The sequence below is a fragment of the Archocentrus centrarchus genome, chromosome 8 (genome assembly GCF_007364275.1).
Source record: "Archocentrus centrarchus isolate MPI-CPG fArcCen1 chromosome 8, fArcCen1, whole genome shotgun sequence".
NCBI lineage: Eukaryota > Metazoa > Chordata > Actinopteri > Cichliformes > Cichlidae > Archocentrus > Archocentrus centrarchus.
Window position 1 is genome coordinate 16895338 of NC_044353.1, and position 72089 is coordinate 16967426.

At 41.4% G+C, this 72089-nt stretch overlaps 3 protein-coding genes across 3 annotated transcripts; 2 read left to right on the forward strand and 1 right to left on the reverse strand.

The window, feature by feature from the left end:
• Nucleotides 1-2468: 2468 nt before the first annotated feature.
• On the reverse strand, nt 2469-11768 carry luc7l3 (LUC7-like 3 pre-mRNA splicing factor). The gene is made up of 11 exons (XM_030735722.1): nt 11509-11768; nt 10352-10418; nt 10136-10175; nt 9904-10048; nt 9675-9749; nt 7755-7859; nt 7302-7463; nt 6720-7135; nt 6389-6579; nt 4789-5003; nt 2469-3157 (listed from the first exon to the last, which is right to left on the reverse strand). The coding sequence occupies exons 1-10, from the start codon at nt 11605-11607 to the stop codon at nt 4822-4824; spliced, it is 1482 nt and encodes a 493-aa protein (XP_030591582.1). The 5' UTR covers nt 11608-11768; the 3' UTR covers nt 2469-3157; nt 4789-4821.
• A 2281-nt stretch (nt 11769-14049) lies between these two features.
• ankrd40 (ankyrin repeat domain 40) lies at nt 14050-21052 on the forward strand. Its single transcript, XM_030736724.1, has 5 exons — nt 14050-14584; nt 15196-15344; nt 15722-16360; nt 16939-17120; nt 18654-21052. The coding sequence occupies exons 1-5, from the start codon at nt 14451-14453 to the stop codon at nt 18795-18797; spliced, it is 1248 nt and encodes a 415-aa protein (XP_030592584.1). The 5' UTR covers nt 14050-14450; the 3' UTR covers nt 18798-21052.
• A 7411-nt stretch (nt 21053-28463) lies between these two features.
• wfikkn2a (info WAP, follistatin/kazal, immunoglobulin, kunitz and netrin domain containing 2a) lies at nt 28464-31891 on the forward strand. The gene is made up of 3 exons (XM_030736170.1): nt 28464-28890; nt 29504-29820; nt 29980-31891. The coding sequence occupies exons 1-3, from the start codon at nt 28678-28680 to the stop codon at nt 31178-31180; spliced, it is 1731 nt and encodes a 576-aa protein (XP_030592030.1). The 5' UTR covers nt 28464-28677; the 3' UTR covers nt 31181-31891.
• Nucleotides 31892-72089: the final 40198 nt, after the last annotated feature.

Genomic DNA, 72089 nt, shown 5'->3' on the forward strand with positions numbered 1-72089 from the left:
ACACATTGTATTTACCTGAACTCTTAATGTCATACAGATAAAAAGATTTCACTCCCACAATCAGGTGTTTTTTTTAAAGAATGATTACTTTTTTGCATAGAAGCCTATTATCAACAAATGTCAGTCCTCTGCATCAATCTCCTGGTATGGCTGCTAATCCAATTATTTTAATTAAAAAAAAAGGGGGGAGTGTGACATCTTTAGGTTAGGAAAGCTATCACAAGATTTTGCAGCACCTTGCCCTACGCTGTGGACTTGATTGGGGCCAATTTCATCCCACAACAAGGGTAATGATCCAAAGCACACCTCCAGAATGTGTCAGCAATATTTAACCTATTAAGGACCTGGAGGCCCCATTTTTAGTAACAGTTAGTTTCCTGTTCATAACCCAAACTTGGTTTTGCGTCAAAGATTAGAGTTGGGGAAAAGAATTAAAGGTTCACACATTGCAGAACTCTTATTTACTGCATCTAATAGTATATGATGTTTCAAGCACGCCTGCTCTTCATCAGACAATGAAGCGCCATCTCAAACGGCGTTCATATCATCCTACAGGTTTGAAAAGAAGTCTCCCTGTAGCTCAGTTCCACCGCGTACACCACAGCACTAATAATGATTTCAAAGAGCAAATAGTAGATTTTTAAAAAGAGGACACAAACATGAGCGGGTAAAACAAGCTTCAGATCATTTTAAAGGTAAAACACAATCAGAATGTTTAAACACCACTGGGATTAAAATAAATATGGGCAATAAGCTCACACGTGCCATTCGATATTCACCTTTGGCTAAAGATATGACCACCATTATTCATAGATATTGGCACATTGTAGCTTCTGACTCTGCTCTTAATGGAGATTTAACCAATCCACCATGAATTGTGTTCAAAAGACCGCGGCATCTTAGAAACATGTTAGTAACAGCAGATTTTTCATCTTCTTCTATAAAGCTGAGTGCTGTGGAGTCTGGAAATTACAAATGTAATAATGGTCAACAATGTAATTTCAGCCATAAAACAAATGTCTTTTAGCAACTACATTCTGTACACATAAGACCTTTCTGATTAAAGGAATAATCTCATGTAAAACCAGTGATGTGATATATATAATTTCTTTATGGGCTGGCATATGTTGGTTAAACATCTTCTAAACACATAAGTACCATCAGAAGTCCAGGTGCCGACCACTTTCATTGTTTGAGATATTGTCAAACAATGTCTAACTATTGCCACTGGGTTTGTGGTGATAATCTGCTTTTTTCTCTTCGCATCAGGCACTGATTTTTCTGACTTGTGCCAAGGTAACGTATGATTTGCATGTTGTCAGCCGTTTATCCTGTGAGATGTGGTACTGATTGGATTTTATTGCCAATTAGTCATAGTCGTGATCAATCACAAGTTAAGATTGCGCCACCTGGTGTTTCACTGTCTGATGAAGAGCAGGTGTGCTCAAAACATCATACTATTAGATGCAATATCATGCAATGAATACAGGAGTTCTGCAGTGTGCGAACAATTAATTATTCTCTATACTATCAAAGGAGTTTTTTTTTTTAACCTATTTAAATGAATAAATAATCTGTAAAGAACAGCAAAAGAATATTTTAGCCTTGCAATAAATCATTAAACATGTGACTACTCTGCAGTGGGGTATTTACAGTTATTTGCCACTTTAACTTCACATTCTCCAAAAAAAAAAAAAAAAAAAAAGCAAGAAAAGAAAAAAAAAAGGAAACAGCTATGGAGCAAAAAATATCTGGATCTTTAAAACAGAGCAGCTATAAAGCTACGCCGGCCACTTTGTCTTCTTTTCCTATGGATGTTCTAAACCCACACTAGCTGGAGAGTGACTAATTATTCTACCTGCATTTATGTAAATGACTCAAACTGAAAGTCACCTACTATCATGATAAAACATTATGCAGCCTAATGAATTCATATATACTGCTGAAAATAATTAAGGGAACACTTAAATCACCCATTGGATCTTGATCAGTATTGAAGGCTGGATCTCTTTATTGACAGATTATATTATTTGAGAACAGAATGCTGTAGCAGTCAGTGGAAACCAAAATCATTAAAAAAAAAAAAAAGAATAAATCCAGCTGCTGATTAAGCATGCTGGTGAGACAGCAGCACTACTGATGAAAGTAAAATCTGTCCACATACCAATGATTTGTCTGTTTAACTCTGCAACTTTGGGTTTTGTGGATTTCACATTCATAGCTAGGGAGACTCAGGACTACCTAATTATGTGTATACATCCATAATTCCATGTATAGGCTTTGCATTTTTTTAACAAAAGAACAAAGAATTATTTCAAGCAATGATAAAACAATTATGTCCATATTCATCTAGTTTTCTGTCAAAACCACAGCGAGCCACTGGAGATGAGCTAAAGAGCTGCAGGTTGCAGATGTTTGTATGTAAACAGAAAAATTAATAATAAAAATACACACACACACAAAAAAAACAATTTTTAAGAGTTTTTACTTTTTATTCATGATACAACATGGACAATAAAAGCAGGGCAACAAAATGAAACAAATCTTAAGTCTCCAAAAGCGATCAAAATTAAATCAGAATATTTTACAGTTATGGGACAAGAGCAATCAAAATGAGCTCTAAGTAGAGGAGAAAAGACGACACTGCTTGTCTCAAAGGTCTAACACTGTACATACGCTTCAACCGACTTATTTTATTTTTTTAAAAAAAGGTCAGGGAGTGAAATAGAACCTGGCAAATCAATACAAACCACAAGCACTGTTTTTTTTTTTTTTATTTTATCTTCACTAAATGCCAAAAAACACGGAGGATGTGTAAAGATTTTCAAAATAAGAAAACAAAAATATTCATGAAGTGCTTCTCTAAGTTTGGTAAGTTAACTGATATCTGGCTGACAACGTGACCAGTAAAATCAGATAAACCAGATGAACCACAACTACCCTTATCCAGCCAAGAGATAAAACAGGTAATGGAACAATCAATGCATTCTGCCCTCTCTCCTCCTGTACAGTTTAATTTATTTATTTTTTTACGTTTCTTTAAATAAGCCACTACACATTTGTGGTTCACCTTGTTTTTAAGCAGTGAAGTATCAGGTTCAGGGCAAGGATCGGTGCACTCTTCAGCTTCTTCCTTAACCAGATATTCCAGCTTCCCCTGTTGAGCAAAACAAAGGTCCACAAAATGCAATGTTAGCATGGGTCCCACAACATCTGCTTGTAGCAACGACTGCTGCCACTCAAACAATATAATTTACAGCCATTTACTAGTCAAATATCCCTGAAGAGACACTGCTAATAATGCACAAAACTATCCATTTACTAGCACAACAGACACTTGAAGTCTTGACTGCATTTGGCCAAAATACCCTGAGATTTTAAAAATAGTTCTCTCTACAATTTGCACAAGTTTGCAACTTAAAGAAGCTCCAAAAGAGCTACCTCAAGTCTAAACCTGAAGAGAGTGTCAAAACTACAATACCTGCTTTGCCAAAGAGAAAATGTATTTGATATGTAAAAAAATAAATAAATAAAAGAAGTCTAAAATTACAAACACGACCGCATTCAAACCTGAGCAAATTTGATTTAAAAAAAAAAACAGCCAAACAACGCACCGTGGAAAAATACATCAGCGACAATTTTCAATTTGGCAAAGGGATCTCAAGCTGGCTGTCTGTGCATCTGTGTGTCTCTGACAATCCTATCAAACATTTTCCCCAAACATGTTTTGAAAGTTAGCAAATAGGAAAACAAAGAAGGCACAAGTAAAATATGTGTACACAATCAAGCTTTCAAGTTCATGTTCTGGAGAAGTACACAATTGCTTTTTTTTTTCTGACAGGCAACAGCATTCAGAAATGGATGTGGGTAGAGAAAGGAGTACCTGGGGTGAGTACCTGCACAGTTTGAGAGTCAGAGAGTATCCATGATTTTTAATTTGCCCTTTTCTCATGTGGTCTCGCTCACAACACCAACGCTGTGTGAGGTATGGAAGTCAGCTGCAATTCATTCGATAAACCCTACCCTCCAGTTAGTTAGGTTACGTTAGGCCCCCGGTGCTTTAACACCCCCCAAACACACACTGCATGGCATCATCAGGCACAGTACGCTGGACAACAAATCCATGGCAATTGAGTGATAATTATGGCAAAAATAAACAGCTTCTTTGTGACAAAAACCTTTGACGAAGGCTGCATCTTTGTGCGTTTACACATGAGTAGGAGAAAACTCCAAGCTATTTAAATAAGAACATGTAGACACAGTCACTGAATTTCCTCCCTATATGGAGTATTACAGCAACAAATAGCAATTATTACATTTTGCTACTTCAAATTAAAAAAAAAATTAAAATAAATAAATTAAAAAAAAAAAAAAAACAGGTAAATACAGGCAGGAAATTTTTATTGGATGAGTTTTTTTTTTTCTGCCATTTTGTCCACAAAGACAAATAAACATCTATAAGGATCAAAAACCGATACAAAACGAGGGGTACCTCTGGGCATGTTTGCTCAGGACTACACTGGCCTTTCCCTCTTGGCTTTGTGTGAATGATTTCTACCTTCTTCTCATTCATCGGGCCTAGTCCTTCATCTTCAGTGCATACTTATGATGCACTATTCAAAAACAGGATAAAGATATTTGCATATAGTACATAAGACAAAATCATAGGCATTGAACTGAACATAAACAGGGTGGGAGAGCAAGGGTAAGAGGGTGGGTGTGGGGAGATGGGAGAGGGGAGGGTTGGGTTGAGAGCCAGGGGAGGGGTGAGGAGGAGGACGCACTTACCTGAGCCTGATCTGAGGTCCTATCAGATCAGTTTTAATTGGACTGAGTGTCACCTTCAGAATGGAGGAGCTCTTGCTGGCCATTAAGCAGAGGGGAGGAGGCAGCTGCCTCCGTCTGCATTGGTTCCACTTCTGAAGAAGCCTTGATGGGAGCTGCATCGCCGTCAGAGTGCTTCTCTTTCTTAGAGCTGCTCCTCTCCTCTGTACCCTTACGGTCTGAGAAAACATTGCATATATTATCCATTAGTAATGCCAACACTCATTTATGGAGTACTGTCCTAAATGGATACTGCTCATTTATTCTTTAGTTGTCTAAACTCACAAACTACAGGGACTTGTGTCACCACCAGCTTGTCTTATATTTTATTTTTTATTAAATTACTCTTGTACACACAAATTATATACCAAAGCCTCAATAAAATGTCAGGAAAGGACATTTTACAGCTACAAATGTGGATGTTTCACACAGGAGAAACATGAGAAGCCAAAGACAACTAGAAAAATCACAAAGTTGCAGAAAATAAACATAAATCAAGTCCAGTGCAGAGGCTGCTAGGTCAAGCTCGCATATCACAGGTCTGACACGACTGTGTGCAGTCATTTGAAAGCAGGTGCATGGTTTGCTCATTGAAAAACAGTTCGTTCCCAGTGAATATCAAAATGGTATTTCTGAACTGTCCTTTGCTGGTTAAAACGTCATCTCATCTGTTTTCAAACATGGAGTTTAAAGATTTAGTTTGTATCTCATGCATCTAGCATACCAAGAACACCGCTGAGCGGGTGCCAAAGCTTGGCTGTTTTGGATTCATAACAGGGTGGGAGGGGGTCAGGGTGTGTCAAAGTGCTGTTTTAGTAAAGTCAGCGAAGAAGTGTGTGAAGTTTGATGGGTCTAGCTTGAACAGCAGGCATCTACGGTATGAATTTGAACTTCCTAGGTGAGATCATTTGAGTTATCGTGTTCACAAGATTTTCAGAAAACTTGACCTCTGACCTTTACCCCTTCGGTCAAGGTCGCTGAGATTCAATCTCTTCTGAAATCTTTAGTAGATGCATTTATAGTGCGAATTTGGACATTGTAGGTCACGTCGTTCCTGAGTTATGGCCAACTTCAAAGTTTTTGTGGAACAGACGCTGCTGACGCCAAGGCTAAGACAAAAAGTTCGGCTTCTTCTTTGAAACAGCTGAGCTACAAATCTGCTAAATCAAATGTGCAGAGCTACTGCTGTGGCAACCCCCTGTGAATAAAGAGCAGCTAAAAGTAGCTTCTTACTGATACATTTTAAAATGCTGATATAGTCCTTACCTCTAGTTCATCCTCTTTTATTTAGTCTCACCGAGATTTTTTCATCTCAATCAGACTTTTACCTGGATAAATATTGGGTTATATCCTTGATTATAACTAATGGTTTGGCCTAAGTTAAAGAAATTTCCCCTGTTCGGGGTGTAACCTGCCTCTTTACCCTATGACAGCTGGAATAGCACAACCCCCCATGACCCTGAACTGGATAAGTGAAAGAGGATGGATAAGTGACATTCCTGATGTAATGTGTTTTTGAGACACTGCAGGATAGCAAAAAAGAAAAATCATAATCAGTTCGTACCTTTGTCTTTTGATGACCGCTCTCTGTCTCGCTCCTTTTCTCGATCCCGATCCCTGTCCTTGCTGCGGCTACGGCTGCGATGACGGTGAGATTTGCGCTCTGAACTGCGCGATCTCCTCCTGTCCCGACTGCGGGAGCGGCGTTTTCTGTCAGAGCGCTCACGGCTGCGCCTCCTCTCCCTGTCCCGGCTCCTAAAGAAAAAGGGAGAATAAGCCATTATGGTGACAAGAGAAAGATGGCCTTGATTTAAATAACTTTCACAATTTTTTTTTTTCTTTCTTAAATGTGTCTGTACAAATTCAAGTCCAACACTTAGTCTGGTCAGTCATACCTGCTGCGTTTGCGTTCCCTGTCCCTGTCCTTGTCTCTGCTCCTGGACCGCCGGCGATCACGGGATCTGCTCCGTTTCCTGTCTGATGCTCTACTGGAGTGGCGGCTGCCAGAGTGGCTTCGACGTGCCCGCCTATCCCTCTCCCGGTCCCTGTCCCGCTCCCTGTCTCTCTCCCTGTCTCTTTCTCTGTCTCTGTCCCGTTCTCTCTCTCTTTCTCTCTCCCTCTCACGCTCACGCTCTCGCTCCCTCTCTTGTTCCCTCTCCTTCTCCCGCTCCTTTTCGCGCTCCTTCTCCTTCTCTTCACCCTCTTTGCGCTTTTTCTCCCTTTCCTCCCTCTCCCGCTCCCTGTCTTCTCTTTCTCTTCTGAGGGCTGGATTTTCACCCTGAGGGTCTTCAGAGCGACGGCGCAGTTTTTCCTGAGAAGAAGAAGTGGGGGAAAAAGCATTACAGACCATATAATTTCTGACACTAAGAGTCAATTTTAAACAAGAGCCAGTATCAAACTTGGTCTAGTTGAATCACTCTTTAAAGCAGTTCAAGTTCGTAAAAAGTTCTAGACAGAATGACATATAGTCCTCTTACCTTGAGCTCCTCTACAGTGGATTTGATCTTGGCGTAGCCCATGTGTTGCTTGCCCATTAAGTGGTCATCCACACGGGACTGTGCATCACCCACAATGAGGAAGGCCCCACACACCTCACACACTTCCATCTGTTTCTCCTGGGCTGCAAAGCTCTCGATTGTCTGGATTGAAGGAACACATGTGATTAGATTTCAAGTTAAACAATAGGGAACGCATTTCTGACTTGCATCATAGCTGCTGCCCAGTTCCCACTAATTTTACCTTACAGGCATTTGTAAGAAAACCGGCTACAGTGAAAAGTAACTTTTAGCTTGCTAGCTAAGTTTGAATTTAATGATTTATATTTGAAATAGAATTAAACTCATATTTGTTGACTAACTGCATTACATGAGCAGCACCTGCTCTCTTGAGCTGTGTTTGTAGGCTGATTAGCCCGGGGTAAGCTGACTCACCGAGGGGGTGGAGCTGAGCAGCTCCCTCTCCTCCTTCAGTTGCTCCACCAGCTTCATCATTCCCTGGGCCTCCTCCACTCGGCCCTCCGAGCCCAATTCCTCAATCTGGCAAAAAGCATGTTGCAATGTCGTAACAGCTTCATTTGTGAGGTGTGAATGTCATTTCAAGAGCTTTATTTTATACAGCGCGATCTGTGACGCACTCAGAGAAAAAGATATGACAGACATTCAGAACGGCTCAGCATTATACTGTCTAGACGGCCTGCACATCAACTGCTGTGGATACAGCATGTGTGTAGCTGTTCCTGTTACACTCCTTTCAGGTTTGAAGTCAGCTTGCAGGACATGCTGCTTACACTAAGATCAGTGTTAACAGGAAGAAGAATTTTTCCAGAGGGTGGGGAATTTCCCTCCACAAATGACTCCAATGTGGTGGTTTACTGAATATATACACAGTTGGCCATTCACTCACAACCCTATGGTAGTGAAGTTAGATTAGTTTAAATAACTGGGGTCAACCATCAATGGACAGTACACAAGAGAGGTGGAGAAGAGAATGCAGACATGGTGGAGTGGGTAAAAATGAATGTCAGGAGTAATCTGTGACAGAAGTATAGCACCAAGTGTGAAAAGGAAGGTTTACAAGATGGTAGTGAGACCTGCTATGATGTATGATTTAGACAAAGTTGCAGAGTTAAATACCGTATTTTTCGGACTATACGTCGCTCCGGAGTATAGGTCGCACCAGCCAAAAAATGCATAATAAAGAAGAAAAAAACATATATAGGTCGCACTGGACTATAAGTCGCACTTTTTGGGGGGGGGGGGGGGGGGGGGGTTTGATAGAATCCGAGACCCAGAGCAGAAATTCCATCTTGAACGGCAATTTAAAATAATAATGGATTAAAGAACAGGACGAACACGGTTACGCCTACGTTATGCTAACGTAACACATTCAGCTACATGACGCACAATGAACACGTGTTCGGTATGTTAACATAACATTAAGTTATTCAGATAACCATAGCATAAAGAACATACTAACAAGTTAACCAAACCATCAATCCATTGAATTCTTCATCCTCGGTGTCACTTCTAAACAATTCCGTACACTCTGTAGACGAAGCGCTGCTTCCTCTTCTGTGTCGCGTTAGTCAGACTCGTCGTCAGCTGCAGTTCCAATTATTCCAGCCTTTCTGAATCCCAACAGGATGGTTTGTCACTGAAGCCCATGTTTTCTTGATCCATCCAATGACTTCCAGGAAAGTTGGGTGGCGCATTCTCCCAGTTGCCGTTAAGCTGTGCTCTCCATCCACCATCCACTGCGCCCACAGGTTACGCAAGACTGCCTTAAAGCTGCAGTTCACGGAGATGTCAAGTGGCTGGAGTATTTTGGTTCATGTGTTATAAATGTCACATATACGTCGCTCCGGAGTATAGGTCGCACCCCCAGCCAAACTATGAAAAAAAGTGCGACTTATACTCCGGAAAATACGGTATGTTGAAATTTTCTTTGGGAGCAACCACGAACAACAGGATTAGAAATTAGTACATAAGAGGGACGGTGCAGGTTGAGCAGTTTGGAGACAAAGTTAGAAAGCCAAGGCTGAGATGGTTTGGACATGTGCAGAGGAGGAATAGTGGAGGTATTGGACAAAGGATGCTGAATTTGGAGCTTCCAGGAAGGAATAAAACAGAAAGACCACAGAGAGGATTCCTGGATGTAGTGAAGGAGGACATGCAGAGGGTTGGTGTGACAGAGAAGGATGGTAGGGATAGGCTGAGAGGAAAGCAGGCGATCCACTGTGGCGACCCCTAAAGTGAGCAGCCGGTAGAAGAACTCTTAGGAGATCTTCATGGATTAGGTGCATGCATGAAATATAACACTGTCAAACACTAATTTAGAAATTTTTTACAAACCTGCACAACCAGGTCTTCAATCTTCTCTGTTAGAACCTGGATCTTCTCCTCATTCTTTCCTGATGGACCAGGGCCCTGCAGAATGAATATGCACACTAAATTCACGGCATCCGAGGTAGAAACATGCAGGTAATGTCATTTTTAGATTCATGACTTGCACTGTGGTTTAAGATGACAGAACGATGAACAGAGGAGTTTGAGAATAATGTCGACAAATCAAAGCACAAACCCCCGCATTCTGCTGAGCCTGGGAAAGCGCAAGTCGGGCATGTCCTCTGCGAATCCGTCGTTCCACTTCTGCCAGGAGCGACTGCAGATAGCGCAGGAAGTCTCGCTCATAACCCTCTTTCATGAAGCGAGAGCTTTTCTCATACCTGGATATAATGACATAGAAGTGGTTTATTATTAGTAAATATCAAAGACCAAAAAAAAAAAAGTATCAAAACACAATAAGAACTTACATTTTTCGTAGATTTTCATCATGAATTTTCTCACAAGGACCTGAAAAACCAAAACAATCAAAATATTATAGTCAAGTTGTTGTTTGTCTGGAGTCCCTTGAAATGAAATGAAAAATCTCAAGGGTTTTATTCAGATTGAATACATTTACGGATATATTACAGCTCTTGCTGTATTAAAATATATTTATCAATGCATCTTCAAAGTTCCCTGCTTACCCAAGTCAGAGCGGGTGTTTGTGAACAGCTCAGCAGGGCAGAAGCCACACAGATAGTATCGACAGACCTTAATAAAGGAAAACATTTCAAACAGCGTTATTTAAATAGCTCCTTCATCGTTAGTCACACTAGGTTAAGTGACAGCATGTAACCTGCACTAACAGAAAGCAAATTAGTGTGGCAGGTGTAAAAATATACATAAGCAAACACACAAAACTAATGTTATTTTTTGTTCCAAGTAAGTAAGAGCACAACAAATACAACAACTTTTTATCAGCTTGAGAACATCTCCAGTGTGAAGGGATTTATGTCCCAAACAGACCTGAAGAACCTAATCCACGTGTTCATCTCCAGTAGACTATTGTAACGGCCTTTTGACAGGGCTCCCCCAGAAGAGTATAAAGAGCTGCAGTGAATTCAGATTCAGAAAATGCTACCTATAGAACTGAAGTCAGCTCCAAATGTGAATGTTTTTAATTTCAGCTCAAAAACATTTCTGCTTCCAAATGCTTAGAATTGATCTTGATCTTTCTGTACTCATCTTTTTCTATGTCAGAAATTGCAGCAGAGCAACACTATATAATTATATAACTGCATATTTTGTTACAGATCACTGAGTGTTAAATTAATTTACCATTTGGTGATTTTTATGTTTTAAGTAAAGCACATTTATGTATGAAATGTGCTATATACATAAAGTTGCCTTGCCTTACGGAGAAAACCCTCCATAGGACATCACAGTGTCAGTTTATTGAATGCAGTGAAGCAAAGAACAGCCTATCACGAGAGACCTATCACGTTGTTGTAGGCACTTTCCCATATTAACAAACGTAAACAATGTATATAAATACAATCCATCTATTAGTCCAACTAGCGCTAGCAACCAGCTGAAAGAGAACAAGTTGCTAAACCTCAGAGACCCCATTTAGCATGAGCAAACCGTGATGCTAATCTCGCTAACACGCGTGCTCAAGCAGCACACACTCAAAACGCCCGTTTCACGCCACCAATTCTGTGCGCGAGCCAAGAAGTTTTTAATTTCGTGACAGACTGCTTAAATCAGCCAACCCCCGCCTGACACACAATTATTTTGGACACCTCACAGCTAATAGGTTTTAAAACTAGCTAGGCTAAAGGTAGCTAAAATGCTAACTTACGCTCTCGTCGTCCCACCGCACGTTGGATCGCTTCTCGTCGGGGGCCAAGTTTCTATCTCGGCCCATCAACTCGTCAAGTAACTGGGCGGCGGAAAGCATTTTTCCTGCAAGAATGTAGCCTTGATTTAAAGCACTACAATAATATCCAGAAGGGCCACCTCACACCATCTACTACGTGAAATACCTCTAATCAAAATGGCAGACCTTGTTACAACAACGCCCGCTCGCTCGCAGTCCGACTACAACCAGCCCAGGAGCTGCTACCGCGACCTCTGAACCGGAACTACAAGTCTGACCATAGTAGCCGGGAGTCAAAGCTCAACATAATGCTGTGAACTTTTACTATTGAGCCAAAAAAAGGAGGGGGGTGTCATACACCTGCTATTTTTTATTTTATTTTAATCAGAAACAAACGTCGCTGAACTGCATATAGTTGTGGTTTATTTTATTTTGAAAGTTTTTAACGGAAGCGACTTTACAGCAGCGTGTTTGTGTTTGTCTTGTCTTTCTCTTTCACATCTTCACAAAAAGACAAGGAGCACACTTACAGTGTAAGTCTAATTTGCAGTGTTATTGTTTTGTGAGAAGCACATTGGTTTTTATAATACAGCTTGATATTGATCAGGCATTTTTTAGCTGATTAAGGGGTTATTGATCATATAATTAATGGAATAGCTACATGGGTTTTCAGAAACCATCACACCTGTGTTCAAATTATAACTGTGCACAATGAAAATGAAGTTTTACAATGTTTTTAATAAAGAAGTAATATATTTGGCTACATGAGTGTCTGGAGTATCAACCATCAATGAGATATAGTCTCAAAATGCCCCCTCCACCACCACCACCTTTTTCCTTCTGAAACTCATCAAGATATTCCTACTTTATGTAATTAAGGTCATCACTGCCAAAAAAAAAGTGATGATTTCATCCCGTCCTGCGCACTCCCTTCACTTGGTAAACCGGGTCTAACCTGAATAGAAAGAGAAGCAGGAGACCCCTGGTGCGCAGCTGAGGAAAAAAACGAGTATATCAAGTGTCTCATTTGAAAAACAGACACCTTGCAGGTCCTCAGAGTCTTCTTCAAATGCTACCTGTAAGAGCCAGATTGTGGTGGTGTGTGAAGTGGTTCATCAGAGGAGATCACCCAAAGATATTCAGAGATGAACTCGTGTTTTTTACTACTTGTATAGGATCTTTAAAAAAAATGTTGGTGTCCATAGGTCAGACTAAATCTCCTTCAAACTCAGTTTAATTCTGATCACAACATACAAACCTGTGAAGCTTTTATGACTGCATCTTTCACAGTTGCAGTACTATGGCATCATCAAAAACTCTCTCAGGCATACAGACTGTCAGATTTGAGTACTGCTAGAGTACTTTGTGGTGCTGCCTGCCTGGTACAGTTTGATGGATGAATTTAGTAACTTCAGTGTTGACCAAATATTTATTACTGCAAGTCCACATCAATTTCATGTTAATGTCCTTAATGTGTTTCAGTGGCGATTGCCATGAGGAAACTCTCACTACAGATCACAGTGTTGTCTGCGAACATCATAGTCCACAGAGGTTCATGCCACACCTCATCTGTCAGCCTGTCTATCATGCTGCAAACAAGACCCATCTGTCCATCGTACTGCACACCTCATCACTGTCTTACTGTCCTCATACACGTCCTGCGCCACCTTCACATACTTCTCTGTCACTCCTGATTTCCTCATGCAGTACCACAATTTCTCTCTTGGCACCCTATCACAGGCTTTCTTTAGATCCACAAAGACACAGTGAAGCTCCTTCTGACCTTCTCTATACCTCTCCATCAATACTCTCAAAACAAACATCACATCTATAGTGCTCTGTTTCGGGATGAAAACATACTGCTGCTCGTTAATTGTAACCTCTGTCCTCTACCAAGCTTTGACCGCTTTCCCATATGTTCATGGTATGGTTCATCAACTTTATTACTGCAGTTCTGCACATCACCCTTGTTCTTGAAAATTGGCATCAGTGCACTTCTTCTCCACTCTTAAGGCACCTTGTATTCTTTCCTCTTTTCTTTCAGTTTCCCCGCACCGCGCATAAAGCCTCAAATTGTGATTCTTTAAAACTGCTGCCCTGCAGCAGTATGGTTTCCCTGATGTGCTCTTACGCCAGTGTGCTCGTGTCGGATCATGGAGCTTTGCTGCCCTCTAGTGGCTCATTGAGGAAATGCAGCATAGAAAAAAACGTACTTAAAGTTATATCAGCAATTGTATAACTTTATTAGAATGAGTATAAATACAACAGTAACAGGCGTGTATTGTGGATAAATAATCAACAGTTTTCTTAGTGTTTTTTGGAGTGGGTTGTCAGTGTAAAGTTGTCTAGGGAGGCTTATTCCACGTGTGAGCCAAAAACAGTTGAAGTGCTGTTAACTTTTGTTTATCAAAATTATTTAATTCTTTATGACAGCCGACGGTAATATCACACAATTTACGTGAAGTTAACAGGCAAACTCAGGAGCTCCGTGATTATTCAGAGGGGAACTAACATTTGTGCTCAGTGTTGTCACATCTAAAGATGCCCCCCCCACCTCTTCGATGAGGCGGCGGTGTTTTTGGCAGTGCACTGACGGAGCTCTGGCACTACTGCTTGACTGAATGAGTGTATAGCGAGTGCATGTGGCAGTACTTTATCGCGAACTAACAGCAGAAATAAACGGCGGGAACACAACTTGCTGTGAGAACGCCAAAGACGGTCAACACGTAGTTGAAATAGCCAAAGCGGTTTGCTGCCATAAGCTAGCATCTCGTCAAGCTAGCCAGTAGGTAAGGTTAGCCTGATAGCTAATGTTAGCTGTTAAAGCGTGCCAGTCAGTGTATTTAGCTAATTAGTATTGGCAACACAATTCGCGTGGCCTTTGCGTATCCTATGATCTCACGTCGCTAGCTGTGTGTACCAAAATGTCCACAAATTCGCTGGATAAAGAACTACAGGAGCAGCTGAGAGAGGCGTCTGCCATCGGGGATATCGATGAAGTACGGGCGTTAGTGGAGAGTGGGGTTAATGTCAATTCACAGAACGAAATCAACGGATGGTGAGTGTTTTTGTTTGTGTATGTTTGTTTGTTCAGCGAATTATTGCAGTATTTGTTTGGTCGCGACTACAGCCAACCAGCGTCAATTTGCTTCAGAAGTTGAGTGCAGTCATTGTAGAGCAGAGCTGCTGGGATTAAAAAAATGCTCAGCATTATCCTATTACGCCAAGCAGGGCTTGTTAATCAGCCAGCGCTGCCACTTTTAGCTGTCTTGCACAAACAGCAAATGAGCAGAGACTTGAGGAAAGTAAAACAAAATGTGCCTGCTTCGACCACAAGCCTGTTCTCCTTACCATAGTCTAATTACTGACTTCAGAAACGCAAACTAATCTTTGATTATTAGGCAATATTTCACGCAAGCGCGCTACCTGAGTTACACTTTGTACCCATAAATAGATAAGGTTATGATGTTTGCATCTTAGTTTAAAGTAACTTTTTTCTCATTTTGTGTAGCAGTGGCACAGAGTACAGAGATTATTTAGAGCGTGTGTGACTCCCAACTAGTGCACTGTGGTCAGTTTGATGAGCGTCACTTGAGTAATTTTATCAGCATTTTTTCTTTCTTTTCTTTACACCATTAAACTGTTTTGTTTCTCCAATAATCCCCGCAGGACATGCCTACACTGGGCATGCAAGAGGAATCATAAGCACATAGTGTCCTACTTACTCAGTTGTGGAGCAGACAAAGACATCCTCACGGCTAAGGATGAGTTAGCGTCACAACTGACATCCAAACCGGAGATCAAAAGACTGTTAGGAGGTAAATACGACATTTCTCACTCTGTATCACATTGGTATGTTTGGGGTGGCTGTGGCACTGGCGGTAGAGTGGGTCATCTACCATTCGGAAGGTTGGTGGATCGATCCCTGGCTCTTCCAGTTTGCATAGGGAACCCCAAGTTGCCCCCGATGCATCAATTGGTGTGTGTGAAAGCACTGTATGAATGTGTGTGTGTGTGATACTGGCATAAGGCTTATAGTAGAAAGCACTTTGAGTGCTCAACATACATGCATAATCAGTTATAGCACTGAGAGTTTGTGTAGATGCATTTGCAGCAGTATCATCATCATTTGTTGTTGTTTCGAGCATGTTTTAAGGAAATTATCCCCTCTCTTTTATGATCATTGTTGCAACAGTTGAGGTGGAGGAAGTGCCTGAAGTGAAGGAGAATGAGTTGCCAATCGTCCCCAACTACCTGTCTAACCCGCCCTTTATGTATTCCAAGATGGACAAGAAGTCAGAGGTTATTCACCTTACGCAAAATGGTTCTGGAGAGCACACTGAAGACACGCAGAGTGATTCAGCGTCCCTTTCACCGATGCACGAGCCTCGGAAATCACAGAGCCTCGTCTTTGAAGCCTCCGCTCCTCCCTCAAATCCCACCATCAACCACAGCCAAGCCCAGACTGGGGAGTTCATTCCTGTGAACGAGCAGAACGGCGTTTCACCCAGCACGGCTCCTTCTCACAGTCACACTGTCGTTAACTGCACAGTGCCCATGGACCTATCAGTCGAGCCTCACCTTGTCAACCATGCTGACTACCCGCACACGGTGGCACACAACGGCACCATGTGTTCCCCTCCGTTGGCCTCACCCAGTCCTAGCTTGGCTAGCAACAGCGGGAGCCAGGTCCAAGCCCCGGTAGCTAGCACAAACCCGACTGTGAGCAGACAGCAGTCTATCCCGCAGCAGCTGAGTTACGGCCAGGCTGGTGGTTCCATGCCAGCTTTCCAGCCTTTCTTTTTCACCAGCACCTTCCCTGTCAATGTACAAGGTGGGTTTACTGTGAATTATGCATTATTACAATTAACAAAAACATAAAACAGTTTAAAAAGCATTACATGGGAAGAAACAACTCCTCTGGCTCACACTGAAGATTTGAGATACAGTACCACATGTGCTGTTTACTTTTTTTAATATCTTTTTGATCTCACAAACAGAAATGTAAATCCAACAACATGGATTATTTCTACAATGAGCTGTGTGCTGTAAGGATTTCTTAGCTGAGAGTAGTGACTTTCTTCATTACTTTGAGGTTGCTTAGCAGCTAGTGGAGCCCCATTAAATTACTGCACACTGCTAAACACCCGCTGGTGTCAGGCTTAGCAGGGGCAAGAAAGAGCCCGGCTCTTTGAGACTTGATTGATGAACATTCTGGCAGTAAGGCTTTCATGCATCATGGCTGTATGGATATTTGCTTTGCAGTGATAGCACTGACATTGTCTGTGTGATGTCGTCAACCTGTTAAACCAGAAAGGGATCTTTGTAACATCTTTGCACAATATAACAATCGTTCTTTCTTTATAAATGTACTTTAATGAACAGACCCTTAATATTGCTCTGGTTCTTTAGAGTTGGTACTGAAGGTGCGTATCCAGAACCCCAACGCACGGGAGAACGACTTCATTGAGGTGGAGCTGGACCGCCAGGAGCTCACTTATCGTTCCCTTCTGCGAGTCTGTTGCCGTGAGTTAGATATCAGCGCCGAGCATGTGGAGAAGATCCGCAAGCTGCCGAACACCATGCTGAGAAAGGTACGGACAGATTGTTGATGGTGTTGTACAGTGTCATGTGCACACAATGGAATAATTTTTGAATTTGTTACAAGAATTAATAAATCTGTACAAAGTGCTTCAGATGAATTTCTGATTTTTGACTTCAAATTTTCGAAATACTGAAGATTGATGTTTAAGTTTAATCACTACTCCTATTATTTAGTGTCTAATTCTTCTGAAACTTGTTGTGAATGTTCATTGGGCAATGGGCAGCAAAATATTGGGGGTGGGGTTATTTTTTTATTTATTTTTTTTCCACAAATTTACATTGATGTTTAATGTCAGTCACTACTTATTTATCTGTCTATATAATGTTGCAGACAGGTTTTCAATTTTTTTTACTTGTTTATTTTATTTTTATTATTTTATTTATTTATATATTTTACAAGTTTTCGAAATTTGTAAACAATAAAAAAGCATCAGCTCGATCATGGTCAACCTACAGCCAATTTAGCTTACTTGTACAGTGTATCACATATTTATAATTTATTTATTTCTTGGTCTCATTCAAAGGTGAGCATGAAGTAGTGTTAATTACACTTCCTGAGGATAAATTGTCGCCAATGTCCACTGTGAATAATTTCACCATAAATTAGCTTAGAAATGATGCAACAAAAACAAACCAATTGAGGAAAAAAAGTCAAATATATTTAAGCTGCTGTCATGATGTCTGGGTAGTCCACAGTCTGTGTGTGGTTAAAAACTGTCCTCACTGTATGAAACTTTAAACCTGCTTATTTAGGCAGTGACCCTACAAAAAAGGTTGTTTTGAATATTATAGGTTGGCAGATCCTGTGCTGCAAGTCCTGTGCAATATCATCAGCTAGAGTATAATTTCATGCTAAACACACACCTTACCGAACTGCATCTCTTAGGCCTACGTGTCATACATAATGCAGCCTTATTATCTGCCTGGTGCAGAAATGCCACCTGTCCTGTTAGGCTCTAAATATATTCAAACAATTCAGCTTTTCAGTCTCTCTGCTTTCCTCTCTGACTCATGCATGTGACACTCTAAATCTCTTCATCAGTAGTTTGTGAGTCACCTCGTCAGCACACTGTGTTGTATGTCCTTTTGTGCCCAAATAATGATTTCATGGTCAAATACTTGTGAAAAGATAGAAGCTTTTTGCAACAAGTGGTTCATTTTATTTTATCTTTTGATTCAGTGAAAGTTCAGGAAAAAAACAATACAAAGTGTCTGAAAGTGGCTCCCATCACTCTGTATTGTAGTCCAATTGAACTGAACTCTTTACATGCATACAGGTCTTCGTAGTTATGTTTAGTTTAGTGTGAATATATTCATTTATTTCCAAAATAAATGAATATATTCATTTATTTTGGAAATAATTCTGTGATTCCACGTTTTTTGTCATATCTGCTGTACTTCACAGTTGTCCATGAAAGAAGGTCTTAAATTGCATTCATAACTGTCTGAATATCTGAAATTGAACTTGTTGTAACTCTGTAGGGTTTGACGCTTTTAAATGTGATTATCCCTCTCCTGTCCAGGACAAGGATGTGGCTCGACTGCAGGACTTTCAGGAGCTGGAGGTTGTGCTGGAGAAAGCAGAAGGCCTGTCTCTCTTTTCTGGGGCCGGGGGCCTAACAGACAGACCCTGCTACAACATGAAGGCCTCCCGCCTCACCTACTAGAGCTCCCACAAAGCTGGAAGTCTCCCTGCTTACAATGGGCTTCTGTAGCTACTCTCAAGCAACCATAACTAGTTGCCTGCCCAGGTCTCTGTTTTGTTTGGCTTTGGTGTTTTTTGCCAATTTCCTAACTGGGAATTCTTTTTTTCTCCCCCTTCTTCAAACTGTAGCTTATTGTCTGCCTCCTGTCCTCCTCTGACCCTCCTGCTGCTTTTGTGTACCCAAACCAGTTCTAAGCGATTACTGATGCATGGTGCCCTCAATGACGTGCAGAAGTATTTGGGCACCTCTCTCCTTTTTTTTTTTTTTTTTTTTTCTTTTCCTCTCCTTCCACTGCACTTTGTGCCAAGGCTCCAGTAGGACAACAGAGGAGGGCATTGGCTTGTCTTCCTTATGGGCTGGACTTGAATGGGATTCTGCAATAGCCTTATATGGACACATTTCTATACTGGTTTGAACTGTGGTCTGAGAATACAGCGAGCAGAGGACGACAGGAAGGATTTGCATAACTCTTACTGATAAGATAATCATCAGTCAACAGAACAAGACCAGTTACAGCACAGTTGATGTGACCTGTAGAGTGATATCACATATTCTGTCTCGTGTACACATGTTCATATATGCTGTAGGCAAAAACCTTGTTTTTTTTTTTTTTTTGGTTGTTTTTTTAACCTGCAGTGTATCAGCTCTTAGCCTAATTCTCAAGGTGGATTTAATCTCACAGCAGGTGAGATTTTAAGTATCTTTGAACTAATTTTATTTCTATTGGGCAACCGCAGAGAAAATGCTTTAATCTATTTCCCACAAAGATGGACACATTTGAGTAGGAGTACTTATTTCCCTGCATAGTGAAACCATTCAGTCGTACACTGGGGTAAAGGAAGAATTACTTATGTTTGGCTGTTTATTCATGTAAGACTCAAACTTTGGAGGTCAAACAGCAGCGACAACTGTGAAGGGTTCATATTTAATGTTTTCATTTTCTGTTGGTTCTTTCTTATAAAGGAAGACCGTGAATAGCGGTTTAGGGTAACGAGGCTCGAGTCCCAGCAAAAAGTTGTGGATGATTCTCCGATTAGTTTTTCGTAAGCTGGAATGTTTTCAGTTGTTGTCCGTGTGTTTAATCGTGTGTTTAGGATTGAAACCAAAAACTAATCTAGCCAGCAAAGATACAAACTGCAGAAAAGTTTGATGTTTAACTGCAGCATATGGAGAGGAACGAAACAGGAGATTGCTACGGACCTAATGGTGTCAATTTTATCATTCAGTGCTTCCTTGTTTCTCCAATATTATTACAAATAGCACTCCAGGTCAAACCTAAATTTATATATGGTGACTAGATTTTCTTTAATTTTTTTTTTTTTTTCCCAAATCAATATGAGAAGGAATACAAATCTGTGGTTTCAGTTCAGTCAGCAAGGCGAGTATAGTGCTAAAAATCATTTTTATTAAAAAAAAAAGTAATGTAAGATGACTATTAACACTAATAGGACAGTTAATTGTTTAACTGATGAAGAGGCACAGCCACGTTGTGTTAGATGGCAATGTTTATGCTGCTTTCATTGACACATAATCCTTTAATTCTCAATGCTGGGGCTCATTTATTTTAAGCAGTGCTGTAGGCAGACACCACTCGTCCTACAATCAAAGGTTCTTACCCAGTGGTAACTGTTTACTGTTCAAATGTATTACCTGAAGCTCTTACTGTATTTATATGTTTTATATTTTTTATTAATTTGTATGTATGTTTTAAACCAGCTAGGCCTGTTGTGTTTGTGTCAAAAAAAAAGTCTAATATCGTACAGGAGTTCAACAGTCCGATGGGGAGCACTGACATGCTGAAGATAAGTGCAATGTGTGGGGAGAAGAAAGTGTTTCAGAAGATTTCTTGAAGAAGAAAGGAAGTAACCAGAGTGCTAAGTTTATGTTCCAAACTATGTTAAAATGCTTTATTAAGAGACGTTAATGCCACATGTGTCAGGCAGGAGCTCGGGTGAGGACGTGGGACCGTTTGTATGGGAATAGTGTGTTTGCAGTTTGATTCTTTGAGTCTGTGGAAAGCAGATATCTAACATTGTGTTTGTTGGGTTGCTTATTGTTCTAGAAAAAAGCAGAATACAGTTTGACTTAACCTATGCATTCAGAGTCTGATATTTTTATATACAGTACATCCTTGTACTTGTAGAATTAATCTTGGGCACTGTTAATTTTTTTTTTGTTCTGATCTGTACGTTCTTTGATAAAGCATGGCATATCTCCATCTGACTAATTGTTTGAATATCTGCACTGAACCATTTTCATGTGTTGTGTGGCTTCTGTTGCGGGTTTAAATAATGGAAATGAAATGTTTCAGCTGACAGCCACAAGAGGGCACACATGAGCAAAGCAGGACCCATGTGCTTTTCTTGGAGGGGGGGATTGAAAGGTTTTTCTACATGTCTTTGGTTCACTCAAAGCATTAGTCTAAGCTTGTTTATATCATGAGCTTTTGTCTTTATGCTGAAGTGAGTCAGATTTTTGTTGTCTGCTTTCGTCCTGTGTCTGAGGAGAGTACAAACTTTTCATTCTTATGCTGATGTCACATAGGATGATAATGGATGAGAACTTTGACTGGAGGTAATTTTTCTCAGCTGTTGCTACATTAATGATTTCATTATTGAAAATAAGAAATGCAGCAGAGTAAGGAGGAAATTTGAGAACCTTATGTTTGGATTACCACCTAAACGTTGATTCTAATAAACATCAGAATGATATTTTTGCTCTGACGTTTATAAACTGTCAGTTGTACATGCACAACACAAATGTAAGCGTAATGATCACACAGGGAACTGCAATACCTAGGTACATTTTGGGTAAATGATTCTTATAGTGTCATTACATTATTCATAGCTTCATATATTAGCCAGTCTGTCTGTAAGGAGTCAGAGCTGCTTACAACGAAACACTGAAATTTGAAATGTTGCAGTTACAATTTTATGCATGTACCCTGACCACTCCATTAGTTGCACCTTGCTGGTACCAGGTTGGAGCCCCTTTTGCCTTCAGAACGGTCTTAATTATTAGTGATTCAGATAGCGTCACACAGTTGCTGCAGATTTGTCAGCTCCATGATGAGAATCTACCGTTTCACCACATCCCAAAGGTGCTCTGTTGGATTGAGATCTGGTAACTATGAACTCATTGTCATGCTCAAGAAGCCAGTTTGAGATGGACGATCTGAACTTTCTGACACTGCGTTATCCTGCTGGAAGAAACCATCAGAAGACCGTTACACTGTGGTCATAAAGGGACGGACGTGGAGAGCGGTACTCAGGTAGGCTGTGGCATTTAAACAATCAACTGGTACTAAGGGGCCCAAAGTGTGCTAGGAAAATATCCTCCATGCCATTACACTACAACAACCTGAACTCTTAATACAATGCAAAATGCTTTCATATTTACCCCAAATTCTGACCCTACCATCCTAATGTCTTAGCAGAAATTGACTTATCAGACCAGGCATTTTTTTTTCCAGTCCCCTATGGGCCAGTTTTGGTGAGTCTGTGTCAATTGTATTCTCAGTTTCCTGTTCTTAATTGACAGGAGTGGCACTTGATGTGGTCTTCTGCTGCTGTAGCCCATCTGCTGCAAGGCATCAATGTGTTGTGTATTCAGAGGTGCTCTTCTAAAACCTCAGTTGTAACGTGTGGTTATTTCAGTTACTGTTGCCTTCCTATCAGCTGGTAGCAGTCTGGCTGTTCTCCTCTAGCATCATCAAGACCTTTTCACCCAAAGAACTGCGCCTCACTGGATATTTTCTCGTTCCAGACTATTCTCTGTAAACCCTGGAGATGGTTGTGTGGGAAAATCACCATTCTGATGCTCAGTTTGAAGTTCAGCTGGTCATTTTTACCACCTAAATGCATTGAAATGCTGCGATGTGATTGGCTGATCAGATATTTGCATTAATGAGTAGTTAAATAGGTATATGAAGAGGCCGGTGGGTGGACCCAAATCATGTATTCCAAGATGTGTGAGAAAGTGAGACATTACAATAGTCACAAAGTGATTGGTTCATTCAAACTTTTCATCAAAGATGGGACCTCTTATTAGTTGCTTTTATAAGAAAAACAAAAATTTCATGATTTTTTTTTTTTTTTTTTCCCCTCCATATTTCAGAATTCAGTGTTGCTCCACCTGAACTGTGGTTAAATTCAGTCACTTGACATTTTCACAACAAGCCAGTGTTGTACATCATTCTGGTATGGACTTAGCTGGCAACACATTTTGTTATGTTCCTTTTTGGTTTTAAAGAACATAAACACCACCTAACTTGTATGTGTGAAATGCTTAACCTTTTCAGTGAAATGAATACAGCGGTGTTCATGTGGTGACCAGATGTTCAGAGACAGCAAATGTGGAGAGCACAAATATTGCATAATGTACACAGAATTGTGTTCCAAAAGTTAACTCTGTGTGTGTGTGTGTGTGTGTGTGTGCGCGTGTGTCTTTGTAAAATGAAAAGCAAAGAAACGTCTCTCTTGTGAGATATGCTGCATATATTTCCTTGGACGCTTATCTGTGTATTCCTACATGTCCCTTATTGACGTGCTTTGTGTCTAGACTGAAGAATCGGCTTAGGGCCCTGCTGTGGCTGGACGCGTCTCTCTCCTTTGTTATGGAACGAGACACTCATGCCTGTTCATACTAAGCTTATTATAACGCCTTCAATGTTTTGAACCAGCCTCACCAGCTTCCCAGACCTCAGTCATGGGCAAAAGCATCTGTGGATCTACAGTGGCTTGCAAAAGTATTCATACCCCTTGAACTTTTCCATATTTTGTCACATTACAACCACAAGCATAAATATATTTCACTGGAATTTAATGTGAAAGACCAACACAAAGTGGTATACAATTGTGAAGTGGAAAGAAAATTATACATGATTCAAAACATTTTTTACAAATAAAAACTGAAAAGTGCGGTGTGCAAAAGTATTCAGCCCCCTGAGTCAATACTTTGTGGAACCACCTTTTGCTGCAGTTACAGCTGCAAGTCTTTTAGGGTATGTCTCCACCAGCTTTGCACATCTAGTGACTGACATTTTTGCCCATTCTTCTTTGCAAAACAGCTCAAGCTCAGTCAGATTAGATGGAGAGCGTTTGTGAACAGCAGTTTTCAGATCTTGCCACAAATTCTCGATTGGGTTTAGGTCTGGACTTTGACTGGGCCGTTCTAACACATGAATATGTTTGGTTTTAAACCATCCCATTGTAGCCCTGGCTTTATGTTTAGGGTCGTCGTCCTGCTGGAAGGTGAACCTCCGCCCCAGTCTCAAGTCTTTTGCAGACTCCAACAGGTTTTCTTCCAAGATTGCCCTGTATTTGGCTCCATCCATCTTCCCATCAACTCTGACCAACTTCCCTGTCCCTGCTGAAGAGAAGCAGCCCCAGAGCATGATGCTGCCACCACCATATTTGACAGTGGGGATGGTGTGTTCAGAGTGATGTGCAGTGTTAATTCTCCACCACACACCTTGTTCCACATGTTTGTTGTGTCCCCAACATGGCTTCTGGCAAACGGGACTTTTTATGGTTTTCTTTTAACAATGGCTTTCTTCTTGCCACTCTTCCATAAAGACCACATTTGTGCAGTGCACGGCTAATAGTTGTCCTGTGGACAGATTCCCCACCTGAGCTCTGGATCTCTGCATTTCATCCAGAGTCACCATGGGCCTCTTGGCTGCATCTCTGATCAGTGCTCTCCTTGTTCAGCCTGTAAGTTTAGGTGGACGGCCTTGTCTTGGTAGGTTTACAGTTGTGCCATACTCTTTCCATTTCCGGATAATGGATTGAACAGTGCTCCGTGAGATGTTCAAAGCTTGGGAAATCTTTTTATAGCCTAAGCCTGCTTTAAACTTCTCCACAACCTTATTCCTGACCTGTCTGGTGTTTGGACTTCATGATGCTGTTTACTCCCCAATATTCTCTTAACCAACCTCTGAGGCCGTCACGGAGCAGCTGTATTTGTACTGAGATTAGATTACACACAGGTGGACTCTTTTTAGTCATTAGCAGTCATCAGGCAACTTCTGAATGCAATTGGTTGCACTCAGAGAAAAGGGGGCTGAATATTTTTGCACACCGCACTTTTAAGTTTTTTATTTGTAAAAAATGTTTTGAACCATGTATAATTTTCTTTCCACTTCACAATTGTATAACACTTTGTGTTGGTCTTTCACATTAAATTCCAGTGAAATATATTTGTTTGTGGTTGTAATGTGACAAAATATGGAAAAGTTGAAGGGGTATGAATACTTTTGCAAGCCACTGTACGTGGTGCAGAACCCCGAAGTGCATTTTACAAACGGACACAAAAGGTGACGTTTCTTACAGGTACACACTTCAGCTGATGTGCTTGGACTAAGGGCCTCGGGGCATTTGTGAAACAGGAAGCCTGGGTTCGTCTGTGGGCAAAAGAAATCTGGCTACAATCACCTCTAAAGCTATAATATGCTATATTGCCAAAAGTATTTGCTTGTCTGCTTTCACACACACATAAACTTGAGTGACATCCCATTCTTAATCCAAAAGGTTTAGTATGATGTCAGCCCACCTTTTGCTGCTGTAGCAGCTTCAACTCTTCTGGGAAGGCTTTCCGTAAGGTTTAGGAGTGTGGTTATGGGAATTTTTGACCATTCTTCTGGAAACACATTTGTGAGGTCAGACACTGATATTGGACAAGAAGGCCTGGCTCACAGTCCCCACTCTAATTCATCCCAGAGTTGTTCTATCTGGTTGTGGTCAGGACTGGCAGGCCAGTCAAGCATTGAGAGTTCCTTTCATTGGAACTAAGCAGCCAAGCCCAATTCTTGGAAAACAACCCCACACCATAATCCCCCCTCTACCAAACTTTACACTTGGCACAATGCAGTCAAATAAAAAAATACTGTTCTCCCGGAAACTGCAGAACCCAGACTCATCCATTGGATTGCCAGATAGAGAAGTGATTGGTCACTCTAGAGAGTGTGTCGACTGCTCTAGAGAACAGTGACTGTGTGCTTTACACCACTGCATCTGACGCTTTGGATTGTGCTTGGTGTAAGACTTGGATGCAGCTGCTTGGCATGGAAACTCATTCTGTGAAGCTCTCTACACACTGTTTTTGAGCTAATCTGAAGACCACATGAAGTTTGGAGGTCTGGAGTGATTGACTCTGCAGAAAGCTGGTGACCTCTGTGCACTATGCGCCTCATCATCCACTGACCCTGCACTGTGGTTTTATGTGGCCTGCCGCTTCATGGCCAAGTTACTGTCATTTCCAATCACTTCCACTTTGTTATACTAACAGTTGACTGTGGAATTTAGTAGAGAGAAAATTTCACGACTGGAATTGTTGCACAGGTGGCAACAAGTCCTATCACGGTACCACGCTGGAGTTCACTGAGCTCCTGAGAGCGACCCATTCTTTCACAAATGTTTGTAGAAGCAGTCTGCATGCCTAGGTGCTTGGTTTGATACACCTGTGATCGTGGATGTGATTGGAACACCTGAAAACACAGCTTCTCAGTTTTTAACAAATACAAGAAGACAAAAGTATACCAGCCCTGTTTTAGCCACTTGTCACTGGTTACCAGTCAGTTTTAGGTCAAAGTCAAGGTCTGTTTTCAGACAATACATGTACTAAAGGCAGATAGACCGGTGGCCTGCATGGGGTCCTGCTTCTAGCTTTATTCAATATGTGACATACTCTGTAAGAACCAGTGTCGACTATGCTGAGAATGCAGGGTCTTGAGGGTTGAAGGTTAGGGTTGGAGGGTCTGTTGGTGGGAGGGGGGTGGACTCTGTGTGTGTGTGTGTGTGTGTGTGTGTGTGTGTGTGTGTGTGTGTGTGTGTGTGTGTGTGTGTGTGTGTGTGTGTGTGTGAGTGTGAGAGAGAGAGAGCGCGCGCTTCCATAAGCAAATCCTTATAATCAGTGTTAACCACATTTTCTATATGCATACTTATGTGCCTGTGTTTATGAACGTGCCCTCAGAGGGGGCTTACAGACAGCAGAGGAAAATGGGACTACAGGGTTTGGCCTATAGAGAACTGGGCCTCTTCAGGCTCAGCAGGGACTCAGCTTTGGAAGCACAGCCTACATAACCATGCTTGTAGCCCCCCTCTCTCTCTCTTACACATATAGAGACGCACTCACAGAAGCTTTCAAAATGTAAAAAGAAAATGTTATTCCTTTAAAGCTAGACCAACTATTTAACATGAGCAAAGACTTAAAGCGCAGAACCCAGTTTGATCGAAGCAGCAAACCCCTTTTCTTGTGGTTATGTTCACACCAAGCAGACCTCCAACCTATTTGTTTTGTTTTGAGGCCTTCTCTTCTGCAGCACTTCCTGGAATTGCCTTTTGCGGGAAATGATACAGTTCCTCACAGCATGATTTCAAGCTGTACTATTTGTAATGTCCTGCATGTCAATATTGTGATAGCTGCCAAATGACCCTGCAGTCTCTCCTTTACTGCAGCATGCCCTGCCTGAGGTTTTTCCTTTTAGTGATACCAGACATTGTAATGCTTTGAACTAAGAAAATTAAACACCAATTCCAGAGAAACATTCATACCCAAACATGGACTATCATCTGACAGCAGATATTTGTGTACTTTTTGATTATAACTGTCTAACTCATCAGTAACAGCCATCAGAGGAGGATCATTTCCAAAGATTTGCAGTGCCTATTTAGCAGTTTGGGGATGATTTAGGACTTAATAAACTAGTAATATTATAATGCTAAGGCAGAAATTAAAATTATGTCTTTACATGTCAATTAAAAACCTGAACAGAGATCCTGACGCGTTATCATCTGTCTGAAAAGTGTGAATTCTGTTGTTCTTGGAGTATCCAAAATAAAAAGGTTCAAATTAGTGTTAAAGCCTATATAATAGCCGACATGTGTGCAGCCACACCTGCATTTAAATTTATGCTTGAATCATAAAATTGTTCTCATGAAGCAGGCACTCTTTGATACTCTTTCCGTACATAAGTCAAACCAGAACAGGATGTGCAAAACGCAGAGAGTCGACGGAACTGCGCTGAGTTTGGCGCTATCTTCTGGAGAATAATATTTTCTTCAGATGAGCCGGTCAGATTTTTACAGAAATCACTGCATTTTATCGCAAAGCACAGAAACGTCGCAATAATGTGTTACACCATCTCTATAAGAGATTTCTGAACAGAAACCCACACAAAGCTCGATATGCGACTGGATTGGGCCTATTACAAAATAACCATTTTTCTTTGTCAGTGTTAATCTTAACACTGATAATTGAGAATGAATGAGCTGCGCCACCGCGTGATGTCCTTTTTTATTAATAGACTGCATCTCTCTTACACCCATTTTCATGGTTTCTAAATTATGATAAACTGTATCTGATCAAATTTCGAGATCATCGCTACTTTTCACCGACATTGTAAATTAAGGGTTAAGGCAGGCAGCGCTTTACGCACAGGTGTCTCTCCACTCTTCTGTGAAACAACGCCTGCAAACTGTTAGCGAACTTTTTTTTTTTTTAATTAAGTTGTTCATAACTGTAACCCAGCTGGGTTTTGCTGTCCGAGCAGACAGGTCACTGTAATTCATCTAGCTAGACCTTAAGGGGGTTCGTACCACCGCAGTCCTCATCTCTTGCTACCATTAACGTAGCAAAAAAATCGGACAGCTCTCAAGATCGGGACCAGTCCCGCAAACGCCTTTCCCCCCCTCAGTTTTATTCGTCATCTGTTTCCATCTGTTTTCTTTTCTCTTCTTCTTTCTTTTTGAGTGGCGATAGTTTAACGACCTCTGAAAATCATTAAACTCCGGGAAAATCCGTTGTATTTTCGGCATTTTAGTGCTTCCATTACGCGCCGGATATGTGGTGGATGCTGTTTCACCGATGGATTTGGTTTCTTCTTGGACATTGTTATACTCTACTCCTTTACAGAGACAGCTGCCGCGTGAGAGCGATGCCCATGTCTGTGGCAAAAGTAGTGTATTCTCACGCAGGTCTTTGCCCGAATGATCTGAACCCTAACCTGTGGGTGGATGCTATGAGCACCTGCATGCGCGAGTGCGAATCTGACCAGGTGAGTTCTCTTAATGCTTGTAAAATGTTTGCCGGCATCCGAGGCGTAGGCAAATCGGCTTCAAAACAGGAGAAATGTATTTGATTAAAGAGCGCACAGTGCGCAGCTGTGTTTCTGAGAATTTCATGTGGATTGCTACTGAATGCTGAAGTTAAAACTGTCGAGGCGGAACAAAAAGAGGATTTAGGAAAAAAAAAAATCACAAAAGTCGGAATAAATTATGTTCTTTTAGTAGATCAGGATTTCAGATGTCAGACATCCAGGTTAAGAAGAAACTTCTGTTTTCTCCCCGTTTGCACTGTAATAGAAACTGAACGCAACCAAAATCATTTCTGTGGTAGGGTCATTTACCAGGCGTGCGTTTATAACAAAATTCACTCCTTTTCAAGTTTTTATCCATGTTGTCAGATGTTGGCCAAAACTGTTGCAAACAGAAACATTTAAAGAATCCTCATGATCAAAGTTCATCTCAGTGAAAATTTGCAGGTAATATTTGGCCTTAAAAAAAGCCTTGAACTGTCTTCTCTGTTTTGTCCAATTCATGTATTTGAATTCACTGCAATTCACTGCTGCTGTGTGGTAGAAAAGTGTTATTTTCTCTCCCAAACTTTAGGACTGTGAGACTTTTGAGAAGTGCTGCCCTAATGTGTGTGGTAACAAGAGCTGCGTGGCAGCACGCTATATAGACATCAAGGGCAACAAGGGCCCCATTGGAATGCCAAAGGGTGCCACCTGCGACAAGTTCATGTGCTCTCAGCAAGGGTCTGAGTGTGACATCTGGGATGGCCAGCCAGTTTGTAAGTGCAGAGACCGCTGCGAGAGAGAACCCCACTTCACATGTGCATCTGACGGCATGACATATTATAACAAGTGCTACATGGATGCAGAGGCCTGTTCCAAGGGTATCTCTATCTCTGAGGTCACCTGCAGGTAACATGTTAAGTATTTTAGATCTCTGCTGTTTGTTTTTGGTAATGAGGTAAAGTTGTCTTACTTCTGGCTTCAGTACAGAAATATTAATGTATTTTGTGGGCAAAACGTCCAAATAGGAACCTTTGACATTAACTGGCTCTGATTTATTACTTACAGGTACCACCTGACCTGGCCAAACACCAGCCCACTCCCTGTGGAGACCACTTTACATCCCACAACTGCCCTCCAGACCACCCTCCCGACTGACATCCAGCTCCCCGCCATACACAACGGACCCAGCCAGCAGGCTGTTTTTGTAGGTGAGACAGCTACCTTCCTGTGTGAAGTGTCTGGGAAGCCACATCCAGAAATCACCTGGGAGAAACAACTGAAAGGCAAAGAGAACATCATAATGAGACCCAATCATGTCCGAGGGAACGTCGTGGTCACTAACATCGGTCAGCTGGTTATATACAATGCACAGCTTCAGGATGCTGGAATCTATACGTGCACAGCCAGAAATGTTGGCGGAAGTGTGTCGTCACACTATCCCTTGGTGGTGATCAAGAAAGAAACGAAAGGTAAAAATGAAGAGGGGAACAGCACCAACCTGCCTTTTCCAGCTACTGAGTGCCTAAAGAGTCCAGACACAGATGACTGTGGGGAAGAGACCATGAGCTGGTACTATGAACCAAAGAGGAACAACTGCTTCACTTTTACCTACAGTCAGTGCAATAAAAACTTAAACCACTTTGACACCTATGAAGCCTGCATGCTGTCATGTGGAGGAGAGCTGGCAGCTCCCTGTAGTCTTCCAAGCCTCCAAGGGCCCTGCAAAGCCTATGAGCCCCGCTGGGCTTATAGCAGCACCGTCAAAAAGTGCCAGTCATTTGTTTATGGAGGCTGCGGCGGCAATGAGAACAACTTTCAATCTAAAGAAGCCTGCGAAGAGATGTGCCCCTTTCCGAAGAACAACAACTGCAAGGTGTGCAAACCCCGAGGCAAGATGGTGGCCAGCTTCTGCAAGAGCGACTTTGTGATCCTCGGCCGGGTGACTGAGCTGACAGAAGAGCAAGAGTCAGGCCATGCTTTGGTGACAGTGGAGGAGATTTTGAAGGATGAGAAGATGGGTCTCAGGTTCTTTGGCAAAGAACCGTTGGAGGTGACACTTCTAAACATGGACTGGAACTGCCCCTGCCCCAATATCACTGTAGCCGACGGGCAGCTCATCATCATGGGAGATGTTCACAATGGCATGGCCGTCCTGCAGCCCGACAGCTTTGTAGGCTCCTCCAGTAATCGCAGGATCAGGAAGCTGCGTGAGGTTATCAGCAAGAAAACCTGTGATTTCATTAAAGATTTTTCTGCCATCCAGTAGACTCTAATAGCAACTGAAAGTTCATTACAGGTTGTCATTTTCAGATAAATCTAAACTCCAGTGACCTCAACAGTCAGACTGACTGCCAACAAACACTAACTATAAACTTACCTGCAGGTTGTTGTCTATATCCTGTTTCCCTTCCTCTCTCATTTTCCATACTGCTCAGAAGGTCTCAGAAAAACATTTGACATCATCTGTACTGTTCTCACTGTTCATATTATTTCTTTTTATTCAGTTGTGGGGTATGCTGTCTGGATTAAGCAAGTGGAATATTAATAATCAGGAGCATTTACCCTGTATAAAAAATGTAATCCTTTTCCTTTCCAAATGTTACCCAGATATAAACTAATGCCACTCATATTGCAGTATATTCTAATACCATTAGTATAGTTGTTTTATTTTTTTATGGGTATCTCACAGTTGATATTTTGTAACATCTGTCCTCAGCACTTGAGCTCACTATAATGCCATGTGACGCCTCAGTTCATCAACCAGAATCAGATAAGCTCTTCAGTTCCTTTTTTTGGATAAGTTTTCATTTTTAATACAGTATGTATGTGGACTTGTGTACTTCATATTTATTTTTCCTGGTCTATTCTAATAGGGCTGTAGCTGGAGGATATATACACATGCAGAGTGTGGCTCTGTTAATCTAATTAACAGATTAACAGAGACATATTAATTAGTCACACGACATGTTTTTTTTTTTTTTTACTTCATCTATGATATCCTACATTAATGTTTATTAAAACATGTATGAAATATGATAATAAACAAATAAAGTTGATCTTGAAAATGTTCCTTCCCTCTTGATTTTTTTTTTTTTTTGTTTTTCTTTTATTAATGCTGTTACCTCCTCTGAAGGACAAATACCAGACATAGCCACAATTTGTCAAAGCATTAAGGTGGGCAGTGCATGTTGTTCTGTAGTTGACATCCCTCCATCCATGTCCTCCTTACACACACACACACACACACACACACACACACACACACACACACACACACACACACACACACACACACACACACAGGACTGAGTCTGGCATTAAAATCTGAAACAGGTCACATTCCAGCACAGCTGTGGTGGCCTGTGGAGCTGTGTGTTGTGTTGTGTCTGGGTCTGGGGCCCTCGCATAGCACACACCCCACCGGCCATCCATTGGCCTTGCACGGCCCCTTTCATGTGAAAGAGGCCGCGGTGAAGGGGAAGAGGAGGAGAGGGATGTTGGCTGATTCTCTCTCTTTTGCTCACTCAGTTGGCCACATCTGTGTTTAGGGGACATAATAGAGAACAGAGAGAGGAGTTGAAGGGGTGTAAAAAGTTAAGCAGGAACAGGACACGGTAACCCATGAAGCGAGCGAGTCAGTACACGCGGTTATTCAGAAAACTTTTTAGGTTTTTAAGGTAAGATCTCGGTTGTGGAAGGAAGATGCTGGAAAACAATTCAAACTTGCAGGTTTTTGTAATTTGAGAATCGAGGCAGGGTTGATAAATGTTTGTACAGAATTTGTGAGCTGGACCAGCTGATCATAAAGCCGGCTAGCCTTTGAATGCCCTCCCACCTCTCCCCCTTATATCCCCTTCTCTAAAACCCTTCCTCAATCCTCATCCTCGACCACCTTCCCACCAACCGACAACCAGCCTTGGGCGGCGACCTCTGACCCTGCTAATGAAAAAGAGGCCACCAAGGAAAAGGCCACTTTCATTAGAACTGTTGACAAGTTTTAAGTGACTGGCCGAGCGCCAGACGGAGCTCCACACAGCCTCCTTGATGTACTACACATCACAGCTGGCTGTTGATTTCAGTATCAAGTTCACTTAGAGACCACCAGCCAGGCAGCCGGCCAGACAGACCATAATAATAAGCCAGACAGCCACAGGTACAAAGGGGGGGCACAGTGACCTCAGTGACACTATACCACTGAACAACTTCAAGGGATTCAGAGGGGTGATGTATTTTCACTTTAAGATGACTAATTTGAAAAAAGAATTACATTGTACATTAGCTATGTTGCACAGGGAATGCAGTTGTTTTCATGTATTAAGGCTGAACAGCCAACCAGTGTCCATAAGCATTACAGAGTAGGATGAAAATGTTTTGTCAAACATTTTCATTATAACTTGGTAAATATCTGTAAAACTATACATACATGTGATATAAAATAGAAACAGAGTAGGATCAGTCTTTGCAGTGTTTCTTTGGCTTACAGTTGAATACAGTTGAAGACAAAATGTGTAATCACAAGTTGTTTTTTTGTTTTTTTTTTGCTATTTGTGAACATCAGAAACAGTATTTTTCATTCCACATCAGTGTTTGCAAATATTTAGGAACATTTAGGCAAGGGACCAAGCACATTCATCTGCAACTTCAAACAGTTATTGGTTATAAATGTCTTTATATTTAACATATGTTATGTTTCCTCTAAGTTGAATTGTCTAACGCCCTAAAATAAATGAAAATTGAAAATGTAGTGTATGTCAGTGCACATGCATTGTCAAAATCTGCTGACTTCACAGGTGTAAGTAGCAAGCATGAATGCTGTAAAACAAAAAAAATAGATAGATGGCCTATGTTTTGTTCCCACAGTAGATATTTTGTTCAGTATAACTTATTTAACATATAACATATTTTTTCTACATACTGTTAACAATCAGTAAATGTAAACCTAACAAATCTTCACGCAAACCTAACAAAGTTATAGTCCACTTGAGATTATGTTTTTTTATTCAGCTCTGCCAGAATTATTATTGTAGAGTCTTTATCTTACAATATAATGCGCCATGAGGTGACTGTTTGTTGTGATTTGGTGCTATATAAATAACATTGAATTGAATTGAATGAAAAATAAAAGCAAACAATGATGCACATGTGATGTTTGCACCTGCAGTCCTTTCAAAAACTGGATAAGTTACTAATTTAGCCTAACATTTTACTCATCTTAGGAGGCTGAGATGAAATCATGCAGCAGATCAGGACATCACAATGAAGTATAATCAGAACTAACAACACAGTACATTGCTGGATGCTGGAGCCCCCAATTAACAGTTACTAGGAAAATTATACTACTGCTTCTTCAACAGTCAGTGTATTTGCCCACTGGGTGGCAGCAGAGTACTTTAAAAAAAAAAAAAAAGAAAAACGCAGGCAATGAGCCATTGTTAGATTTTTCTAAGTACATTTAAATAATATTGTATTCAAAATAATGCTTTAGGTTAGTTCTAGAGTTGTCCTTGATTTATATTTACTGTTTAATGACCACCTTTATTCTTCCACACAGTCTGAACTCTCTCAGCCAGCTTTCTTGTTATTTCTTTAAGTAGTCTTCAGGAATAGTTCTCCAGGCTTCTTGAAGGATGTTCAAAGCTCTTCTTTGGATGTTGGGTGCCATTTGTTCTGTTCTCTGTCAGGATGATCCTACACTACTTCAATAATGTTGAGGTCTGGACTCTGGGGAGGCCAATCCATGACTGATAGTGTTGCATTTTTTTCTATGCAGGTATGCTTTTGCTGTCAGTGTGTTTGGGATCATGCTGAAAAATTAAGTCACTGCCAATTAGAGAGTTTCCACATGGTATTGCATGGTGGTTTAAAATCTGATGGGACCTTTCTGTGTTCATAATTCTATCAATTTTGACAAGATCCCCAACACCACTGGCTGAAATGCAGCCCCAAACTCTGACAGAGCCCCCATTGTGTTGGTGGTTGTTGTACCTCTCCCCTCCATACATACCTACAATAATTTTTTTTAGTCCATTTCTTGTGTAATTTGGCACTCCTCAGCCTTTTCTCCCTGTTTCCCTTCCTTGAGAATCACTTTATGACAGCCACCCTTCCACTGAGACCATTTCTGATGAAGCTTCAGTGAACAGTAGATGGATCAACTGAAGGGCCAGATACATCTCTCAGGTCCTTTGTCAGGTGGATTTCTTTCCTATTTCTTAATTATATAACTTTCAGATACTGCTTCAGGCACATCTATTGTAGATAGTGTTTTAGACCCGACACTTCTTTAATCCTTTGTCCAATAAATAATTATTGCACACTTTCTGTAAATCCTATGAACTTCATTTCACTTCTCAAATATCACTGTGTTCATCTGCTATATTTAACTGAAATTGCTGATCCGAACAACCAATGATTTATAAAGGAAAATCATGAAAATAATCAGGGGTGCCCAAACTTTTGCATACCACTGTAGCACTTTGAGAATCCTTTTGTTGGTGCAAAAATACTATTTTATGCCTGTCAAACTGTGCTATCTTTGGCTTTTTTCAGAGATTAAAGAAATGGGAACAGATGATACATTTTTGCAACATGCTGCCAGTTAAAAAGTGCCTAAAGATACAATTTAAACTCAGTTCTTTGCCAAGTTGTCTGTTATATGTAGACACAACACTGGTTCATCCCCTGAGTTAGGTGTTTTTTTTATGCTTGAATGATTCATAAGTCAGTGTGAAGTTGCTTAACAAACAAACAAAAATGTATCTGAAATTGGTCAGGTACAAGGACTAGGATGAAAATGAGTGAAAAAGTAGCCAATGTCCAAAGAAAAACTTTGTAAAAAATAAAACAAAATAAAAGCCTGGAAAACTATTGCTCAAGACCACATTAAAAATTACCAGAATGTCTGGCTCCCTCGGAGCAAAAGATAAAGAAATGAAAGGTTCACTCACCCATCCAAATTATTGAATTCAGGTGTTCCAATCACTTCCATGGCAACAGGTATATAAAACCAAGCACCTAGGCATGCAGACTGCTTCCACAAACATTTATGAAAGAATGGGTCGCTCTCAGGAGCTCAGTGAATTCCAGCATGGTACCGTGATAGGATGCCACCTGTGCAACAAGTCCAGTCATGAAATTTCCTTCCTACTAAGTATTCCACAGTCAACTGTTAGTGGTATTATAACAAAATGGAAGCAACTGGGAATGATAGCAACTCAGCCATGAAGTGGTAGGCCACATAAAATCACAGAGTGGGGTCAGATTAGCTCAAGAACTGTGTGTAGAGAGCTTCATGGAATGGGTTTCCGTGGCCGAGCAGCTGCATCCAATCAATACAACACCAAGCGCAATGCAAAGTGCTGGATGCAGTGGTGTAAAGCACACCGCCAATGGGCTCTAGAGCAGTGGAGACATGTTCTCTGGAGTGACAAATCACACTTCTCCGTCTGGTAATCCAGTGGATGAGTCTGGGTTTGGCGGTTGCCAGGAGAACGGTACTTTTCTGACTGCATTGTGCCAAGTATAAAGTTTGGCGGAGGGGGGATTATGGTGTGCAGTTGTTTTTCAGGAGCTGGGCTCAGCCCTTTATTTGGAGTGAAAGGAACTCTTAATGCTTCAGCATACCAAGATATTTTGGACAATTTAACGCTTCCAACTTTGTGGGAACAGAGTCCTGACCTCAATCTGAACAGAGTCTGACCTCACAAATGCGCTTCTGGAAGAATGGTCAAAAATTCCCATACATACACTCCTAAACCTTATGGAAAGCCTTCCCAGAAGAGTTGAAGCTGCAAAGGGTGGGCAGAAATCGTATTAAACCCTATGGATTAAGAATGGGATATCACTCAAGTTCATATGTGTGTGAAGGCAGAGGAGTGAATACTTTTGAAAATACTTTTGAAAATATAATGTATTATAGATTTTCAAATGTTCATACACACAAACAAACACACACAATGTACCACTTTATCTTATGAATGAATCCACAAGCAGTCAGCCAGATGGTCATGTAGCTTGTGCCCAATGCTTTGGATGCATTAGTACTTCATGTACACACGCACGCATTCTCAATAGCAGCTCTTCAGTGCACAGCTGGTCTGTATGTACACTAAAATTTGCCAGATGGGGAAGAACAGAGAGAAGGCCAAAAAAAAACAGAAAGTCATAAATTATCAAGATAAAATGCAGATTGAGCTCAGTGGATTAATGTAATGTTGATAGCAGTAGCTGATGAGTTGGTAAGCTGGAGTTTTTCCACTCACACAAAGCCCATTTCATATTTGAACAGACAAATGGCGAACAAGAACATGCAAAAATCACTTTGCAGGCTTGCAATTTAGCAATAGCACCACTGTGTGTCTCTTGTTTATTTTTCAGGATATTTGGGATGTGTTGTGAATGGAAGGTCTGCAGATATTTGACCATTAGGAGGAAAAGTGAAAAGGGTAAAAGAGAACAGATAAAAGCAAAGAGGAAGAAGGGAAGAGTAGGCAGTCAAGAACGGTAAAGAGACAGGAGAAAGGAGAAAGAAAGGACATCAGAGCAAAGGGTAGGGGGGTGGAGTGGAGTGGAGGCTTGGATAAGTGAGAGCAGAGAGGTCATTGTAACGTAAGGAGGGTGTAAATTGTCCAGAACATTAAACTGCTGCTGGTGCCTCTTGGGGATTCTTTTTCTCATTTATCTTTAAATTTCTAAAAATAGTACCCGCTCAACGTACGGTGATAGCAGGACACACTGTTCAAAAAATGCACGATAATGTAGACACAAAATTGTCTGTGTCACCTGCAAGTGAAACGGTAAAAACACAAAAGGGAACATTAGATTTAGTCTCCATCATGCTCAAATGTGATTAACAGAGAGAGAGAGAATAAACTGACACCACTGAGAGAGAAAGAGGACAGGGAGTGGCCAAAAAAAGAGACAGGAAGGGGGGGGCTGGGATAGAGGGATGTTTTGGGACAAAATATGCTAATCCCAAGCCAACATCACACAGTTATTTTAGGGAATTTCTCATTGTTCTATTTTGGGACAAAGACCGTTGTCCTAGTGTGACCCAGCAGAAAAGCAGCAGAGACCAGATGCTATCAGGAGTGGAAACAAGAAAAGCCAGTCTCTTGTGGATGTGACTGATCTGCCTTACATTCGACTAGATGTGAAAAAGAGAAAAGGAAATCTGCTAGGAGAAAGGGAAGCACATGGGGGTGGGTGGGTGGGTGGGGGGGGTTGGGTTGTGATGCTGGTACTTGTGGCTGCTTTAAAATGAAAGGGATCATGTTTTCAGACAAAGGCCAACATGAAAGAAATCTTCTCACATCACAAACTGTATTATATGTGAGTGGTGCAAGTTTGATGTGTGATGTTCAAATTTGGCCAACAGTCCATATGTACTAATTTGGTGAGTGGGCTGGAGGTGTGGGGACACTGTTAACAAGGATGAGAATTGTCCTCCTGGCACCCTGAAACTTAACTAACATTACCCAGTGGAATTACTAAAGGCCTACAGGAACCTCCTGGTTGAGCTCAGAGCTTGAACAATGATGCTTCGCTTTGAAGACAGGATTTAATGCAGCTAGTGGTGCTGGCATCAAGCTAAGTGGTCATGGACAATAAATCTCCACACTGTAGGCTATATAGTTGTTAACACACAACATCTCAGTCTATAGGTGTTTTTATAGCAACATAAAAATTACTGCTAATGTTTTGCCTGGCACACATCTAATATTGTATGTGATTATGTGCAGCTTTAATTGGTGCACACCAAGAATGATGCTGCAACTTATTCTGTTTTCATGAATATGGAAAGCAGTTCCCATCGCACGTGCCTACAGACAGCATTCACTCACAGAAACAAACTCCACTTGTTGACATTTTTCAAAGTTTTACTTACTTTGGTAACCAACCACTGTGTGGGTAATTAACCAATACTGAAATCACTGTCATGTTATGTAGTCCCAGTAGCGGCTGCTGTAAGAGGTATACCCACTGGCATTTTTTATTAGGTACACTTTGCTTGCACATCCATGATTTTAATCTCCTGTTCCACCACATCCCAAAGGTGCTCTATTGGATTGAGTTTTCATGGCTGTGGAGGACATTTGAGTGCAGTGAACTCATTGTCATGATCAAGAAACCAGTGTGAAATGATTTGAGCTTTGTGACATGGAGTGTTACCATGCTGGAAGCAGTCATCAGTAGATGGGTGCCCTGTGGTCATAAAAGGATGGTCATGGTCAGCAACAATACTCCGGCACACTGTGGAGATTAAACGACGCTCAATTAGTAAAAAGGGGCCTAAAGTGTGCCAAGAAAACATCCCCACACAGTTTTAAACCATCACCAACAGCCAGAACCATTGATACAAGGCAGGATGGATCCATCCTTCCATGTTGTTTACACCAAATTCTGAGTCTATAATCTGAATGCTGCAGCAGAAATTGAAACTTGTCTGACCAGGCAACATTTTTCCGATCTTCTGTTGTCTAAGTTTGATGAGCCATATGAATTGCAGCCTTAGTGTCCTGTTCTTAGCAGTCAGGAGCGGCATCTGGTGTGGTTGCCTGCCAGTGCAGCTCATCTGCTTCAAGATTTGATGTGTTTTGCATTCAGAATTGCTCTTCTGCATACCTTGGTTGTGACAATTGGCTTGAAATGCTGTTACCTTCATATCATTTCATTCTCCACTGACCTCTGACATCAACAAGGCATTTTCACCTTTCAACTGCTGTCCTCACTGGTTGTTTGGGAAAATCCCAGCAGATCAGCAGTTTCTGAAACACTCAGACTAGCCCATCTGGCACCAACAACCATGCCATGTTCAAAGTTATTTAATTCACCCTTCCTCCCCATTCTGATGCTCAGTGTTTCTAGCTGTCAGGATGACCTGATGAAGTTTGAATGTCAGCGGGTACGCTTGACCATGTCTGCATGCCTAAATGCATTGAGTTGCTGCCATTTGCTAATTAGATATTTGCATTAATGAGCAGCTGAACAGGCGTACCCAAAAAAAAAGTGGTCAGTGAGTATATTGCTACATATAAAAGGATCATAGTGCTTTTATTTTGTGAGCTGTGCTTACGAGAGAATTTCAGAAGCCAGTCTGTTTTGGTTTGTGTATATACCAGGCCTTTCCTCACTGACAAACCCCAAGGCTCTAAAAACCCTTTCTACTTACAGCCTCAGTGACTTCACAACCCCTGTTGCTACCACAGGGGTACCAGATGGGCCAAAGGATGCAAGTCTTTGCTGAATGCTATAAAGCTCTGCAGACACTGGAGGGAGTTCTAGACTTCTCTCTTTCATTATGAGTGAAAGAAAGAGAAAAGTAATTTGTGTGATGTTTACAGTGTGAGTCATTTTTATGTTTTGACTCAGTGGTAATATTGCTGAATGTACCATACTGACCTTGTAATGAGGCAGCAGGTGAAATATCTTATTAGATGAAAACTTAAGTGCTTTTGGTTTGTTTACATTTGGCTTTGACTGTGAAAATCAGTCCTCTTTCAAGTAAACAGACATTTTAAGATGACGTGGTTAACTTATTAGCAAATAAATACTCATTTATACGTTAAGTGGACATAGAACAACATTATCTTTCATTTAGAACTATTGTTTTTTCTAATGCGTCCTTTCTTTCAGCTAAATGTTGGTCTCAAACAACACTCAAAGAAAACTTTTTGTCTCTTTTGCTGCTAAATGTTCCACAATGTTTCACCAGCTTGGAGCTAAAATATCTATTTATAGATGGGTGTGTGTAGCTGATAATATAGAGTGCTTTTTCCTACTTTTTGTCTGAAAACACACTCTTGTTCAGAGGTGGGCAATTGTGGAGGGTGCTGTAGAGAGTGCACCCTCCACAACAGTCCCAGTTTCTCATGTGGCACCTTGGGAAAATTAATTTCCCACCCCTGCTCTTGTTGTTTCAATTGTGTTCCTCAAGCCATTCTGCCAGAAGTTTTTGTAGTGTGGTCAGGGCATTTCCTGCCAAAAGTAGTGCCAAAGAAATGTCAAATCACTTCCCCAGAGCAATACAAGCAGGTATATTTTATTTTTTATTTTGTTGTCTGTGTTTGGTGCTTCCATTTCAGCCTGTTTATTACCATTTTAGTGTCTGACTAATGGCAGCCATTACATAACAGGTCACTCCCGACCTGTTGTTTGAGCCCTGTGTCAAACAACAGGTCTGTGTGAAACAGCACAGTAAGTAGTTTGATTCCCCCCACTTATTGAATTGTGTACAGTTTACAATCCATTTATAACCAATTTCTTGTTTTATGACTGACATGATCTTCATATTGTCACGTTGCACAATAGTGCGGCTTTATGCATAATGCATATTGTAAGACTTAGGTGTCTGACCTTATTTCAAGAGAAGCATTACATAAGTGTTCACTACTTGAAATGGAAGGAAATGCCTGGGCCTGTCTGAGACAGAGAACGAGATAGAAGGTGCAGCTGAACTATTTTTGGATACAGTCAGATTCTTTTCCCCCACCGTTTGTGCCTCTTTGCCTTTAGAGAATATGAATATTAATCAATGCTTTTATCGTTTGCTATGGAAAGGCTCCCTCTGTGCTTGAATGGCAGGAAAGCCATAAACCTGTTTCCCTCTGCTGTATTACCACATGACTCAAAAACAGAGAAACAAGGCTGACTTGTTTGAACATAAAAGTGGCTGCGTGGAAGAGAAGCTGGGCTGCACACCTGAATAATTTGTCTTCTCAAATTTATTTAGAGAAGGGGTGATTAGTCACCAGCAGGTAAAAAAGAGAACATTTTTCAAAGATGGGTATTCTTAAGCACCTCTGGATACATACACAACAGTATTTACACTTACATATATGTGCATGCTTTTTGGCTGCAGTTCAAATACCTCTAAGCCTGCTACAGATGAAATCCTCACGTGCAGCTCTCATCTAATCACAGCTTGTGTGTTTGTGTGTGTGTATGTCTGTGCGTGGGTACGGTATTATTCTGGGTGGCAGTTCCCAGGACGTCACGCTTTCATCCTGAGCAGCTTAGGCAGCATGCCAGTGTGTATTAAACATCCAAATCACATGACACTTGACCTTTGACCTCTGCTGTGTCCAGCAAGTAAGAAAAAGACATAAGCTCAAGCAGAAGTGAGTGAAACACTGAGAAGAAACAAGAGAAGGAAATAGATTTGATTAAAGGACAAGGTAAGATGAATAGGGTGGTGCGGTGGTTAGCACTGTCCCTTTCTGTGTCTGTGTGGGTTCTCTCTGGGTACTCCTCCCACAATCCAACAGCATGCAGGTTAGGTTAACTGGTGATTATAAATTGACTGTAGGTGTTAATGACTGTCTGTCTCTTTGTGTTAGCACCTGTTCAGGGTATAACCCCCGCCCCAAGTAACCCTGAACTGGATAAGCAGAAGAAAATGGATGGATGGTAGGTCAGATGAATAGGAAAGGTGGTAGGAACATGGTGAAGTTGACAGTTATTAACGATCTCCCCAGTGGGAAGCTCCTGTCAAGTGACCAATAATGGGCTGTATGAATCAACTGCAGAAGGCCACAGAAAGTTACCCTGAGGATGTGATTACGTTAAGCTGTTACCATAACAACTGGAGATCCAGCTGGCATAGAGAAAAAAAAGTTTTAGGAATAAATCGAGGAGTCCTTCAACAGTTCATTCTCTGCACATTGCACATTCTTTATTCATTTACTTTATTTTGATCAAATATGCTTGCCTGTATATATCATTCTAATAGAAACAAGTATATTTACTTAGAAGAAAGTTGTTTCTATTCTATAATCTATTAGATTATAGAATGCCTATGTAACCCTCCTTTATATTTCCCACCCTGTGATATGGTAGTGAACAATGTGCTTTGCTGTAGATGCTTCAATTGCCCACGTCAAACTTGAAAGTAGCTGAATTCAGTACGCACCAAGTGCATGTTAATGGAAGTGGGGTTTTGGCATTAGTGAGATGGTCTTTTTCATAAAGTTTGTCGATTATACTCACCCTGTCTACGAGTCTGCTACGGTCTGCCCAGGTCCGAGTGACATAAATTTCTTCATCAGATGGTGAGCATGATGATCCATGTGAACAGTTGCTAGCCTGCCTGTTTTGCTTTGATTAGACTATGTTGAGTTCATGGACACAAACAGCTGGAGACCCAACAGTTGAGTACTAATTCCTGTTAAACTTTTTTGAAGTCCACTGCCAGGGGTGCATGCATGGTTGGTGCATTGTAATTAAATTCTCTGCAAAGCTAGCCCCTGTGGTCTCACACACACAAAAAAAAACAAAACAGGTAGGTCCGCAGACGTCCACACGGACCATCGTGCTTACGTCACTTGGACCTGAGCACACCCTAGGGGACTCGCAGACGTGGAAAGTATAATCGCAGCTTTTGTTTGCGCCTGCGAAGACTCATCTGCTGTGAATTTACATTACAGTGCAGCAACTACACATATACCCCAGGTGGTGGACTTCAAGCTAAGTTCAAAGAAGTATAACAGAAATGAGTACTTGGCTGTTGAGGCGCCAGCCATAGGTGTCCACGATACAGTATAACCCAGGTGTAAACTTGTCGTGTATGGACAGAATCTCTCAGCATTATGTTTAAATGCACTCTCTGGCTGGTAGCGCATTTCTTCACAGCAGGGTTAATGTAGCGAATATATTTTAATCCAAATAACAAATCTTTTCATGAGCTCAGCAAAGGAATTTCTGTTGCATAAACCAAACTCAATAAGTGAAAACCAAAAAAAATCAGTGAGTGAAAACAAAGCAAAAAGTGCAGAACACAGAGTTCCCAGATGGACACATGAGCAACCTCCGTATGCAGACCTCTGAATGCAGACTTTGTTCTCTTTAAAAGAGGACTGACCATCTAACATTGCCTGAGCTGGTACATCAAGGCACCGCTGCCAAAGGATACCTCGTGTGCATCACCTGGGATGTATTTGTTAGTATTTGAAAGCGTGGGATGAAAATGCATTTGTACACCTCCTTCTCATCACATCAAAAGGTTTGTTGTTCACTCCCTTGTAGCATTAATTAATTTTATAGCCACATACTGTGACTCATTTCATCAAACTCACATTTGATGCCCACTCTTTAAAAAACGGGTTATGTGTGCTCTCTGATGTGTGTAATTGCCAGGCAATATGATTTTGTCCTTGGTGGTCCCTGAGCCAGTCTTCCATATGGCATTTTTGGGCTCTAATGTCTTTTCTAATGTGTGTTCTGCGCTTTAATCATCTTCCCGAGCAGCCATCAGTTTCCTCCTCCAGCTGCAGTCAGCTTTAGACGTGCACAAATCATGACATTTATTCACCTGGATGCTCATTTAGAACAATGAGAGGTTTCAGTAAGAAGAAAGAAAGCAATGAGGAACAAAGAGAGCATACAAATGCTTTGTTATAGCTGTATATTTTTTCCATGGGTGTGCTTGTGATTTGTGTTTATGTGTCACACTTACAAGGTGCACGGCAGCAGATGGAATGTGTGTTCCTCTGCCAGAGCTTCCACGTCTCGCTGTGTCAAATAAATGCACACATATCACATAATTTCCGTCACTTTAGAGGACATTACAATCGATTCCCGGAGACTTACCCTCACCTTAACCTCACCCTTATCCTTGCACTAACCTTAAATCAACCCAGCAATCTAAAACATTAGCATTTAGCTTATACGCATGTGCTTTGTCACACAAAAGGGAGAAAGAGTGTGAGTGCAAACACAATTGTCCTCACAACCTTAGTAATCCAAGTACACACACACACACACACACACACACACACACACACACACACACACACACACACACACTACCTCATGCACATGCCGTGCCTATGATTATCCCCCTTGAAGGCTCATCTGCTCAGGATATTGCCTTGGGACAGAACAGGAGCTGAAAATATTGGAGCAGCTTTGCTGTTTGCAGCTATGGGTTTCACGTGTGAAAATACAAATATGTTGGGAAATGTGTTGCTTCCAGCAAATTAGTTCGCTTCAAAGATATTTATTGACATTGACCAACAACAAGTATAATATCACAAGGGTTACATGTCATACAATAGTACACACATTTACAGTTTTTAAGATTGAAAAAAAATTGATTATAAGATTTATTGCTGTTCATTAAAGGTTTATGTAATGAGTGTTTACTGTTTTCGTGTTTTGTCTTGATGCACTGTGGCGTTATCGTGCTCATTTCTAGCTTTTCTCTACCATACGTGAAAAACACTGCAACTTTTCAGGCACACCTACAGGAGCAGCCACAGCAGTCAAACCACTGACAAACGAAGTGTACACTCACTGGCCACTTTTTGAGGTACACTTGTTCAACTACTAGTTAACACAAAATATCTAAGCAGCCAATCAGATGGCAGCAACTCAATTCATGGTCAAGATGACCTGCTGAAGTTCAGACTGAGTAGCAGAATGGGGAAGACAGGTGCTTGCAGTGACTTTCACTTACTATGGTTATTGGTGCCAGATGGGCTGATCTGAGCATTTCAGAAACTACTCTACTGTGATTTCCCCACACAATCATCTCTCGGGTTTACAGAGAATTATCTGAAAAAAAAGAAAGAAAGTGAGTGGCAGTTCTTGAAGTCAGAGGTTAAAGGAGAATTGCCAGACTGCTTCAAGCTGATGGGAAGGCAACAGCAACTAAAATAACCACTCATTAGAACAAAGATATGCGGAAGAACCTTGAAGTAAATAGGCTACAGCAGTAGAAAACCACACAGGGTGCCAGTCCTAAGAATGGGAAACTGAGGCTACAGTTTGCACGGGCTCACCAAACTAGGACAATAGATAACTGGAAAAATGTTGCCTGGTCTGATGAGTCTCAATTATTGCTGAAATATTTTGACATAAACAACATGAAAGGTTCAATCCTGTGGTGTATTAATGGTTCAGGCTGGTGTAATGGTGTGGGGGATTTTTTTTTTTTTTTGGGGGGGGGGGGGGGGGGGGGGCAAACTTTGAGTCTCTTAGTATTAATTGAGACTTGTTTAAATGCACTGGTCAGTATTGTGGTTGACCATACAGCCATACCTTACATCCACAGTGTACCCATCTTTAGACGGCTGCTTTCACCAGGATAACATGCCACGTCTCAGAGCTGAAATCATCTCAAAATGGTTTCTTGATCATGACAATGAGTTCACTGTACTCAAATGGCCTCCACAGTCACCGGATCTCAATCCAATAGGGATTTGGGATCTGGTGTAATGGGAGTCTTGTTTCCAGCACCTTGTTGTTTCAAGAATTAAGACAGTTCTGAAGGCAAAACATTTGCCATCTTGTTAAATTGTAGTGTTCTGCTGGGAAACCTTGGGTCTCAGCAGTCATTTTGAAGTTATTTGATCACCTACCCAGACACTGCCGCACACTTTTTGAGTACAGTTCATAAAGTCTGCTGCTTAAATTTCCTAACTTGAGTATATTAGTAATATTCTTCTCAGCTATTTGTGTGTGAGGTTTATGATGACAGGTGCAGAGTGTATTATTGGCTTACAGAGTCAGTCTGTCTGCCAGACTATTCTTAAAACTGAAAGTGAGAGGGGTGGCTAACCCTTATAAGTAAACTCCCTTTATATGATACTTATGTAATTAGGAAAACATCTATACTGCACTGCATGCAATGTCCTTAAAGATACAGGCACAGAGAAACAAACACACATGCACAACCTCTTAAATTAGCATACAACCCTCAACCTTGCTGGCCTGTTACATGGTACACCTTCACCTTTGACACAGACACTCATCAACACACATACAGTTTTACAAACATAGCATAGTACATGCACATACAGTATCCCTCAACCAGGAGGCAATATTCTTGTGCTTGTGTCACCCACAATGCCCCACCCCCAGCATGCTTTTACCAAATTTATTGTAATTCAGATTTAATCTCTAAATAGTCCTGCTGCAATGTAATGCACAGGCTTTTTATTTATTCCATTTATCATCGGGTCATAACAAACCTTCTGAAGGCCATATCATATCATATCATATCATATCATATCATATCATATCATATCATATCATATCATATCATATCATATCATATCATATCATATCATATCATATCATATCATATCTAACCTGTTTACTTGTATCAAGCAGTTACCCTAACCAGGTCTGATTTCCTGCATTAGCTTGCCATTTTCTTTCCTTCAGGTTAAAGCAGACAACAAAACAAAGCAGGCACAGAGCTAAAAGCACACCTAATTTCAGCTTCAAACAAACAAAGAGTACACAAGGGGGAACTTCTGAGAAACACAGCCGTGGAAGCCATGTTAAATTATGTGTAGTTCAAAGAAAAGAAGGATAAAAAAACAACAAAAAACAAACTATGTTCCTAATAAGAGAGTAGGTGAGTGTTTAGGGTGCTGTTGTTTTCCAGCTGGCAGCAGCAGCACCGGATGGAGCATGAGGTGGAACTCTAATCAATACAAGTTGTAAAAGCCTCTCATTTCCCTGCTCTCTACATCTCTCTCAGATTCATTGTGATGCAGCACAGAGCACTCCACACATGGCTTTGACAAAGGCTGCTTGTACTCTAGTAGACCTTGGGCTGGGACCCTTTGTGGCAAAAGTCTGTGACCTCACTCATTCCTTTTATTCCACAGCCGCATATACACAAACACACGTACTCCCGATGGAGACCAAAAAGGTGGACACTGAAAAAAAAAAAAAGTCTTCCGCATAGATGCAGCATTGCTCTATCTGCAAAAATATTTTCATGCCCTTCAGCGTATGCTGATGGACCAACACACCAAGAAACACACATACATACACAAGTTCACTGTGCCCCAGTCCAGCTTTTCACAATGCTAATGGCCTTGGTACTTTGAAAGCATGGAGCAACAAACACAATGCCGGCCCACACGGCGTGTGAGTGAGTGGGCTGTGAGTTGTGTCCTGAATGGATCTGTGTGTTTGTGTGTTTGTGAAGGAGCTGGGCTTTGTCACAGCGTTCCACACACTGAGTTTCCAGAAAAGGCCACGTTTCAATATGGTTTTGTAAGGACCTCGCCACCAGGGCTCAGAGAGGGCGAACTGTTCCTGTAGCTCAGCTCATGATACATTGTTTAGTTAGTGATTTGTCACTAAGTGAGTGTCATTGAACTTCTTATAGTATGTTAAACAAACTGAAGGGCTTGTTGGCTTGTTGCATAATATAAACATTCGTAATAATTTGTAAATGTGTATATTATGCCCTCTGTAGAGATCTGTGGTCCTGACAGCCCTTTGGTAAAGTCTGTAGTCTGATTCAAACATAATGAGAAAAAACGCTGCTGATGGAGCGTTATGAAATTTTGTACACACTTTACTGCACTCCTAAGTAGTAATGATAACAATCTTTCTCCAGCATCACCATCAGAGAGGCAGGTAACATTTGAATCTATTCAGGAAAATAACATTCCCACATCCTGGAGAGGCATTCACATGCTCATAATTTAAGTCAAAAGTTGAACTTATCACATGCTTTGGTAACCAAACACTTTAACCAATTTTGCTGTCAATACATGAAACAGTTGCCGAAATATGATATGGATTTCAGTTTTCCAAAACTCACACAATTGGAGAACTGTTTTGAAAATCTAAAATTATCCTAAAAGTTTTGTGCCTGTTATGTATATGTGAGGATGATAGTCCCCAATTTGGGTGGAAAAACTGTGACCTGTGGAAAAATATGAAACCGTTGAGATGCCACGTTAACATGATAATTATTAGTTAAATAATTTTTCTGATGCAGCATGCAAAAACCCACATTTTCATTATTATTTTTTTCTTTAAGTTTCATAAAATATACAAACTTTCATATTCACATGCAAAATTTAAAAAAAACAAAAAAAATTTTTATTTTCTATAAAGCTTTAACTTCAGGCCAAACTGTGTGCCGTTGTTTAAATTATTATTTATTATTAAGATAAATAGTTACTGGTCATCCAATAATGATTAAACATCTAATAAATCTCCACTACATTAACAAGAAACAATCCACACAGCAATATTGCCACTTTATTTGTAAAGACAGAAAAGTTGCCAGCATCACTAAGGGGGCAAATTTTGCTGGCTAACTGGCCAGGTTGCAGCTTCAGGCGTGTGTGGCTGCACTCAGAGGGTTTTCCCACCACAGCTGCATAGCTGAGAGATCAGAACCTGTTCAAAAAAACTATATTTGTTGGGCATAGTTTTGAGAGATATTAGCAGACACTGAAGTTAAGATAACAAACACTGGAAATATTGGAAAGTCTTCTTGTTCTTGTGTCGTTGCTTGGCTGTTTCTGCGCGCAGCTGAGGATTCTCCGTCTGTATCTTTGGCTTTTTCTGTGCTGGTGAAGCCAAACGCATCAGTGCCCCTAGTAGTAAAATCCCTTTGGATCCTGAGTCTATCTTCCAAGGTTGTTGTTGATGGGCCAGCAGCGCTGAGATGTGGTCTCATTTCTCTCATTTCTGTGAGGCTTGGTCTAAAATCTAAAATCCTTTGCTTTGGTTTTGTATTGATGATCACCTTTGCCAGTTTTTTAACAGAAACATTTTAGGTCAAATCAAGTCTGGTGCAACTGAGCTTATTTTCCCCAAAACTTTGACACAGTGGTGGCTGTCATTTTGAATAGTTCAAAGTACAGAAGTACTACATATATTCAGATCAGCCAAGATAAGCCCAGACCAGCTAAGATGCAGTTTAGGTGTTATGGGTATAGTTTGTACTGGTTGCTTCTAATCCATCCATTTGTGTGCTGTGCATGGGTATGACCTTATGTTAAGTGATGGTCACCCACATCATCAAACACACACATCAAACATAGATAACAAATAGGGAAGTGCATAGATCACAGTGCACAGTCAGAAGCACCTAGCACTGTTTCTGTTCTATAATGCTTAATATGACTGCACAAGTCAGCACAAAGCTGGTGATTGGCTATTCCAACAGGCATGTGCAAAACACAAAAATGGAGTCAATTAAAAAAAAAAAAGATTAAAAAAATCTACATTTAAAGCAACAATCTTTTTAAAAAATGTGACAGTCACAAATTAAGCTGGGAGCCAATTATATATAGAAAATAAATCGATATTAAAGTTTAAAATGCCCTTTTCATTTGATTCACTTTGATCGTGCAAATTAAATAAAAACCAACAAAGTAAAGAGCCCTGTCTATTTCCATCGGCCATACAGTGACATGTAAAGCAGCTGTGCTGGCAGTTGTCAGAGACAACTAGAGAGAGAAACAGAACAGGACTTCAGCAATAATACCACAGTGGGTCTGTCTGTGTGTCTATGTGAGAGAGACAGAGAGAGAGGGAGAGAAAGAGAGGCAGAGCCTGCTGAGCCAGGTCTCTCATTATGTGGGATGTAATCTGAGCTTTCGGGGCCCGGGACGGCCCTCTGACTGCACTGAATGGGGGTCGACCACCGGCCCCCGCTGTCTTTCCTGTGCTTTCACTCTGCTTAGCTCGGCAACTCTGATTATAAACCGAGAGGGTGGGGTAGTCATTTGGGGCTGGGGAGCACCGGAGGTTTGGGTGGACGATGGGTGGTGAAGCTTAGGGCTGTAATTGGTGTGATGGTAAGCTTTTGTTGGTGGTTGCCTGAGTCTGTCTTGCTGGGTAGTTAAGTTCTTGGAGTTTGCAGTTTGTGGTCTTATATGGTATGAAAAAATCTAAAAACGTATGAGAATCAGACTACAGTCCATTTTCCTTCTAGAGACACGTTTTCTGTGTTATCCTGCCTTTGGCTATAAGTAAAAACCAAAATCATCAGTCTTTATGATTTATCTTCTCCAAATATGTTCAGATTATGCTTTCATCTTCAGCATTTTGAAACTTTAATGGGACATCAGACCAGAGTAACTATAGACTATATGATTGGATACTATATATAATATTATATATAAAAATGCTTCTTGTTAGATCTGAGGGATACAGAAAGATTACTGGGGTGATTTTATGTCTTATAATATCACTTAATATGACTTAACTCAACAGGACCCTTACTAATATTAGCTATACATTTTAAAGTCAGTTACAGTGTCTATGTGGATGACAGTGTGCAGTGCTGAGGATGACCTACCCCAGCAGGGAGCAAATATAACCTTGCAGACTAAAGGGCACTTCTGCACAATGTAAATGATTAATTCCCCTTCACTTTCACACACACAAAATAGTGCGTGCATGTGAGTGTGTGGGTGTGTGTGTGTGTCTGACAACCTTGTCCCTTGGAGGTAATGAGGCCTGGTGACCAGCGTCCCATAGCCTGATCTGTACTTGATACTAGGACATCTGCGGTGCTCTTGGAAGAGCCAGTTAATAATTTGCTAAAGCATGCACATTATTTGTTTGCCGCAGTTTGTGTGTGTATATATATACACACACACTCATCACATCAGTACAGCTAATACAACACACTATAAGCACTACTTACATTTTATATAATAAACCAGTTTTAATTGCTGTAATAGAGATAGCAAAAACCCTGTAATGTGACCCTATTTCTCAGTGGCAGAATTAGGTCTCTCTAATGTGAAACAAGGATTGTGTGCTCTTTTGTGTATTCTGGTGTGATATGCTATGATTATGTGGGTCCTTTTTATAAAAGGGGCAATGGCTTACCCTAGGGGAGCTCTCTGCCTACCTTTATGTGCCTTTGTGTTTACTTTCTCCCAGTTGTAATTGGAGGAATAACTCAGTTTGGTGTTCCCAGGAGAGCAAATTAATAAACTGTACCCACTTCTGTCAGAGTAAAGTTTCAGTAGATTCATAAAGAGAAGAAGGGCAAAAGATTTTGGGCAAGTTCTTGAGTGTGTGGTTATATAAATCTTTAACCAGTTTCTCCCAAGAAAATAAGAATTTATATTTGGCTAATAATAGTCATATTTTTCCTCCATGCATTCAGCTCACTCTTTCTTTGCTTAGTCCTGTATTCTACCTCTGTTTCTCAGTAAAAGTGTGTTGGAGTGTGGAGGGCGGTAGCTGGCAACCCACGCTGCTTGTGAGTCAGCTGAATCACTTACACTTGGCACAGCATGCCATTTGAAAAAGAAAAAGAGAGAGAGCGAGAAAGGCAGACAGCTATAAGGCAGGGAGGCTCATGACAGAGGGCACACTGTGAATAGAGGCCAAGCGTGTGAGGTGTTAAAATATGTGTTCCCAAAATCTGATGGGTGCAGTTGGTGAAAAGATTGATGTAGTAGCAGGTGTTATATTGCTGAGTCACTCACTCCACTTACTCCAGAACAACATTACTTTGTGAAATTAAAGTTAAGGCAACATGCTGAAAATCATGTTTGTGATTTCTCCCAAAGTCACAAGACTTTGAGCTATGAGAAGGTTTGTGTTTTTACTGCTTTGCTAAGTTCAAATGACCTCTGCTGCCGTTATTGCAAAAAAAAAAAAAAAACAGTGATCAAGGGTAAAAGAAACCAGTGCTGTTGTTATGAAATGAACAATGAACAGCTTCCTGTGTTACAGTCTTTACATTACCCACACTGCAGCATGCTGTATTTGCACTTGCTGTTTTGAGGGCAAGTGTGTTCACACTAAGAAGTAGCTAAAGGCATGCTAAAAGTAGCCAGATGATCCATCCATCCATGATCATGGAGGGAACTGTTCATTCATGTTATGGGTTCTGTTGTGGTCTAGTTATTCTGCATGCTGTCTTCAATATAGAAAAATTTTGTATTTTTGTGGTTAGAGGTTCAACACATTATAGATGATACTATAAGTTTGCTGTGTTCAATTTAAGACAACAGTAGGGGCAGCTGTGGCTCAGGAGGAAGCATGGTTGTCTGCTAATAGGAGGGTCAGTGGTTTGATCCCTGGCTCTTCTCACCTGCGTGGTAAAGGATCCTCCGGAGAAATACCAAATCCTGAGTTGCCCCAGTGCTTTGGAGTGTGACTGTTAAAAGTGCTTAACCATAGAAAAACCACGTGTGTGAATGGGCTTGTAGTAAGAAAGCTCCCTGAGTGTTCAAATTGAAGAGAAAAAGACTCTATAATTTCCTGTGCATTTACTAGCCTGCTGAAATTCTATATTTATTGGAGTAAGTAAACAGGGTGCATATTGTATTACATGGAAACCTACTAATAAAAGAATCTGGATTAAGACCAAGTGCTATTTTAATGCTGTATAGGTGATTACTAGCAGTGGCAGAGAGCATTCTTATCATCTGCCAAATCTGCTTTGAGTAAATGAAACTAGGTCAAACGGATTGTGCCATTTCTCTGTGTACTTTTTTCTGTTATAATACACAAATCCAAAGACATGGCTGAGAATGACAATGAGACCAAGAAAAAGAGCTATAGCAGAGATTAAAAAAGAGGCTACACCAATCTGTATATACAAGGACAGATGGATGGGATGGTGTATAAAGATGACTGAAGAGACACGTCTCCAGTGACCCAAGACTTGACAGTGAACTGAAAAGTGAGGGGTGAGCATGGAGAGCCTCAAAGTCTGTGTGAAAGAAAGTGATGTTATGAGCAGCTAACAGGAAAACAGAGAAGATATTACTTAGGAATGGTTTATGGATGACTGTATGTTGATGAGCATTCCTGCATGTGTCACCTCTGTTTGCTTGTTCACTGTGAATTTCAATTAAAAAAAAAAAAAAACAGAACCAAGCCAAACCCTGTCCCGTGTCTCTTTACACCACAGGTCAATGTTACTCTCTCTCTGACAATAAGATAGCTAGTGATTTGTGTGCTACTATCTATAGGCACTGCTGACCTGTCAGTAGCTGGAAACAGAGACCTGAACTGGGGGGAGAAGGTGGGTGTGGCGATGCTTCAGTGTGTGTGCGTCCTCAGGGTGTGTGGTCTTAAATGAGCTTGACCTGTTTTAAAGAAGATCATTGTGCAATGCCTCATGAAATCTGCTCCAGACTCCAGGTGCTTTCTCAAACATCAGCAGCCCAGTCCAGGCTTTCAGTATGACTTTGGGAAGAGGAGATCAGATAGCAACTCACATTACATGTTGCAAACAAGCAGAAAGTTATGTTAAAACAGCAACTTTACAGCTGCTACAATTCCCCCATGCATGACAACGGTGCTGGGATGACTAAAATTGCATTCAGACTTGAAGTTATACATGGCTGTTTTGAGTGATAGGTGGGTGCAGACACAGGCAGCTGTAGCCGCTACTGTATGCTAAATCCTTACAGCTAATTCACTGAATTTGGCTTGTTGTGGTGGCTTTTGGAGCATTATTATTGGGTTTGTTTGACTAACAGCCCTTCGCCGTCTGTGTCTAGCATCTGTGCTCCAGCTCTAAAAAATTGTATGCGTAGTTTACTCAGCATAAATTAGCAGATATCTACCTCTGTTTGATACACTTATATCATTTATAGATGCAGCTTGGTAACCAACCTTATTAGTGATAGCTCATAACTTAATATTCCACCATTTTGTCCAAATATGGTCACATGTGACTAAAAAAAAACAAAAAACAAAGACGCATTGGCCATGATGCTAAACGGGACAAACCTGAGGGTAATGCTATAACTACAGAATATTAAGATACAGACACATGCCCCCCCCCCCCCCCAAAAATAGGGAATTTGCCATGACATACTGTAAATAAGGACATGTGGAGGGGGTGGGTGGGGTTAAAGCACTGACACAGATATGCAAAATCTCCCTCTTGACCAACTTCTGTCTCTTCTCTAGCAAAACGTGTCGCTGTCAGATGCCTCCCGCTTCATATTGGGAACAGGGCTGTTGACTCATGTCCTTATTCTTAGCACTCTGCATCAGATGTCCTCTTTGTATAGTTTGGCTGGTGCACTATCTATTTGGGCCTTCCTCTACGGACAAACATAGTGTTAGTGGTAAGAACGTGAGGCCAGCGAGCTGCGGCTTTCTCATGCTCTCACACTCGTGTGTATTCAACGTCTACTGATGGCAGAAAAAAAAGAGTTTAACTGGGGTAAAAATAAATAGAGGGAGCAAGTAAAGAAATGCAAGATTATACATTCAGTGGTGGTCAGCTATTCCTGGCCCATTGCTATACTTAATAAGGGAATTATTTGTCATTTAAGGTGAACTAGGTGTCATTTAAACTACCCTAACATAACATGAAGCTACAGTCAGCATCTGGTTTGCTTTAGATTAAAAATTAGTTCTGTCCACCAGCAACCCTGAAGCTCAGTGACTGTTTTGTATGTTGTTAATTAAATTAGCACAAGGGAATGGTAACAACATATTGTGCCTATGTGACCATTTATTGGCAAGCAGAAGGAAAAAGTGCTTGCATCAATGTGTGCATGAATGGCTGCATGACACTTGTACTGAGAAAGTGCTTTGAGTGCTCAAATAGAAAAGTGCTATATGAGTACCAGTGCATTTACCATATAATTTCTTTAAGCAGTCTTCAGGAATAGTTCTGCAGGCGTCTTGAAAAAATTGAAGGTCATTCAAAGCTCTTCTTTGGATGTTGGCTGCCTTTTATTCTGTTCTCTGTCAAAATGATCCCACACTGCTTCAATAATGTTGAGGTCCGGGCTCTGTGGAGGCCAATCCAAGAGTGATAGTGTTCCATTGTGTATTTTTCTATCCAGGTATGCTTTTATTGGGATCATTGTCATGCTAAAAAATGAAGCTTCTGTCAATGAAACACTTTCCACGTGGTATAAAATCTGACAACACTTTTCTGCGATCATAATTCCATCAGTTTTGACAAGATCCCCAACACCACTGGCTGAAATGCAGCCCCAAACCATGACAAAGTCTCCACCATTCTTTGGAACTGACTGTAGTCACTCACTGTTGTACCTCTCTTCTGACCTCCTCTGTATATATTAATAATGATTTGAACAAAAAATATGGATTTCTCATAAGTCACAGGTTTTTAATTAATTTGTAATATGGCGTTTTCCCTCCTTCCTTAAGAATGGCTTCTTGACAGCTGCCCTTCCACTGAGACATTTCTGATGAGGCTTCGGTGAACAGTAGATGGATCAACTGAAGGGCCAAATGCATCTCTCAGGTCCTGTGTCAGGTCTTTGTTTGATATTTTTCTTTAAAGGAATCACCTTGTAGGTACAAAATTACTGTGTTTTCTTTGGCTTTTTTTATTGATTGAACTAGGTGCATTTTTATGCTTTAATTATTCATATGTAAGTGTTACATGGCTTAAGAAAGAAAGAAAGAAAGAAACAAACAAAAAACATTCCTCTGAAAATGGTCAGGTATAAGAACTGGACTGAAAATGAGCGAAAAAGCAGCCAAAGAAAAGAAAAAACTTTGAAAGACCTTCGGAAAGCATGGAGAAATGTTGCTCAAAATCACTTTTAAAAAATTACAAGAAAATCTGGATCCACGGAAGTAAAATATTGCACAGAACTGCATTTTTGATATAAATACATATTTTATTTTTAAAATAAGCTCAAAAGCTCAAAAGTGAAATCTTGTATATCAGTAAGCTATACTTGTAAGAGCGCAAACTCAATGGATTGATAGTCTAATTGTCTGTGTCTATAAGCAAAATTTATATTCTCAGAGTCAAACTGTGACTCCATGCTGACTCACATCAATCTTCCTTTGTAAATGAAGACACAAGGTTCTCAAATATGAGTACACCAGATTTTATCAAGGCCTTTTATCAAGAAGCCTGTCATAGATAACGTTTGACTGGACACTCCTGTGTGACAGACTTTTGCTGTTTGGGCTGCCTAGCTGACATAACTGTGAAGATCATCTGTCATCTTGACCCTTGAGGCATTTCAGCCTCTGGTCTATTCTATTTGTATCTCTATATAACCCAAATCATACATTGTGGGAATTACTATATAAATGATTAATTTTCCATTGCTATAAATGCTGCTGTGATTGCCGATCAAATGTGATTAAAGCAACAAACAAAGCTAAAATGGTATAATACAGAAAGGTCCTGCTGTGCTATTGCAATAGCTGAATGTGTCAACAGCTTCATCAGATGTCAACTTTAAATATCAGTCTGTCAGTGAGAAACCCCATACTGGTGGAAATAAATGTTCATGCTGAGTTTCAACCATGTGACAGCGCTCTCCACAGCTTCTATTACTGGAACAGGAACTGGATCTGCATGGTTGATGGTAATTTTTTCTTGTCTGATATGTGCCTGATATAAGTTTAGCTCTCAATGAGATTTCCCTTTTTTTTTTCTTTTTTTTTAAAATAATACATTTTATTTTAATAATAATATGTATTTATTTTAGTCCAAGGATCCTTATTTCTGTTTATCTGCAGATACTGGAGATTTCATTTTATACGTTTGGCTATATTCAAGGCAGTATAGTGTATTTTAAAGAGTAATATAATCTATAAATCTACACATTTTCTTGTAATTCAGGAGAGACTATATATTTGTGGATAAATGAAAGGCTTTTATCCACAACTATCTACCCTTATCAGAGATGTGCACACTTGAATAAGTGATTTAATTCATTTTGTAGACGTAAACAGGCGGCTCGCCCTCTGCTCAGTGGCTCTACTAGTACACGGAAATGCATTAGAAATATAAACAGGGCTGTTGGTCACGCCATTTTATTTTTTGCTTATGGCCCAAATTAAACTCTTGGACGTTTGTTTTGTGGGTGCTATAGGAATTGATGGAAAACAGGTTGCAGACAAAATTTCAAAGTGTTGCAATTTCTTAACCTTTTTATCTATAAATTATTCTTTGGTCTCACACATAAACACACATAAAAGCACATATGCAAACAAACAGCATATAATCAGTGTCTGAAGTTCTCTGTGAAGGGGAAGTCGGGAGTCTAAATGATGATCTTTATGTTGTGGTTCACTGAAAGCCTGTGGTCTCAGCGAGCCTGTATATGTTTCTGTTTTGTGTGTGCATGCGTGTGTGTGGCGTATGCTGGAATGTACCCACCCATTACTGTGTCTATTGTGTGAGGCTGTCAAACCACCATGAATACAACTGCCGTTTCAATTGCAGGGTGGGAAGAAGAAGCTTATGGCCTAGGGATGCCATTATATGTTCATCTCTGGCTTAACAACCCTGGTTACATTCTCAGAGGTTACAGTCTGAAGGAGAGATGACAGAAAAGATACCATCTTACTGTTCTGTGCTCGCTAGACCTAAAAGTGACTGAGGCTGTCCACTTAGAGCGAACAGGAAGGGATACACTCAAATTGCAGGTCTTCTTTACTTTCTTCAGTTTGAATTTGCTCATTATTACATTAGTTTAATTTGATTCCATTTATACAAAAATTAAAAGAAAACAATACAGATTACACACTCCCCAGTTACTGAGTGTAAGCTAGTTTGCTTAGGCCACTGTCACACATACCCAGAGACCAGCTGGCAACTATCCAGCAACCACCGGACACCAAGTGTGTTTTCCCCCGACCAGTTGGCGAGTGGTTGCTGGAGGTTGTTGGTTGTCGCTAGCATTAAAATTGGTCACAAAGAGATAGTTTACAGTGCTGCAACAAGAACCTACCTGCAACTGGTTTGGTCACAGATTGCATGGAAGGTGCCAGCTTGTTGGCAAACACTTGCAAACTACTTGCCAAGTGGTAGTGACAGTGTGTTGCAAACTGGAACAATGTACAATATATTTGCCAGTATGGATTCACTAGCATAGACTAAAAAACACTGGCATTTTTTATAGGCTGAGCAAAAAAGTTCTGGCAATAGTTCCAATGAGTGATTTACTGAACTTGTCAAACCCACCTTTAATCAGTCTTTCCAAGGTCCTCACTGTGGCCATTATTGTTGTTATTTGTGATTTAAAATAGGCCTGCTACCTTTAGAATTACATCTGAATTATCAATACTTGCTAATATCATTAAAGTCTTTAAGACAGCCTGTGTGTTGGAGTCATATTAAGAAGTGCAGAGGTGTGTACTATAAAGCGAGATTAATGGGTTAGTGAGCTATGTCAAACCTGAAGTCAGAGTTTCCTGTGTCACAAAGGTGGCTCTCTTTTTACTAAAATAAAACTAACTAAAAGTTAGAGGACATGTTTGTCGCATTGCCACCAGAATTCAGAATTCATAAGTTCACTTGGCGATGCAGAAAATGCATAAATATTTTTATACTTGGTTCTAATCAGCTGCTAAGTCTGTTTTACACTGCTAGAACTGCGGCTACTAGAAAACTGATTAGAAAACCATCCATCCATCCATCCATTTTCTTCCGCTTATCCGGGGCCGGGTCGCGGGGGCAGAAGCCTAAGCAGAGAAGCCCAGGCTTCCCTCTCCCCAGCCACCTCCTCCAGCTCATCCGGAGGGACCCCAAGGCGTTCCCAGGCCAGCCGAGATACATAATCTCTCCAGCGTGTCCTGGGTCTACCACGGGGCCTCCTCCCAGTGGGACATGCCCGGAACACCTCACCCAGGATGCGGCCAGGAGGCATCCTAATCAGATGCCCGAGCCACCTCAACTGGCTCCTTTCGATGTGGAGGAGCAGCGGCTCTACTCTGAGCCCCTCCTGGATGGCCGCACTCCTCACCTTATCTCTAAGGGAGAGGCCAGCCACCCTTCGAAGGAAACTCATTTCTGCCGCTTGTATTCGCGATCTTATTCTTTCGGTCACTACCCAAAGCTCGTGACCATAGGTGAGGGTAGGAACGTAGATCGACCGGTAAAGCGAGAGCTTCGCTTTTACGCTAAGCTCCCTCTTCACCACGACGGACCGGTGCAGCGTCCGCATCACTGCAGAAGCAGCCCCGATCCGCCTGTCGATCTCCCGTTCCCTTCTCCCATCACTCGTGAACAAGACCCCGAGATACTTAAACTCCTCCACTTGAGGCAAGAACTCGTTCCTGAGCCGGAGATGGCACTCCACCCTTTTCCGGCTGAGGACCATGGCCTCAGACTTAGAGGTGCTGATTCTCATGCCAGCCGCTTCACACTCGGCTGCGAACCGTTCCACTGCGAGCTGGAGGCCCCCCCCTGATGAAGCCAACAGAACCGCATCATCTGCAAAAAGCAGAGATGAGACTCTGAGGCCACCAAGGAAGAAGCCTTCCGCCACCTGGCTACGCCTAGAAATTCTGTCCATAAAAATTATGAACAGAATCGGTGACAAAGGGCAGCCCTGACGGAGTCCAACACCCACAGGAAACAAATCCGACTTATTACCAGCTATACGGACCAAGCTCTCACTGTGGTTGTACAAGGACTGAATGGCCCGCAACAATGGGCCAGACACCCCATACTCCCGCAGAACCCCCCAAAGGACACCCCGAGGGACACGGTCGAATGCCTTCTCCAAGTCCACAAAGCACATGTAGACTGGTTGGGCAAACTCCCACGCACACTCGAATATCTTTGAGAGGATAAAGAGCTGGTCCAGCGTTCCACGACCAGGACGAAAACCGCATTGTTCCTCCTGAATCCGAGGTTCGACTAACGGACGCACCCTCCTTTCCAGCACCCTGGCATAGACCTTACCGGGGAGGCTGAGGAGTGTGATCCCCCGAAAGTTGGAGCACACCCTCCGGTCTCCCTTCTTAAAGATGGGGACCACCACCCCGGTCTGCCAATCCAATGGCACTGCCCCAGATCTCCACGCGATGTTGCAGAGGCGTGTCAACCAAGACAGCCCTACAACATCCAGAGCCTTCAGGAACTCAGGGCGAATCTCGTCCACCCCAGGGGCTCTGCCACCAAGGAGTTGTTTAACTACCTCAGTGACCTCACCCCCAGTGATGGTCAAGTCATCCCCCTCATCCCCAGACTCTGCTTCCACTACAGAATGCGTGTCAGTGGGATTCAGAAGGTCCTCGAAGTATTCCTTCCACCGTCCGACTATAGCCTCAGTTGAAGTCAGCAGCACCCCCCCCGCACTATAAACAGTGTGAGTGAAGCACTGCTTTCCCCTCCTGAGTCGCCTGACGGTTTGCCAGAATCGCTTCGATGCCGTCCGAAAGTCTTTTTCCATAGCCTCACCGAACTCCTCCCACACCCGAGTTTTTGCTTTGGCCACTACCCGAGCTGCATTCCGCTTGGCCTGTCGATACCTGTCAGCTGCCTCCGGAGTCCCACAGGCTAACCAAGCCCGATAGGACTCTTTCTTCAGCTTGATGGCTCCCTTCACCTCCGGTGACCACCATCTGGTTCGGGGGTTACCACCACGACAGGCACCAACCACCTTGCAGCCACAGCTCTGAGCAGCAGCCTCAACAATGGAGGTGTGGAACATGGTCCAGTCGGACTCAATGTCCTCAGCCTCCCTCGGAATGCTGTCGAAGTTCTGCCGGAGGTGGGAGTTGAAGATCTCCCGGACTGGGGCTTCTGCCAGGCGTTCCCAGCGCACCCTCACAATACGTTTAGGTGTGCCAGGTCTGTCCAGCATCTTCCCCCGCCACCTGATCCAACTCACCACCAGGTGGTGATCAGTTGACAGCTCAGCTCCTCTCTTCACCCGAGTGTCCAGAACATACGGCCGCAGATCTGATGATACGATTACAAAATCGATCATCGACCTGCGACCTAGGGTGTCCTGGTGCCATGTGCACTTATGGACATCCTTGTGTTCGAACACGGTGTTTGTTATGGACAAACTGTGGTTTGCACAGAAGTCCAATAACAAAACACCATTCGGGTTCAGATCGGGCAGGCCGTTCCTCCCAATCACGCCCCTCCAGGTCTCACTGTCATTGCCCACGTGAGCGTTGAAGTCTCCCAGCAAGACTATGGAGTCACCAGATGGAGCACTCTCCAGCACCCCACCCAGCAACTCCAAAAAGGGTGGGTACCCTGAACTGTCATTCGGCGCATAAGCGCAAACAACAGTCAGGACCCGTTCCCCAGCCCGAAGGCGCAGGGAAACTACCCTCTCGTCCACTGGTGAAAACTCCGACGTACAGGCAGCAAGCCGGGGGGATACAAGAATACCCACCCCAGCTCGCCGCCTCTCACCGAGGGCAACTCCAGACTGGAACAGAGTCCAGCCCTTCTCCAGGAGACTGGTTCCAGAGCCCAGGCCATGCGTTGAGGTGAGCCCAACTATATCTAGCTGGTATCTCTCAACCTCACGCACTAGCTCAGGCTCCTTCCCCACCAGAGAGGTGATATTCCATGTCCCAATAGCCAGTTTCGATAGCCGGGGATCGGTCCGCCAGGGCCTCCGCCCTCGGCCACCGCCCGACACACACTGCACCCGACCCCTACAACACCTCCTGCGGGTGGTGGGCCTGCAGGAGGGCGGGCCCATGTAACCTCTTCGGGCTGCGCCCGGCCAAGCGCCACGGGCTAATGCCTGGCCACCAGACGCTCTCCCTCGAGCTCCCTCCCCAGGCCTGGCTCCAGGGTGGGGCCCCGGTAACCCTATCCCGGGCAGGGTAAACTGTTCTCTTGTTTTTTCGCTCATAAGGGTCTTCTGAACCGCTCTTTGTCTGGACCCTCACCCAGGACCAGTTTGCCATGGGAGACCCTACCAGGGGGACAAGCCCCCAGACAACATAGCTCCTGGGATCACTGGGACACACAAACCCCTCCACCACGATAAGGTGGCGATTCACGGAGGCGTGATTAGAAAACCAATCAGGTTATTTATCACCACTAATATCTGTTCAATCAGTTAAATCAATTTCACGTTGATCTGATTATAAATTACTGTGAGTTCCATGTCTCCTTTAGTAGGCTATGGGACAGCAACATTTAATGTTTTAATGCATCTAGTTTAAAGTTTTAGAACTTTAATGTGCAGCCATCACAGTAGAAATTAATATATTTGTTTTAATACTGTTGTTAAGTGGAACTATTTTACCGCTCTCTGTATTAAATCCCAAGATTAATGATTTTTTAAAATATCTTTTCTCATGAAAACACTGACCTTTTATGAGTGCATGCAGAGAGCCTGAAGCAGAAAGTCCGGATTAACAGAGAAAGCTGATCAGAGGTACCCGTTATGTCGTGATAGAGTTTTAGGTTTTGTCGAGCGAGCAAAAACAAAGAAAGCCGGGGTGTGTTGAGCTTCTGTCGTAGCATACTCCTCAGGTCTGTCATTTATCTGATACTCACATGGTGACTGTGTGCAGTGTAAACCACTTGGCTGCACTGATTGGTAGCCTTTAAACAGGTTAATGAAATATTTATGGTTAGATGGTGGAGAGCTACAGTTTTCAGGTTGCATCACATGTTGAATTCTGATTCTTTTGTTAAATCTATTTTGTTTTCTCTTGGAAAAGTCAACTGGAGTTTATAACTAAATAATTTAAGCTTCAGTTGTTTGAAGAGTTCAGTATCTGATCGTGTGTTGGTAAGTCCCCATCTAAATGCATCTGGCAAAAGAAGTACATTTTAGATTAGTTGCATCACTGTGTGATCTCTGGATGACATCACTGTCACCGAACCAGTATTTTTTTTTTGCTCATTTGCTCTTTAAGTTTCCTCTCTTCTTCTCTCTCCTCTTTTCCTTTTAACTTGAACTACCTGTAGCAGAGACTCCTGTCCTATACTAATAGCGTCTTTTCTCTCAAGGCAGCCCAGCTATTGGCTTCATTAAAGACTGCCTTCCTGCTGGGAACTGAGCTGGCTCATTGTTATCTCTGACTCCACAGCCTGTCACATAGTGTTACAGTACTGTGCTTCCTGCCGTCAGCCCATATCTACCTGTTTGCCTGTTGAGGATGTTTATATCACTGATTAATTTCTGAAGACTGTGCAAGAGTGTATTTGACAGAGGTCATTTGGGACCACACGTTGTTACTGAGGTTGTGGGGTTTTTGTGCTTTGAAGTGACCCCTCAGCTCACAACTAAGTAGTAGTTTCGTATGTGTTTTTTGTCCATATATTATTTTATCATGTCTGTATTTGGTATATGATCAGAGTCATTATTTTTCACCTTTTCTTTATCGCTCTTCCCCCTCTCCATGTGCAGCTCTAGTCATCACTCTTTCTAAATCCCTCTCTCAATTCCCTCATTTCTCCACCCATCCATGTCTCTGCTAACCTCTTCATCATGTCACCAGCCTATTCTTCATTTCCTACCTTTACCTCTCCAACCTTTTTCCTTCCATCTGCTAGCCAACCCCTCACCACCCACACCCTCATCTCATCCCTCTCAGCTAGCTGGCCAGGCTGCTGACGTTTGCAGTAGCAGTGGAGCGCAGCCAAGAACTGCCTTAAATCAAACTGATTTCTAATGAAATGCACACACGCGCACATGTGTGAACTGAAATGTGCCAAGAATAGAAACAGAAGCGCACACACACACGCACACACACACACACACACACACACACACACACACACACACACACACACACACACACACACACACACACACACACATTATGATACCAATAAATAGGTGTATTTTCACATAAATATGCTGTATCATGTAACAATATGCAATTAAATTGCTGATAAATAGGATACATTCAAAACTGAACACGTCTGACAATTTAATGCTACATTTTTGTTGAAAGCACAACATCATCAATACTCTCTTAATAATACAGTCCTGTGCAAACATTTTGAACCACTTCTCATTTTTTTTAATATTTTGTTTCCAAGGAGATATACTGTGTTGTAACATTTTAAAGTCTTGAGCAACCAGAAAACAGATTTGAAAATAGATAACGCTATTTGTCACCAAGAATACCGATTCAATCAATTAAATTCATTTCACTTTCATCTGCCGACAAACTAAAGCAATTCCCACATCTCCCTTGACATGTTATGGATCAGTAACCTTTGATGTTTAAATGTATAAAGTTTCAGAGCTCTAATATGTAGGCTTGCAAAGTTTTTCTTTGGACATTGGCTACTTTTTCAGTCCAGTCTTTGTACCTGACCATTCTCAGAGGAATGTTTTTTGTTTGTTAAGTCACTTAACATGGACCTATGAATCATTCAAGCATAAAAAAAGCACCTAAACGACCAGTGTTGTCTCTACAAAAATATACCAAATATAACACAGTTTGGCAGGCATAAAATTGTATTTTTGCACAAATAGGGTGATTCCTAAAGAGTTATTAGCTGAAAACTTGGCATGTCTCAGCACGGTGTGCAGTGTGTTCTTAACAAATCTGATGAAAACTGATGAGTGGAGGACAAAGTGTCCTTTCTACAGCAGACGAATGGTATCTGAAAGTTATGTTCTGAAGAAATAGGGAAAAATCCAGCAAAGACCTGACACAGGACATAAGAGATGCATCTGGCCCTTCAGTCTATCCATCTACTGTTCACTGAAGCCTCATCAGAAATGCTCTCAGTGGAAGGGTGGCTGTCAAGAAGCCATTCTTAAGAAAGAGAAACAGGGAGAAAAAGCTGAGGTGTGCCATGAGAACTGGACTTCAGCCGTTTATAAAACAGGGTAGAGACTCTATCAGGGTTTGGGGCTGCATTTCAGCCAGTGGTGTTGGAGATCTTGCCAAAATGGATGGAATTATGAATGCAGAAATGTACTGTCATGCAATACCATGTGGAAAGTTTCTCATTGGCAGTGGCTTAATTTTTTAGCATGACAATGATCCCAAACACACTGCCAATGTAGTAAATGCATACCTGGATAGAAAAACACAAAGTGGAACACAGCCAGTCATGGACTGGCCTCCCCAGAGCCTGGACCTCATCATTACTGAAGCAATGTGGGCTCATCTTGACGGAGAATGAGGCAATAGAAAGAAATGAGGGGTGTTTCAAGACTTTTGCACAGTATTATACATGCTTTATTTCAATTCAAGACGGTCAATCCATCCCTCACTACTTTACCGTGGTGAAGGGATTTCTGTGTCTAGAAGAGAGCATCCATCTAATTTGGAGGGAGCTGCTCTCATTTTTAGAACTCTGGCTAAATTTTTAAACTGTCCGAAAACATGACTATCCAGGGTTGAGACCAGAAAGCAGAGTTGCAGTCTTACATGCCTCTCTGCAGCTTCCTCCTGTCATACCCCAAAACCTCATCCCTATAGAGACTGTCTGCTCCGACACCACCAAAAAACAAACCAAAAATCTGTAAAAACAAGACTTGAGCATAAAAATTCACAAAGAAAGAACAATATAGTATCTTGAACTGCACCGAAGAGTAAAACCGTTAAATGTGGATAATTAAACATTAGATCTCCCTGTTAGTAAATGATTTAATAACTGATCTACATATTGATTTATTCTGTCTTACAGAATGAATATGTTAGTTTAAATGAATTATACTAATTGTCAAAATCTTCTAACCTCAAGTTTTAGTTGTTGTCCTTTATCGTCCACCTGGCCCTTTTTAAGAGTTAAAATACAATTTTAACGATTAGAGAAAAAATTATTCATAACCATCTTTCTGACATTGCTGCTATTGATATTTGTTTAGACCTTTTCTCTCAGATTGATCTCAGTTTACTTCCTTAGTTAAGTCCTCCAAGACATCAACGTGTCTATTAGACATCATTCCCACAAGACTGCTCCAAGAAGTCCTGAAGTAATTAAATCATTACTTAATAAGCCATCATTTGACACAGCTGTCTAAGCTATTTATAGGCCAATCTCCAACTTTCCTTTTATCTAAAGAAAAAAATTAAATTAAATTAAAAAAAAAATTTTTTTTGAAGAGTTTCAGTCAGGTTTCAGAATTCATCACAGTACAGCAACAGAATTTCAATAAAGAGAGATCATTAGGAGAAACTGAACAAGATTTATTGATAATACAAATAGTTGTTTGGTGATTAGACTCCAATGGGCCATCAAAGCTGAAGGGAATTCCAGTAGAGATATTAATTAGGGAAGACCCCCCGAGTCTAGATGCTGGTGGTGGCGGAGACTAAGATGGAGGCTTGAAAAGAGTTCTTGGGTGGTGAAGGGGAGGTGGGGGGCTGCATGAATGCATCTGGAAGGGAGAAAGACAGATAAGCAGTGAAATTTAAAGCACGCTGAACGTTGATTGATTGGCTCAAGGAAGGTGGGCAGAAAGATGATTGGACTAGCAGAGATGAAGTGAATATTGAGTTTGACAACATGGGGAAGTGGAGGTGATGACAAAAGAAAAGAGACCAAACACCTGGGAAAGAAAGAGGATGAGTGATTTCAGATCTCCCTTAGTGAACTTACGCCTAAGCTTCATTAGTGAAAGCTACAAATGATCTTATTATAACCTCTGACAGTGGACTCATTTCTATTCCTGACCTCAGTGCAGCATTTGTTGAAGATCATATTTTATTACAGAGTGGAGCATGCCGTAGGTATTAAAGGTACTGTGCTGCAGTGTTTGAATCTATCTAATAGACTCCATTTTGTTCATGTAAATGGGGAGTCTTCTTCGCACACTAAGATTAATTATGGAGTTCCACATGATTTTGACCTAGGACCAATTCTATTTACAATATAGAAATTATTATTCTAATAAGAATAACATTATTAGAAGGCATATCATAGATTTTTATTGCTATGCATGATACCCAGCATCTATCCATACCACACACCAATTAGTTAAACTTCAGGAATAGCTTAACGACATAAAAGATTTGATGACCTCTAATTTCCTGCTTCAAAATTCAGATAAAACTTAAGTTATAGTACTCGACCATACAAATCTTACAAACATGGTGTCTAACTAGATACCTTGGCCTCCAGTAACACTGTGAGGAATTTTTTTGACCAGGATATGTCCTTCAGTCCACATATTAAATAAATATGTAGGACAGCTTTTTTTGCATTTTGCGCAATATCTCTAAAATTAGAAACATCCTGTCTCAAAATGATGCTGACAAACTAGTTCATGCATATATTACTTCTAGGCTGAACTATTGCAATTCATTATTATCAGGTTGGCCTTTAAACTCCCTGAAAAGCCTTCAGTTGGTCCAAAATGCTGCAGCTAGAGTACTGACAGACACTAGAAAGAGAGTGCATATTTTTCCCATATTGGCTTCCCTTCATTGGGTACCTGGTGAATCCAGAAACGAATTTAAAATGATACTTTTCACATCCAAGTTCTTGAATAATCAGCCTACACCTCTTTAAGACCTCATAGTACCATATTACCCCAAAAGAGCACTTCGCTCTCAGACTGCAGGCTTACTTGTGGTTCCTAGGGTACTTAAAGGTAGAATGGGAGGCAGAGCCTTCAGAATTCAGGCCACTCTAATGTGGATCCAGCTCCCACTTTGGATTCAGGAGACAGACACCCTCTTTATTTTTAAAGATTAGGCTTAAAACTTTCCTTTTTGATAAAGCTAATAGTTAGGGTTGGATCAGGTGTCCCTGAACCATCCCTTAGTTGCGCTGCAATAGGCCTAGGCTGCTGGGGGCTTCCCATGATGCACTGAATGTTTCTCCTTCACTCACCTCTTTTCACTCTCTGTGTTTATGCACCACTCTGAATTTAAACATTAGTTATTATTAAACTCTGGCTCTCTTCCACAGCGTATCTTTTGTCCTGTCTCCCACCCCCTTACCCCCAATCGGTCACAGCAGATGGCTGCCCTTCCCTGAGTCTGGTTCTGCCAGAGGTTTTTCCTTTCCACTGTCACCAAGTGCTTACTCATCTCTCTGTATTATTGTAGAGTTTTTGCCTTAGAATATAAAATGCCTTGAGGTGACTGTTTTTGTGATTTAGTGGTAAAGGAATTGCAAGCGGGAGACTGAGAGACGGGTTGGGGCCCTGGCTGGAGTGATGCAGCTGCTGTACCAGTCCATCGTGGTGAAGAGAAAGCTGAGTGTAAAAGCAAAGCTGTCGATTTACTAGTCGATCTACATCCCCACCCTCATCTATGGTCTCAAGTTTTAGGTAGTGTCCAAAAGGATGAGATTGTGGATACAAGTGGCATAAATAAGCTTTCTCTGAAGGGTAGCTGGCCTCTCTCTTAGAGAAGAGTGCAGTCATTCAAGAAGGGCTCAGAATAGAGCCACTACTCCTCCACATCGGAAGGGGACCATTGAGGTGGTTTGGGCAACTAATTAGGATGCTCCCTGGGCACCTCCTAGGTGAGGTGATCTGGGCATGTCCTACCAGAAGGAGGCCAAGGGGTAAATCCAACACATGCTGGAGAGATTATATCTATTGGCTGGCCTGGGAACGCCTCATTGTTCCCCCAGATAAGCTGGAGGAGGTGGGTGGGGAGAGGGAGGTCTGGGTTTCTTTGCTTAGACTTCTGCCCCTGCAACCTGGCCCTGGATAAGCAGAGGAGGATGGATGAATGGATGAGAAGGTTAACAGTTTACTCTCTAACTGTACTTCTTTTGGTGCTTTGAGAGATCTCTTTACATCATTGTATTTCCTCTTGAGAAAGTTTTTTTTTTTTTTTCATTTCACCAGTATGATGCATCTAAATGTGCTTAAAATCTTGGGGGATCCCTAACTCTGTGTATACAGAATCATCCTCTGAGCAGTTTCCTGTCTCTATTTATAGACGGTGTTCATGACAAAAATTCGGAAACTGTACACATTAGATAGAGCGTGTTACATATTTTCCTATTCATATTGTTTCCCCTGAGCTTAGAAATCTGTGTTACCTAATCCACCCGCTAATCGTGGCCTAGTTGTTGTAGCTTAGTTGCAAAAAGTTATTTAGACAAATAAGGCAGCCATATGTGTGGAGATAATATTGCCATCGTAATTTTTTTTGTCTTTTGGCCACCATCACCTGATTTTGCTCTGCTTTTAAAAAGAACAGAGGGGAAATAAACTAAAAAGGCTGTCAAGTTCTGGCTGCACTCCTTCATTTGAGACCTACAGATCACATTTCAGTGACATGGTGTGATATGACCTGCCAAAGCCCCCTCTGCAGCTTCTCCACTTGCATTTCCTCCTTCTCCTTGTTTGGCTGTAACCAGCCACCAGAAAACTCACAACATTGCCAGTAATCCTCCATGATGGCTGACAGCACAGCAGGTACTATATCAAAAGATGGGATGGGTGTTTTATAGGCCTGCTGTGGGCTGGTATCAGACTGAGGGACGAAAAAGCATGAGTGAGGAATGAATTATAAATTAGGGCTGAAATGTGGCTACTGTAAAACTCCATAACACCACACAGAGAGGAGGCTGTCTGAGGTTTTTGCTTTGCCAAACATTCCTCAGTCGCATGGAGGAGTGTGTTTGGGTCTACTGACTGCACGAGTGTTCTATCGAGACCACTAAAACTGTATCATTTCATGGCACCATGCAATAGTTTTCTGGAGTTAAACTAATCAAAACCATTCCTGAGATTTATTGTGAGCACTTGTTTTCCTTCACCTCTTCTACCTCCTTAAGCATTTAATCCTCCTTAAGATAAAACAGTCTTTATTTCCTCCTTCGTCAAGCTGCAAGTGTTACAACTCAGTTTAACGTCACACCATGCAACAGTGGGACACAAAGAGAGGCTCCAGTTATTCCCAGAGAGCTCGTTTTCTGCACCCTTTCAGCACAGAAACAGCATGATGCCGAGTTCTCATTGTTGTTGATAATGCACTTTAAAAAGGCCGGAGGGTTGATATGATGCTGTTGGCTGCACCTGTAAGCAAGTGCTAACATATCCAAAAAGCTGGCACGCAAACATACTGACATTTAAACTGAGGGCAAATAGCTAACTAAACCAAAAGTTATACAGTAGCAGGTCACTGATTCAAAACTAATGTTTGCTATAGAGCTGATTTGAAAGCCGTAGTTGTGTCATCATTCGCGTTACTCAGAGATAAGAGATTTCACAATGCTAAAGATGTGGAACTTCTGTATAAAAGTGCTCTCAGGAAGAATATGCCCTAAATAAGGGAAGTAGTTTAATTTGAGCCTTAAACACCAAAGTCGCAAATACAAATATGTTTCTATTACAGTGTCTGAAATATAATGAAATGTTTATATGCTAAACATTGCACAAATAATACATTCCACCATCTTTCTTCATCATTTTGATTCCATGTCCTTTACCCAAAGCCCAGATACAAAATTTAGCAAGCTTATTTGAAACATTCATTGCATGTAAATGAAGGCATATTATAGGCCAAAAGCTTATCTCTAATAAAAGCTGTGTTAATGTTTACAATTATATTTTACTGTGTGAAAAATGGGTTTGATGCAGGCTATGGTTGTTTGCTAGAAGCTACCTCAGCTAACTGAACCGATACCTGGCAAATAATAGCTATTGTGCTGTCTGATCAACTGTGCTCACAGACAGCCCAAGAAGGGTGGCCAGGATTTTTGTTGATCATATTCTAGTATTATTTTATCAATGTGTTTGCATGAATTTGGAGGTGCAGTATCTGTGTTTGTGCATTTCCACTCCTGTAGTCATCAAGCTAGCTAGTGTTTCACCCTCTTGTCCAAGTATGGTCAATTTTGGCTCCAAAATGCCAGATGGTGACAGAAAAAAATGCATGGTAATGGTAGTTTTCTATTTTTTATATACAGTCCGTGATTTTTACAGGAACAAAGAAAGAAATGCTCTTGTTGTTGTTTTTTGTTGGATTCTGAGGGAAAACAGTGCATTAAGGTGGCTTCTAAAATAAATTCTAATAATGATGAAGTTACAAAGCTTATCACCCAGATCTTCATGTCCTCTATGCTTTACAGACCCTCTTTTTTTTTTTTTTTCCAGCTCCTCGTTTGGCTGTCATGCCGTTCACTCTCACCACATTCATACCATTGTTTTTTGTTTTGTTTTGAGGTTTTTTTTCTAACTGTGGCAGCTGTTGTTTCTCAACTTAAAAGGTTATTAAATGTCACCTGATGCCTTAAAAACTTCATCATGCAATAACAATAACTTCATTTATGGAACCTTTCAAAATATAGTTGCAATGTAGTGCACTTTACTGTAGTAACAAAAGAATGGCAATAATAAGACACATAACACAAAACAAGATGAACTATTTCTGCTTTCCTAAAGGGGCCAGTGTCTCATCTTCATGGCATCGTGAAGTCAAGAGCACCATTCTGAGATGTTTCTTATTTTCAAGCTGAAAAGAATATTCAGTCATATTCATCTGAATTTTTGAATTAGGCATTTGATCATTTGATTGATCTTAAATAAAATGTAGATAGAGAAGAGAGGGCAACTCTACTGATTGCAGTTTTCTTGCAAGTTCTGTACCTCCATGAGAATCAGCACGCCACCTTTTATCTAGTCGTTCGAGTCTACTTTTTGGGTAGTGTCCACTTCTTTTGCTGCTTGTCTGTTTAATCTGTGATGGTAGTCTGCTATCGTCATGTGTTTACTTGTTGCAATTGCTCAGTGGGCATATTTCTACAAACCATGGTCCACGCAGCTGACTCAGACACCAGTGCGCGCTGGGCTCAGTTCACGTGTGTGTGTGTGTGTGTG

What these genes read in the sequence shown, in the direction of transcription:
- ankrd40 (XM_030736724.1), top strand. Translation starts at nt 14,451, where the DNA reads ATGTCCACAAATTCGCTGGATAAAGAACTACAGGAGCAGCTGAGAGAG. An exon ending in GATCAAAAGACTGTTAGGAG is followed by an intron (nt 15,345 to 15,721) that starts GTAAATACGACA and finishes TTGTTGCAACAG; the next exon opens with TTGAGGTGGAGGAAGTGCCT. An exon ending in CTTCCCTGTCAATGTACAAG is followed by an intron (nt 16,361 to 16,938) that starts GTGGGTTTACTG and finishes CTGGTTCTTTAG; the next exon opens with AGTTGGTACTGAAGGTGCGT.
- wfikkn2a (XM_030736170.1), top strand. Translation starts at nt 28,678, where the DNA reads ATGTGGTGGATGCTGTTTCACCGATGGATTTGGTTTCTTCTTGGACAT. An exon ending in GCGAGTGCGAATCTGACCAG is followed by an intron (nt 28,891 to 29,503) that starts GTGAGTTCTCTT and finishes CCCAAACTTTAG; the next exon opens with GACTGTGAGACTTTTGAGAA. An exon ending in ATCTCTGAGGTCACCTGCAG is followed by an intron (nt 29,821 to 29,979) that starts GTAACATGTTAA and finishes TATTACTTACAG; the next exon opens with GTACCACCTGACCTGGCCAA.
- luc7l3 (XM_030735722.1), bottom strand. Translation starts at nt 11,607, where the DNA reads ATGCTTTCCGCCGCCCAGTTACTTGACGAGTTGATGGGCCGAGATAGA. An exon ending in GATGAAAATCTACGAAAAAT is followed by an intron (nt 10,049 to 10,135) that starts GTAAGTTCTTAT and finishes CATTATATCCAG; the next exon opens with GTATGAGAAAAGCTCTCGCT. An exon ending in GCGGTCATCAAAAGACAAAG is followed by an intron (nt 5,004 to 6,388) that starts GTACGAACTGAT and finishes ATGTTTTCTCAG; the next exon opens with ACCGTAAGGGTACAGAGGAG.